We start from the raw sequence: 70,079 nt of genomic DNA, 5'->3' as shown, positions 1-70,079 counted from the left end.
CTTCTGCAGTTCAAGGTCACGATGCAAGAAGAGGCTTTCAGGGATCCCTGGGTGGCGCAGCGGTTTGGCGCCTGCCTTTGGCCCAGGGCGCGATCCTGGAGACCCGGGATCGAATCCCACATCGGGCTCCCGGTGCATGGAGCCTGCTTCTCCCTCTGCCTGTGTCTCTGCCTCTCTCTCTCTCACTGTGTGCCTATCATAAATAAATAAAAAAAAAAAAATTTAAAAAAAAAAATTAAAAAAAAAAAAAAAAAAAAAGAAGAGGCTTTCAGAGTGAGGCTGGGGCCACATGGGCAGTGGGCCCATGGGGTGCTGGGTCAGGGCAGAGGGAGTTGTGATGCCAAGCAGGTGGCAGGTGCCGCTCCCCACCAGAGCAGGGTAGAGAACCCAGCTGCAGCCACCCCTGCTCCCGGAGCCTGCTTGCATGTCCCATGGAGGAGGGACACAGGCGAGGTCACACTGAGGTCACACCACAGAGTGGTGTCATGTGTACCTGGCTGGGTGAGGGCAGGTGCAGGTGTGGGGCAGTGCTCAGCATGTGGCAGGTGGGCCATCATCACCTATCCTGAGGGCCACGCTGCAGCTTCCAGGGAAGACCCCTCACCCACAGCCATCTCTGCTTCCACCCCTGGGGGTGCACACACCCGGCTGGCTGACTGAGCTGGTGTGTCAGTCCCTAGCTCTGTGTTGAGTAATTCTGTGTGCCTGGCCCTTGGGGGCTGCTCTGCTATCCTGCCAAACATCCCTTGTGAAGCCATTGCAGAAAAATCTGGCCAGACCGTGGGGAGCCCTTGAGGCAGCTTTAGGCTTGCTGCTTGGAGGGTAGCTGCAGCCTCCTGGGTCCGGAGGCAGCGGAGTGACACCGTGCCCCCTGAGGTCCAGTGACTGCTGCCAGTGTGCACCACTGGAGGGTACTGTGGACCCCAGCCCCTGCCCACCCCTGCCTGCAGCCCATAGTGGGCAGAATCTGGAGTCATGTCAAGGACTTGAACAGTTTTCATGTTCCCTTGCTTTTTTTTTTTTCTTTTCAATTTATTTATTTATGATAGTCACAGAGAGAGAGAGAGAGAGAGGGGCAGAGACACAGGCAGAGGGAGAAGCAGGCTCCATGCACCGGGAGCCTGATGTGGGATTCGATCCCACGTCTCCAGGATCGCGCCCTGGGCCAAAGGCAGGTGCCAAACCGCTGCGCCACCCAGGGATCCCATGTTCCCTTGCTTTTTTTATAGATTATAGTACACATGGGCTTTGGGGTCAAGCCTGGGCTGAAAGGGTAGAAGACACTAGAAGCTCAGTGAGCAGGCAGGGCAAAGGGGGTCCCGTGTACTGCCCGAGCTCACAGCTTGCCTGTGACATCATTTTTGAGCCAAGACACATATATTCCCAGGTGCAGCAGAAGGGTGAGAAACAAGGTCTCAGGCCTGTAGCAACCACAGAAGGACACAGGGCTACCCCATCCCACAGTGGCTGTGGGCCTTACCTCTCCAGCCCACTCATTCACCCCCACTATCCACCCTGAACTTCAATCCTCTTTGCAGGCAGGTGTAGTATCCTGTCCCCCATACCATTCTCTGGAATGGAGGAGGGATAAGACATGTATGATGAATGGGAGAGGGGATGGATGGTTGGTAGTGAGGAAGGAAGGAAGGAAGGAAGGAAGGAAGGAAGGAAGGAAGGAAGGAAGGATGAATAGAGGGATGGGGATGAATGGATAGGTGGATGGATATATAGAAGGATGGATGGAGGATGGGTAGATGAGAGATGGATGGATGGGGCATGGATGGATGGATGGGGCATGGATGGATGGGTGATGGTTGGATGGAGACGGGATGGATGGATGAGGGATGGTGAATGGATGAGGGATGGATGGATGGGGGATGGATGGATGGATGGATGGATGGATGGATGATGAAAGATGATGGATGATAGAGGGGGGATGGATGAGGGATGGATGGATGGATGAATGGATGGATGGATGAGGGATGAATTGATGGCTAGATGGAGGTGGGATGGATGGATGGATGGGTGGATGGATGGATGGATGGGGAATGGATAGCCCCTGGATGAATGTGAACATTGCTGCACACAAACCCACAACCATTCTGACCACTCTGTAAACTTAGCCATAGCCTCAAGGAGTACTAAGCACTGCCTAGCAAACCTACCTAATTTTTCTTTCTCACTCACAAAGTCTTGCTTTCAGAGACACCTTCCCCCATTCTCTTTTTTCCGTAAATTGCCCACACTCCTTACTCCTCAATCTCAGCTGCCGTCCTTACTTCATTCACTGAGAAACTAGGATAATCTAAATAAGAACTTCCCCATCTTACCATCACCACCTGTACAACCACCTGCATACCTGCTTCCATCTGGACACAGGTGTCCAGCTGTGCTCCTAGGGAAGGTCGGCATCTGCTCTTGGGCATCAGACTCCAAACAGATGGGTCAACTGACTGTCAGGAAGAACAGATGCATGAATAGGTTGATGGATTGATGAATGATCGGTGGATGGATATATAGATATATGGAGATGGATGGGGCCTGGTGGGTGGAGGGCTGGACAGACGGGTGCATCAAGGTATTGATGGGCTAATTAATGAATGGATAGATAAATCTGTGCTTGAATGGATGAATGGAGGAGGGATGAATTGGTGGACGTGTGAGTAAGCAGTGGGTAAGGGAGGGAGGACGAGGCATGGGCCGGTAGGGCGATGGAAGGATAGATAGCCCCTGTCTGGAATGAGCTGCAGTTGTCCCTGCTCCCCCAACCTATGATCTGGGGCCCCACAACTTGGGTTAGGGCGTCCTCTATTCCTTGCCCACTGCTGGCCAATTTCCTGGCCACATCTGTCTCTCGCAGCCGAGAGCAGGTGGAGGCCGGTCCCTGAAAGGGGGTGCTGATCACTGGCAACCATGAGCTTCAGGCACAGGCTGAGTACCGGAGGCAAAGGGTGTGCCTGGGTGTGCTTGCACGCTTCCATTTGTGTGGTGCCCGAGGGGTGGGGGCAGGCCATGAAGATGGGGACACAGCCCCCGTCACACCTCTAGGAGCATCGCTCTGGCTTTGTAAGCGTGTCCCCATGGTGGTCATTCTTTAGGTTCTCTCCCCACCCCGTGCACACATGCTCCTGCCACAGGCACAGGGATCTCTGCTCTTCAGAGAGGGGGGGTCAGCACCCCCATAGCAAGCCTCCCTCCTGTCTCTCTCTCACCCTCGGTTTCTCTGTGGGGAAGTTTCAGGGGGTCCAGGACTGTTCAGGAGGATGGAGTACAGAGCTCCCAGTGTGCACAAGTCTCCGGGTCACAGGAGGGGGCACCCACCTGCCCCCGCCGGAGGAGGGAATCAGTCGCGTTGCCCTGCTGCCCCCAGACATCCTGCCACAGCAGCAAGGATCCCGTGGGGCGGGGATGCGTGGAGGCTGAGGGCTGCGTGTCACCTGGGTGGGTGGAGACGGCCCGTCAAGGGTGACTGCATGGCAGCCGGCAATTATGAGTTCCGAGCTCCTCATTCCAGGCCAGGCCAGGGCTGCGGCTGCTTCAGGCCCAAACTCAGCGGCCGGGGGTGCAGGAGGCGCTGCTGACATTTGCGCGTCTGCGGGCGGTAATTGAGGTCCTGGCCCCGCGCGACGGGTGTGTCCCTGCCACTGTGGCAACCCCAGCCCACGACGTGCCACGGGCTCCAGAGAGTCCCTCCCTGTCTTGGGGACCCTGGCTCTGCCCTCAGCTAGGGCTGATTGGGAAATGGAGGGCCCAGCCCGGCTCTGTTCTCTGAGCTGCGGAAGCCTTACCCACCTGATAGCATGGAATCTCCAGGAGGTGTGACCTGGTGTGACCTGCTGTGACCTTGGGACCTGTGTGGCCGAGGTCATCCGAAGCCCACGCAGCCCCCTGAGGCCTCCCCTGCTGGAGAGGGCTCATGGCCTCGGTCTGAACTTGGGCCGTCACCCACCCCACCTCCCGAGGGGCCACAGGTGGTTGACCCTGGTTGTGTTGGAGAATGAGATGTGACCCTTCTGTGGGGGTCACCCATCAGAGCCTGGCTTCCTTGAAAGGGCAGTCTTGGGGTGCCTGGCTGGCTTGTCAGTTGAGCATCTGCCTTTGGCTCAGGGCATGATCCTGGGGTCCTGGGATCGAGTCCCACATCCAGCTCCCTGCAGGGAGCCTGATTCTCCCTCTGCCTATGTCTCTGCCTCTCTCTCTCTGTATATCTCATGAATAAATAAATAAAATCTTAAAAAAAAAAAAAAAAGAAAAAGTAGAAGAAAGAAAGGAAGAAAGGGTGGTCTCCACTTGCTGCCTCCACCCTGCTGGCCACCAGGGCACCCCATCCTAGGTCATGGCTCAGGCCTGGCCTCTAACACCTCTTGTACCACCCCCTGGGGCACCTTATCCTGTGCCCTCCAGCCCCTGGGGCCATGTGCTCCTTCTGGACCAGGCCCTCTTCACTCAGAGGACGCTGTCCTCCTGGCTTCCGTCTGCTTGGCTTTCTTCCTTGGCCTCTCCTGGGCTGGCCTCCTCTGCCTCCTCATGTTGGGGTTCCACAAGGCTCAGTCCCAGGTCCCTGGCCCCCTTCACTGTCTCACCTTCTTCCCCATTGCAGGCTCAGCTGCTACCCCAGAACCCCGGCCCCCACCCCAGCCATCACCCCCACCAGGCAGCCCCCAGCCCTTTGCATGGGGCAGGCATAGGCCCCGCAGCCCCAGCACATCCCCATGATGCTCCCTGCCTCGGAGTCAGACACTGTTGCTCATCCCAGAACCCAGAGTTGTCAGCCTCTGATTTACCCCCTAGGACTCAACAATACCAGCATGACCATGTGTGCACACAGGTGGGTGTGAGTGTACGTGCTTGAACACAGGTGAGCATAGCCGTGTGCTCATGCATGCGTTCATGAGCTTGTGCTCACGTGTGTTCACACGTACAGCTGTGGACCTGTGTACAGGTGTGCCTGTGTCTGTGCACTGGGGTGCATGCTTGTGCATGGGTAAGAATGCAGGTACATGCACGTGTACGTGTGCATTGTGTGTGCGTGTGTTCAAGTGTGCTCCAATTGTGTTCCCCTGTGTACATGTGTGAGTGGGCATCCCCATGATTGTCGCCTCATGGCACTGGGGGTGCTGAAGGCGGGCTGAGGCCTCTCTTGCCCCCTCCTGCCCCAAGGGCTTTGTGGATGTGCCTTCTCGTCTCTCCTGCCACTGCCTGGCTCTCCGCAGCCCCACTGACTTCTCCCCACTTCTGCAGAACTCAGCGTGAAGCCCTGGTCTGAGGAGCCCCACCTCAGGCTCTCCTGGTGTCCCCCACCTCAGGAGGCCCTCTGACATCCACCTCCACTGTCCTCGGCCAGGACAGGACCACAGGACACAGGGTAGGTCACAGGGCCCGGGACTCACGTCCTGTGCTTGCCTCTGAGTGGCGGGGGTGGTGGGAGGGATCGGGGCAGGTCACAGGCAGCCCCAGCTCAGTGCCCAGCGAGCACGCGCCGGGGGCCGGCGCTGCAGTTCCAGAGGCGTCCCCATCCCCTGGGAGCCACCGGGGCTGGGGGCGCGGCGGGCGGGCCGGGGGTTCTGCGGTGCGCACTGAAGGCTATTTAAATGCTCCATTGGAGAGGGATTAAAGTTTACGCAAGGTCACCGAGGATGTGATAATTATAATCACAGGTTTTTGGCTGCACAATGACAGCCATTTGTTATTTCCGCTCGGGCGGCTCCTGCGGCCCCGAGCTGGTGACAGGCGTGGACTGATTTAGTGGCCCGCGCCTTGCCCCTCCCCCCTCACTGGGGGCTGCCACCGAGCTCCACCCGACGGGCCCACTGATAATGGATGGGAGGGAGAGCGGCCAGTGGTCCCCAGGGGGCAGGGGCATGGGGGGGTGCTGGGACCCTGGGCCTGGTGGGGGCCAGTGCCTGTTGGTGCCCCCCCGCCCCCGCCCTGGCACCCGTCTGTAGGGGGCGCTGTGCCGGCTGGGCCTTGGCTCCGTTGGCCACATTAGTAAGTCAAGGGTGGCCGGCGGGCTGGGCAGGAAGGGCTCTGTCCTCTCGGTGCTGTCTCCAGCTGGAACTTGTGCTTGCGTTTCCTTGTTTCCCTGGAATGGGGTCCGTTTGTCCCCGGGGAGGAGTTGGCCCTGTGAGCAGTGGGCAGGGGCCCTGGGGCCAGTGCAGCCCCTTCAAGGCCGGGCCTCATTGCGCCCTAGCCGGAGGCTGTGCTGTGCTGAGCGGGTCTGGCTGTCCCGAGCCGGGGCTCGGTGAACCCTGACCCCGGTGCCCAGACGGCTCAGCAGGTGGTGCCGGGCTGGCGAGGGCGGGTTCCTCGGGCTCAGGTCTGCCAAGAGTGGGCCTGCGGGGTGACCCTTGGCGTGAGCATCTTCCTGGCGGGACACCTGTGGCCACGGGACTCTGCATCCATTTCCCTCCCTGTGCCGGGGATGGCTGTGGGGTTACGGGGTGGGGAGCGCGGGTCTACCTAGAGGTCATACCCCCTGCACGCTGGGCCGGCCTGCCCTCAGCCCCCACACACCACCCACCTCCCGCCTGTTGCTGCTCCGTGATTGATGCAGTTTTTTTTGTTTGTTTTTGCAATCAGAGGTGAGAGCACTTTAATATATATTAAATGGTGATAAATAGGGGGTCCAGGCGGCCAGCCTGACGCGGCATTTGTCTTGGAGGGAGCGGAGATTGATAACTCACAGGCGGCATAAAAAATCAAGCCACAGCCCGCTTGGGGAGCCCGTGTCCCAGGAATGTTTCTCTCCAGAGTCCCTCGGGAGACCTGGCCCCTCTGCCAAAGACCCACTGGGCCACAGCGCCCTTGGCTCTGGCCCTGATCTGAGCTGGCCTCGCCCAGGGCTCCTCACTCACCCCTGCCAGGAAGGCGGCCCTCCCGGCTGCCACCCGCCATGCCTCACACACAGCTGCAGAGGGGCAGCTCACTCCAGCCTGGCGCAGAGCAGAGCTGTAGGACACGGGGCTGCGGGCGGTCCCCTGCAGGGCCTGTGTCCCTGACCCTGCCTGCACATTGGCCATGCTCACCCACCTCATGCCTCTGGCCTACGACCTGACACTAGGTCTTCGGCCATCCAGGCTCTCATCACGTGTGACCAGGCCGCCCAATGCCCCGGCCAGCACGGAGCCCTGCCTTAGACCAGGGCCACTCAGGGCCCTTTCTGTAGCAGAGCTGTCCTTCCAGCTCCTGAGGCTGACCTGGAGCCTCTTCTCCCACCGTCATGGATCCAGTTCTCCCTGCCCCCTGCCCATCCTGCCCTCACCCTCCCTCTCCTGCCCTCCCTACCCCTTACCCTCCCTCCCCCTGCCCTTTCTGCCCCTGACCTCCTAGGAGCAGCCACATACAGGAGTGGCTGGAAGGGACCTGGGTAGTGAGGGTTTGATGAGGACCTGTCCTGAACTGGACCTGACACCTGTCCTGCTTCACAGGGGACAGTGCTTAAGTATGGGGCTTCTGGCCCTCCCGACACCCCTGCTCAGTGCCCTCCCCATGTCCTCTTTCTATCTAGACTGAAAGGCCATCGGTGGGGGCAGCTGGAAGTGCAGCCAGGCTCTGTGGTCCAAGTCAAAGGCAGGTCATGACCCTGGCCAGAGTGCAAGTGGGTGTGTGCACATGACCTGGGCCCCCTCAGAGGCAGCAAGAGGTCAGGAGGGTCAGATCAGGTCCCAACAAGTCAGGGGCCTAGTACGGCAGGGGGTCCCAGGGTCCTCCTCTAGCAGGCCACCAAGGAGGACGCTGCAGGGAGAGAGCCTCTGGCAGGCTATGTGTTAGAGCAATCCCTCCTCTCCTTTCATCTCCAACTGGGGCCCCAGGTGGACTATCTGTGCTGGGTGGACCCCAGCTCCCCCACGTGCAGCATCCACCTGGCCATGGTCTCTGGGGCCATGACCTGCCCTCCACCCACCCCACCCAAACCCCATCCCCTCCTAGTACAAAATATGGAAATACCATGTCATTGTGACCAGCGTGATGGAGCAGCTCCCTTGCCCTCTGGGGGTGATGGACTCACCTTGGGAGGTGCCGAAGCTCCCTCTGTGCTCAGGTCATCACACAAAGTGAGGGGCACCTGGGTGGCTCAGGGGTTGGGCATCTGCCTTTAGCCAGGATGTGATTCTGGGCCAGGATCAAATCCTGCATCAGGCTCCCCGCAGGGAGGCTGCTTCTCCCTCTGTCTGTGTCTCTGCCTCTCTCTGTGTGTCTCTCATGAATATACAGAGAGAGAGGCAGAGACACAGACACAGGAGAAGCGGAATCCTCGTGGGGAGCCTGATGCGGGACTTGAACCCCAGACCCAGAATCAGGCTCTGAGCTGAAAGCAGACGCTCAACTGCTGAGCCACCCAGGCATCCCTAAATTAAAAATCTTAAAAAAAAAACAAAACCCAAAAACAACAAAGTGAGTTGTATTTTAAATGCCCACAGAGCTTGTGAAGCCAGCCAGGGCCTCCCCCACAGGACGGGAGGAGGTCCTCGTCCCCGGAAGCAGGACAGGTTTCCCTGGCCAAAGACCCCCTGCATCTCCCTCCAGAAGCAGAGGCCCTGGCTGCTCTGTCTTCCAGGAAGCCTGGCCTGGATGGTGGCCCCGCTGCCCAGCACACTCTCAGCTGTGGGGTGGCTGTTGCCCCCAGGACCCAGCCTCCGGAGGCCCCAAGAGCATCTGCTGAGCAGTGGGGACAGGGTGTGGTGCCTGACTCCGGGACTGGAGAGAGCCAGTGCCCCAGGGTCCACACCCAAGAGCAGAGGGGCAGCAGACTGGGTGGCCCTGGGCTGGGGGCGCCACGGGAAGGATGGGCTCCCAGCGGGCAGATGGTCCCTGCCGTGGAACTGGGCTCCCTGCCACCGGCCATGTGCCGCAGCCTCAGAGGGCTCAGGGCGCAGAGGACGCCCGCTGGGTGTCAGGAAGGGGGTCAGGAGGGCTCCATGGCTGAAGTGACAGGCAGCCTTTGTCCTGAACACCAGGGCTTTCGGTGCCTGGGGCGCAGACTCAGTGGAGCAAGGATCTCAGGGTTTCCCAGGGCAGGCGAGCTCCAGACAGCCAGGAACATCGGCGGGATTTGCGGGATTCCGAGATGGTAGCAGCAGAGCATGAAAGCAAGCACGGTAGGTCCTCTTGGGGGCAGGGCCCGCGTGAGCGCCTGGCAGAGTTGGCAGGCCAGTGTGCGCGGCCGCCTCAGGAGGCCGGACAGCCCAGGGGCCGCTGGGGAGGGGGCGTCCCCCCCCCACCCGTGGCCCTGGCTCCGTTCCTGTGACACAGCCGCTCCTTCTTCCTGGGACGTTCGCCGTCCATCTCAGATGTGCTGCATGTGACTCTACTCTGCACCCCATTTTTCTTTTTGGAAGGGACAATTTTTGCCATTTAGAAACACTTGATTTTACATAGTTTAAAGTTCTCTCTCCCCTGAGATTGTGTTTTAAGGACACAGGAGGGGGGATGCCTGCGTGGTTCAGTGGTTGAGCGTGTGCCTTCGGCTCAGGTCGTGATCCCGGGTCCTGGGATGGAGTCCCGCATCGGGTTCCCCACGGGGAGCCTGCTTCTCCCTCTGCCTGTGTCTCTGCCTCTCTCTCTGTGTCTCTCATGAATAAATAAGATCTTAAAAAAAAAAAAAAAGAACATAGGAACATAGCTTATCTTCATCTGAAGAGTGAGGGGTGCTCACTGGCAGCTCCCCCTTTCATGAGCTTGGCCCATCTTTTGCTCCCACCCTGAGAGGTCTCATGTGCAGCAGGCCGAGTGTGTGGGTGTGCCCCAGCCCCATGGCTCTGTCGTGGCCATGGGTGTGGCCAGTGCCTGCTGGGGGTGCTTCCTGCTGCCTTCCTCCTCCGGCCGTGCCTGGTGCTGCTGCCAGGTCGCTGCCCACGGACTTGCTGGGAACCAGGAAGGGAACTGTGTGGGAACCAGCCTGTCGCACCAAGCCTGGCTGGCTGTTTCCAGGGGCAGACGTTGGCGGCAGACGAGTCCGGTGCATTTTCAGCCCTCGGTCCTGAGACGGGCCTTCTTCCTGTCCTCCTCACCCCTCCGTGGGAAGCTTTGTCTGCGCAGGACCGTGTGCCTTACGGCTGCCAGGCTCGTCCACGCAGGCGTGTTCTCTCTGCTTCCAGTGCTTGCTGGAGAGAGTTATCGCTGGAGGTGGTTTAAGCTGATTCTTCACGGGATACGGCCACATTGGCTATAAATAAAGGGTCATTTCTCCTTGGTTCTCAACCCTGATGGGTGTCTCAGTCACTCCAGCCACCGTGACAAAGTAGCACAGACCAGGCGACCAAACAACAGAATTCATTTCCTTATGGTCCAGAGGCTGAAAGTCTAAGATCAGGGAGCCCGGGGCGGGGGGGGGGGGGGGGGGGGCGGTGCTGGCCTCCTCCTGAGGCCTCCCTCCTTGGCCTGCAGATGTGCCTCCCCTGTGCCACCAGGCAGGGGGTGAGGCCAGGGGGTGAGGCCGTGGGGTGGGGGGGTCACTTCACTGTCCCCCCCAGCAGCCTGGAGCTCTGGCTCCAGCTCTGCTGACCTGGGTCCTATGGGGCTCACAGCTGCGCCCAGGGCCGGGCAGGGGTGGGACTTGGGCGGGCTGGCCCTGGCCAGGCCCTGGTGAAATGCACTATATAAATGTAAATTTCCCTCCGAGTCGCGCTCACTCATTCAACAAGCTATCAGCGCGGCGCTGTCAGCCCAATTCTTCACACTTGTCCCTGTTCTCTGTCTGGGGCAATCCTGTTTCCCTGGGCCGTGGCGGGTTGGCAGCTGCAAAAGTTCAGCGTTGTATATGCAGACAGGCACACCTGACAGGCCCTCTGTGGACAGGCAGGGGCCCAGGCTGGGCCAGTCTTGGGGCCAGACCTGGGGATGGATGGACTGGGCACCTGGACTGCAGGTAGATCGGCTCCTGCTACTGCCTGCTTTCCTAGGGGGTGGGCTCTGGGCAGAGCAGGGGCAGGAGGGGAGGAAGGAGTGCTTCTCTCCCTCCCTTCACCCTCCAGACCTAGGCCTCACCCTGAGATGGCACTGGGGCTTCAAGGTCTTCCTCTGACCCCACTTGGTTGGGGGAGCAGGTCCTGGGAGCACCATGAGGTCCAGCAGGACATGTTCCTCTAGGCGGCTCCCTGCCCCCATTGGTCAGGAACAGGGAGGGTAGCACATAGGGCCCATTTTACAGGTGGGAAAAGTGAGGCCTCCCTCAGGGCTCATAGCAGAGCTTAGGCTCAGAGCCAGCCCTGGCCTGGATCCTCGTCCCCTGGAGGAGGAGATGGGAAGGCAGGTTAACAGTGTCAAGGATCTGGGGGCAAACAGTGGGAGGGCTGTGACCGTGCTCAGGACCAGAGCCACCTGCCCAGGCCCCTTGTCCCTGCGTTCTGCATTTCTGTGGCCTTCATGGCTCCTACCTGGCCTCCCCTGCTGTTTACTGCCCACACTTGGCTGGCAGGGAGCCCTTGATCTTGGCACCTGCACACTCCCCCACGTCCATGCAAGGGGCAGGAAGAGGGCTCAGGCCTTCCCAGGGCTGGGGGTACCTCCAGCTGTCCACCTGCTGCCCCACTCAGGGAGCGCAGGCATGTGACCGGGAAGGCAGGACAGCCCCAGGGTGGGGGGGCAGTGTCACTTTATAAAACAGTTTTATCCGAGTATAACTGATGTACAACAACTCCACATTGTGAAAGTGTGTAATTTGTTAGGTCTCGACAGGTGTGTATGCCAAGGACCTGGATATCAAACATACCCACCCCCCAAAGCCGTCTCTGCCGCTCCCAACCCTACCTTCCTCACCCCATTCTGGTGACCACAGATCCTTTTGTCACCACCGATTCCTTTTATCCTTCTAGAATTTTCTATGAATGTACCTTTTTTCTCTGGCTCCTGCCCAGCGTTGTCTTGAGGTGCCACTGGGGTGCCATGTATGACAATAGGGTGTCCCTCCTGCTGCTGAGGGGCAGCTCCCAGTGTGCGTGGGCTGCTGTGAGCCCCCATCCGCTCAGCTGCTCATGGACATTGGGCAGGTTCCAGTTTGTGCTGCTGCAGAGGAAGCCGCTGCAGACACTCGAGTGCAGGTCTGCACGTGGACGCACGCCTGCATTTCTCTGGCAAGCGACTCAGGGTGTCAGAGCTGGTGGCTGCTGGTGCATCTTTAAACTTTTTAAGAAAGGCCAGGTCGTTTCTGACCCAAGGCGGCTTTCAGCTCCAGCTGCAGGGGAGCCCCTCCTGCCAGCACCCTGGGCCTCCTGGCTCTTCAGCTGTAGCCCATCCTGGCGGTGGCGACTGTGGCGCGCTAATGTGCATTTCCTGAGGAACTGCGAGTAGAGCGTCTTTTCATGTGCTCATTTGCCATCCTCTTCTTCGGTAAAAAAAAAAAAAAAAATGTCTGCTCAAATCTTTTGCTCGTTTTTAATTGGGTTGTTTGTCTTCTTAGCATTAAGTTGTAAGAGATCTTTTTTCCCCTGTTTTTAAAAATTGAGATATAATTCATGTAACATAAAATTCACCATTTGAAAGTGTACAATCCTGTGGTTTTTTAAAGTGTATTCACAAGGTGGTACAGCTATCAGCAGTACCTGCTTCCAGGACACTTTCATCACCCCAAAGGGAAACCTGTCCCCACTGGCAGTCACACACCCCCAGCTTGGCACCTGCTCAGGTGTCCACCCCGCCAATGGGTCTGCGGTTCTAACATCCATACAGTGGATGGACTGCCCTGCCTGTCTTCCTCGCCACCCCAGCGTGTGAGTGTCCTGGGGGTCCAGACCTTGGGGCTGGGGTGTGGCCTTGTTCCCACCTCCTGCTTCTGCTGGGAAAACGTTTGCCTGGAGCAAACACAGGGGCACGAGCCCACTCACAAGGTAGTTATGGAGGACAGTCAGTAGGGCTGATGCTGCAGAAAGGAGCTTTGAGAGTGGGGAGAGTGGGGAGGGGGATGTGGATGGAGGAGGAGGGGACTGGGGGAGGGGAAGGGTGGTAGGGGGAAGGGAGGGTGAGATGGGAGATGCCAGGGGTGGGGGGAAGGAGGGAGTAAAGTGAGGGGGAGGGGTGGTGCACTGCTGCTCCAAACCCGGGGAACAAGGCACAGTCCTCCCTCCCAGAGCAGAGTCTGATGGCTTCCACCTGGAGAAGCCCAGAGGGGTGTCAGGGGCTTCTCTGCAGGGCACAGACCCCCCTACACACACAGGCAGCATTCCCACTAGGCTCCTGCCAGAGCAGGGATTTGCCCACCCTGGGGCCTGATTTATAGGGTGTCTTGCTCCAGGTCGTTTGCTTTTTCCAAAGGCTGCAGAAATCTAATTGCTCTTTGAAGGGGAGAAAATGCTCTAAATAAAGCAGTTAATTGCAAGCACGCAGCTTCTCTAATGGGCAGCGTCATCAGCCTTGAGGTGAGCACACGTGTGGAGTCCTGAGCAGGCCACCGCCCAGGCGGGAGGGCCCGGCAGCCTGGCGTAAAGAAAGTGCCGCAGCAGGCTGAGCAGCGGCAGGGTGACTCTGGGGTGCAGACCTCACCAGAGCGCCCCTCTGGCCAGCGGTTAATTGGAATAACAAAGTCGATACTCGTGGCTGCTGTGGGACACAATCTTCATTTGATCTCTCTCCTGGGCAGATTAATTAAGTGTTATCAATTAATGGCTCTGGTTAAAGGGGACACTGTGTGAGTCACTTTCACAGGCAATATCAGGCCTGCAGGGCCTGGTGGGGAGCCAGCATTACCTCGATGCCAGACTTACTCTCCCTGAGAAAGCAGGGGTCTGAGGGCAGCGCAGGGTGTGCTGTGCAGAGGGGAACCACCAAGGTGGGACCAGGGCTGGGCTTAGTGATGTGGGACGATGAAGGGGACCTTAGCACCCCCACACACAAACCGTCACTGGGTCACCTGACCCCTCATGCCATCCAGGGGGCTCTCCATGGGGATTAAATGCAGCTGGGTCCACTACCAGCCCCAGACCTCAAGCCTGGCCCATGGAGCCTAGGAATGGGCTTGCAGCCTGGGAGTCTAGCCCTTGGGAAGGACACACTCCTCCCCTCTAAACTGTAGACATCACTCATCGCTGAGGGCAGGAGAACCATCCCACAGAAGCAGGGATGTGAGTGAGGAGGGCCCTGATCACCCTGAGCTGCAGGGATCCTGAGAGGAGCCAGGTAGGGGCTTCCCACGGAGCAGGGCGAGGTTGGCTTGCTGAGGGCCTGGATGGTCCCACTTCTCCAGATCCCTGCCTCCCACCCCGCCCCCACCAGTCTCTTCTCTCACAGTGGCACGGTCACCTTCAGCATCATTAGGCATTGAACATGTTAGAACTGGGATGCTGTGATGATGATCTGCCGTGGGCACCACTGTGGGCTCAGGCTCTGTCTCCCAGCCCTGCCTGTGGAGACTGGAGCATGGCGGTGAGAAGTAGGGCTGCTGGAGCACAATCTCAGGGAAGCAGTGCTCAAGGACTCAAGGACCAGAGGATCGGGCTGGAGAGGAGTCCTCCCCTGACCACCCCCACCTTTCCCACTTCTCTTTGCTGGGCCCAGCTTTGGCCATTCCCTTCCCCTTTGGGCCAAAGAGTCCTTTAAGGAAGAGGGCTGGTGGCCCTGTCCTAGGGCTTGGAGGGGGACTCAGCATGCATTTGGAGTTACATGTGGCCTCCAGCCTCATCTTTGCCATCTATCAGCTAGTTAGCACTGACCTGTGGCTCCTATTCTCTCTGAGTCCCAGTGTTATCTTCAGGCATTATTCTGATTAAGAGAACAGATGTGCAAAGTGCTATGGACCAGGAGGAAGTGATGGTGATGATGGTGGTGATGGTGGTGATGGTGGTAATGGTGAGGATGATGGTAGTGATGATGAAGGTGATGGTGAGGATTGTGGTGATGATGGTGATAGTGATGATGGCGTGACGGTGATGGTGGATGAGAAGAACAAACATAGTGTTTCAGTTTCTGAAAGCCAGGACTCTGACAGGCCTAGCTGAGCAGTTCTGGCTCACAGTTTCTCACGAGGCTGCAAACTGTCAGCCAGGATTGTAGGCATCTCAAAGCTTGGTTGGAAGTGGGTTTGCTTCCAAGTTTACCCCAGGCTTTTGGCAGGCCTTGGATCCTCATTGACTCTTGGTACAACCGGGCAGCTGGCTTCCCCTAGAGCAAATGGCCAAAGAGAGATGGGGCAGGAAGAGAAGGGAGGGAGAGGATAAGCAACCAAGACAGAAGCCACTGTCGTTTTTATAACCTCATCTCAGCAGTGGCATTCTACTCCTTCTGTTACACCACTTGGAGACAGGTCACCAGGTCCAGCCCCATGGGGAGGGATCCCACAGGGTGTGGTGCAAGGGCTAAGAAGGAGAAGCCAAGGGTATCTGCCCACTGTGGCCCCTCCAATCAGGAGGAAGGCATGTGAGGCCAGACAGTATCTGCGGATCCAGGACTTGTACCTTCCTTACAAAGAGGAATATTTTGCACCAGACACCTGGGTTCTTACGATTTGCCTCTTACTGCACAGGCCAGAGTTCCTCTGAAATGTTCTGGGAGTTGTGGACAATGACCTCTTCTCTTTTGACTCTGCATAAAACCAGAGCCAGGGTCTCCTGGCTGAAGGTCCCAGCTGCCCACTGGAAGAAGGAACAGCAGAGGCCCCGAGAATCCACAGGGCCAGCTCGTGGGTGCTCGACGTAGCAGTCCTGATGCCAGGTGCAATCTGTGCATTTGTGCAGTCCCTGTTCCCTGGGGGTGGCGGTGGGCACAGGCTGCTCCTGGGCACAGCCCGGAGCAGGGGCTGGTGGGGCCCAGTCCGTCAGGTCAGCCTGCCCTGGCTCCTCACTGGGACCAGCCCCCCGGGGATAAATTCTCCCCTAGCAACCTCCTGCGGCAGCCGGGTCTCTGAGGAATGAACACAGTATCCCATAATTTCCGAGGCGCTTGCCCGATGGGACAGTTTGTAATAAAATTGCTTCTAAAAACATATTTGCAAGTTGCCACCACATTTTTTAAGCAGAACAATCTCTCACGGTGGCTCTTCGTCTCCATGATTAAGTAGCCGACTTTCTTACATGTATTTTGTTATATGCGTTTTAACCAGGCTGAGAAAGCGCCTTCTCTGTAAGGGCCTCCCTTAAAAAACGCTGTTTTGATGTGTGATTTACGGGGTTATCTGATGAATCCCTCCCTGGAGCTGGTGACAGGCTCAGCCTGCGTGATAAGGTGAAGGATGGGGTGGCCTGCCTGGGCGGCTCCTCCCTGCCAGGAGCCAGGGGGCGGGGGCAGAAGAGCAGGCCACCTGGGGTGACTTTGTATCTCCACAAACCCTCCCGGATGGGGAGGCTGGGTGGAGTTCAGAGCGTGTGGGGATAAGATCCACTGTTTTTGGTGCCCACGTTGGCTTTCTCCCTTCTCTCGTCTCCCCAGCTTCTAGCCACCCATCAGGGAATCTGGACCTTGGCTAGGTGGGAGAGGAAGCCGGCATCTCCCATCCAGGGGGGACAGCACAGCTCAGTGCCATGCAGGCCTCGGATGGTGGCAACGGTCCTGGAGCAGGGCCAGAAGCAGATCCTTCCCCATCCATCAGGAAACCACGGCAAGTAGTGGCCAACAGAGCCAGGGGGTGTCGGGGCACCTTGGCCATGCAGAGGACTATCCTGGGCATCTGGCAGAGGTGCCCCCCACAGCTTCATGACTCAGTGGCCCTGAGGGCCAGTGGGCAATTGGGGTCCCTTGGGTGCAAGGCTACTCCCTCCAGAGCTTCAGCCAGGTCACAGGGACACCTACTGCTTATAATTGGGTCATTGATTTTTCCCTGTAGTTCAAGTGGCCATGACGAAACTTGTCTCCCTGCTGCACCTGCATGATGGGCTCCCAGACCCTCTCCCAGGGCTGCTGCATGTGCTGTGCACACTCCTTAAAGTCAGCCCCCAAGCCCTGGCCCGTTGTCAGGGATGACTCCAGGAACCGTTTCCCAGGAGGGATGTGAGTGCTCTGAGATCAATCCAGGTCCCCTGGTACAGATCATACACCAGGTGACACCAGCCGGGAGGTCATGCAGAGCTTCCTGAAGACCAGACATGGGAGGCTGCATTGCGGACGCTGAGCAGGCCAGTCCCCCAGGCCCCCCTGACCAGCCCTGCGGTCCTGCCTGATGGCCTGGGGCTAGCAGACAGCAAGATCAGCCTTCCCAGGCCGTGCACCTCATTCTATCTGTCTGGGAAGGGTGGTCACCAGCCGCAGGTGAGGCATCTTTGCCTCTCTTCCTGCCTCCAGGTATGAGGGGCGGGGCTCCAGTTCTGCCTCCTTGCCCCTACCCCTCACCATCATCCAAGCCCCTGCCTGAGTGTGCACATCTGTGCATGCAGGCACATGCATCTGCTAGGGAGCAAGCGTGTACAGGCACCAGGAGTGTGTGCTTCTTCATACCAACAGACAGTGGGAGCTGCCAGGGCGGCCAAAGGCGAAAACCAGCCTAATGTCTGTTGGTGGATGAACGGACGAGCAAAATGTGGTGCCATGCACGCCGAAACTCATGCAGAGTTATGCAGACATGAAATGTCAGCACACGTGACAATGTGGACAAGCCAGAGAATGTGACGCTAAGTGGAATAGCCAGACACAGAGGGACAAGTGCCATGCAGTGTGTCCAGAAAAGGCAAATCTGTGGAAACAGAAGGTGAGTTAGTGGTGCTCAGATCCTGAGGAGGAGACACTGGGGGCGCCAGCTGGAGAGCATGACCATCTGAATGTACTGAAGAGACATTGAATCTCAGACTTTAAATGGTATGTGAGTTATCGCTCAACAAAGCTGTTTAAATGGAAAAGAATGAAATTTGGGGCTGAAAGAAACATTCAGGCAATAGCGTGGTGGGCCCTCAACCTGGAGCTGGATGAGTCCCCACCACCACCACCCACTCGGCCTGGGGCCTGGGCTCCAGCTCCCACATCCTGGTGGGCATCCAGCCCTCGGGTACCTCCTTGCCTGAGTCTACTGTGAAGCCCCAGGGGGCCAGGTCTGGGCTGGGGGCTGTGGCCTTCTCCGTGGAGTGTGGAGTCGGTAGGGCAAGTGGCAAGTAGCCAGCCCAGGGCATCCGTGGTACCTGTGAGGGGCCATGCAGGCAGAGACCTGGCTCTGCGCAAACTACAGCAGGGTGGGCTGGCCCCGGTAATCCCCAACCTGGCTCCAGACTCTGGCCCCCGGACTCGTGAGCCTCCCACATGGACCCCTCACTCCCCCTACTTGGTTGCAGGCCAGTGGGTCTACTCGAGTACCACCCGCCCCTGGGATGGCTATCCCTGCCCTTGCCCCCGCTGAGGGCTGCCAGCCGTGGGGCATGACCTCAGGTGAGGACAACCTGCCCCCTGGAAGGAGGTGTGGCTCTCCCCCACTCTGGAGGTCCGGAGCGGACAGCCTGGGAGCGATCTCTGAAGACAAGGGAGGGGAAGTCCATGCAGAGCCCACCCAAACCCAAGATGTGGATGAGGCTTCCAGACACAGAAGCGACGGGCACCCCAACCCCCGGCCTGGTGGGCCCCCTCCCCTGATGCCCTTGTCCCTGGGGTAGGAGTGGTTAGAGATATATTAATTATATTTCTTCCCCTAATGGGCTGCTTACTTTATGATGTGAGGACACAGAAGTAAATTTTAAAATCAATTATACAATTACATATGTAGTAATAGCAGAGTACACAGCTAATCTCCACTGGGTCAGGACTGCAACCTTCCAATAATGCAGGTTTCATTAGCGGAAAGGCTGTTATTGCCAAGAATTACAGAAATAATGGGAGTGGGTGTATTCAGCGAGAAGTAACAAATGAGGCTGCCCGTGAGATAAGACGCAGAGCCGGCTGCTCGCAGTGAGCCTAAGGACGCCGAGTCCCTCTGCGGGTCACCTGCCTCTGCCTCAGGAGCAGGAATTAATTTTAGAGGCTTTCTGGGGCCTGGCAGGTGGGGGCTTGTGCCCTGGGAGCTGCGGCCATGCCTATTGCGGGGCAAGGGGTGAAGGGTGGAGGGGGAGCCCCCAAGGCCGTGAGCCCCATGAATGAGTTCCTGCCCCGTTGTCCCCTCTCTCCACACCGGCTGACAGCTGCAAGCTGCTCGTCCCCTTGCTGGCAGCCCTGTACCACTGGGCATCTGGAAGCCTCACGGATCCCCAATGGCTACTTCTCACCACTACCGGGGTCGCCAGTACCGCGACTTCTCCCGCTTTGGCCCCAGTTTCTGATGGACAGAAAAGCAGATCCCCAGGGTGCTAGGAATGTGTGCAGAATAAGAATGAGCTGGTTCAGAGCAAGGGTTAGAGTGCTCTTCTCTGCCCTGTGCCGTGGCTGGAGCTGCTTGCCTGCACCTGCAGGCCCTAGAGATCAATTGTAGGGAGGGGGGATTGCCAAGAAGTGATACGTGTCAGGATGGAGAGCAGAGGCCAGAATGGCTGAAGGGGACAGCAGGAGGGACAGCTCCTCAGCATTTCTAGGGGTACCCCGGCCTAGGATGGCTGGCTCCTAGAAACTGAGGAGGGGTTTTTGCAAAGACACCCCCATTTCACCTGCAGGAGCAGAGCTTAACCATGTCATCTGTGCAGAGACAAAGTGAAACCCAAGGTCACAGCCCACAGGGGTCACAGGGCTGGGCACCAGGGTCTGCCAAACTAGTCGGCCCTGTGCTGCTGGGGTTCGTGCAGGGGCAGGGAGGCCCAGGCCCGCCCCCACCCCCATGAAAGGCATAGGGTCCCTCAGCCGAGGGGTCACCCAGTTCTGGGAAGGTTTCCAGTGGCACACAGGGCCACATGTCAAAAGTGTAGAGCTATGTTTTGGCTGGTCTGTGGAGCTGGGGAGCACTAGCTCCACTGTCTCCTAGTGATGTGGGCCCCAAGGTACCCCTGTTATGGCCCTGCAGTACCCCTCAACAACACTGTCCTCTGCCCTCCATGCTGTGCGTGGCTCCCAGAGCTGGCCTGGGTCACAGGGGAGCAGCCATACAGCTGGCTGGGACAAGAGAGCTCCATGAATGAGAGGCACCACCAGCCCTTCACCAGGATCAGGGTCAGGCCCCACGTGTCACCGGGTCAGGGTCAGGGCCCATGTGTCACTGGGGTCAGGGTCAGGGCCCATGTGTCACTGGGTCAAGGTCAGGGCCCACGTGTCACTGGGGTCAGGGTCAGGCCCCACGTGTCACCAAGGTCAGGGACAGAGGCTGCAAGGTGACGGGGTAGGGGGGTAGTCATCATTTTGTCCCATCAATAGGGCTCTCAGTGTCACATCGCATGTCCCTGTCTGTGGTCCATCTTCAATGACACTATGCCAAGCCTGGATGCAGCCTGGATCCCTCTAGGGCCTAGGGAGTGACCAGACTCCCTATTCTGTACTCCTGGAGTGGGGCCTTCTAGAAGGCTCTGCCTGACTCACACTCAGCTTTATGACAGAGGGACCTGTGGGGAACTGGACAGCCGAGCGGTGTTTATGGTGAAATCGGGGCCGAGCAGGTGCCTGAGGGTGGGCAGGGTGGGAGGGGCAGGTCTGCCTACTGGCCCCGCACCCTGCATGCTGAGGGCTGGGAGGACAAGGCGGGGCGGCCAAGACCCCCATGCCTGGGTCCCATTTGGCAAAGCCGTTGTGGGTCTGGGACGCTGGACAAATCAAGATTTCATTCCCCTGGGGGGGGGGGGGTCCACGGCAGGGTTGGGGCCCCTCTCTCTAGACCGTTCTATCCGTTCATTCCACGTGAGCACTGGGCTGCCGAAGGCCCGGCCCAGGCCAGGGGCGGTGCAGGTGGCGGCGCTGGTGGCCGGGGGACAGGACAGGACAGGATGGCCCAAGCGCTTTGAAGCCCAGAGTGATTGCCGCCGCGGATTACTGCGCATGCAAATGAGCGGTGCGACGCCGCGGGTCGGCCTTCTCCTTCTGTGCCTGCAAATAGACTCCGATAAGGGGATCTTTGTAATTACACGGAGCTACACTGGTCAATTCTGACTTTTAAATACCACAGGGCCCTAGAAAGGAGAAGAAAGCGCTGAACACATGTTCTTCTGGGCAAGAGCAGCGGCTCCTTTTGAATCGCGCCGGCTCGCCCGCAGCCCGGCCGGCCGCTGGCTGCCCGCCTCCTTTGTGAGCGCTATCGCTCCATCACGGCACGAGATCATTTCCAAATTAAATTTTATGGTCCATTACTTACCGCTCCGACACTGGTCTAATGGAATCTTAAATGGAACTGACTTGATCTGTGTGGGGCTGGCCTCTCAGTTAAGATGTTATTTGGTTCTAATTATCAGATAATGAACTCGGGAAATTTAATTTTTAATATTTGTATGTCAAAAGTCCATTGTGCTTTGCCTAGAGACTTTAAATTAAAAGTTAACACGGGTTCAACGCCAGTCCCAGAATGTGCTCTGGAGGGCTGAGGCCCCCCAAAGCCCCTACTGCGCACTGGTTTGCAGCAGAAAAGACCTCCCCAGGCTCCTACAGGGCTGCGTGAGGCCAAGGGTGCACGTGAGGTCAGGTGAGGCCGGCAAGGGTCGGTGCCCCAGGAGGCCAGCCCCCTGCGCCCCCCGCGCCCCCCATGGCCCCTGTCCCGCCAGCCACGGTGCTCAGTGATGAGTCACACACAGCCACAGCTGCAAGTGTCCCCACCCAAGCCCACAGCCACTGCTCCACAGCCCGCAGCTCCAGAGCTGGGATCGGTTCAACCTCTGCAGCCATACCTCCACCCTCCGCACCTCCCAAGGCCCCAAGGATGGCAGGGACAGAGGAAATGTAGAAGCCCCTTGTCCTGTGCTCCATCTATCTGTGCTCCTGCATGTCCTGGATGGACTGACACGCAAACCCGGAGAAGGCAGGCTGCAAACGTTCTGTTCTGATACACGGTGGGACTGCCTCCTCTCACGCAGAGACGACCAGCATCCTGTCCTTGGTTGGCTGTAGCACCTTGTCCTGGCCAGCATAGTCATGTCCCTCGGCCTCCCTGTCCCTCCTCATGCCCCCAACGGGACACTCGGGGGCTCTGGAGTTGCTAGTGGGCCAGCCCCTCACCAAAAGCTTTGGGCCAGGGCACCTCGTGCAGGCTCAGACCCCAAGCTGGAAGCCCCCCAACTCTGCGCTTCCCGTGAGGAGCTGAAGTCTGGGGTGCTATTCAACCACTCCCAGCATGAGCCAGACACTGGCAGGGAGCTTCCTCTCTGCTCTGAGTGAGTCAAGGCCAAGAGTGGGGTGGGGCTCAGGGTGGTTCCACAGGAGACTGCCAGAAGGGCTTCCTGGAGGACCACAGCAGGGGACAGGAGGGAGGTGAGATTTGGCAATGGACAGAGCCGCAGATGGGGGCAGGGCACAGGATTGAAAGGGAGGATGAGGTTGGGTAGGAAGCTGGTGTGGGCTGTGTAAGGAGGCAGCAGGGCTGGACCCCAGGGGCCTGGGGCAGACAGGCCAGCCCATGTCTGTGGGAGCCCGTGGCGCCAGCGTCTGCCACTCAGCCCAGCAGCTGGCCCACCTGGAGGCACCTCTGCCCTGGTCACAAGGTCACCTGGAGTTGCAGTGGAGGGCGGTGTGGGCTGGGCATGGCTGGTGGCCCCATGATGGAAGGCCAGCAGCCCTCCCAGCTGGACCCTGTGCAGCTCTCCCCGCCCTGGTCTGCAGTGAAAAATGACAGCCAGGCACCCTGTTCATCACCAGGTTGTCGTACCCAAGGGGTGGGGCTGGGAGTCTGTGCCTGAGCAATCTCTCAGCAGCCCCTCCGGCACCAGCTGTGTTGGGCTCGGCCCTACACAGGGCAGGGACGTTCTATCTGTCTGTGGTCCCAGTAGCCAGGGGACTGCACCCAAAACCTAGAGCATCAGAACCACGATGTCTTTTTCGCCCAAAACCTGCACCACGGGTGGTGCCCAGTGAGTGCTGGTCCCTGCTCCTCTTGCTGCCACGGAGTGGCTGGAGGCTGTGCCCAGAGTCCTGGAACCCCTTCGCACAGTGCTGGGGGTGGCTGCTGGGCCAGGGCCTCAAGTCACAAGCATACTCTCTTCACTCAGTGGGCGGGAGTGGGCTTCCTCCTGGTAGGCAGCCCCTCCCCTATCCTCCCAGCGCCACCCCCCCTCCCTGCTGCACCTCCCCCTCCAGCTGAGCTCTGCCCTCCACTGCCCCGCTGCTCTACTCAGGGGACTCTGGGAGCAGGTGCTTGGCCCACGTCCTTGCAGTAGACGCCTGAAGTCAGTTTTTAAACGGGCTTGGAGCCCCTGAAAATGGGGGTCCCTGCGCACAGCCCCCTACCCCTGCACACCCCCCTGACTGTCCTGCCAGCAGAGAGACTGGTTCTGGCTGTCTGCCCTGACAGCAATCTGGCTGGCCCCCACCCACCCCATGCCTTTTGTAACCTAGAAGTATGATGTCCCCACTTTCTTTCTTTCTTTCTTTCTTTTTTAATATTTCATTTATTTATTCATGACAGAGAGAGACAGAGAGGCAGAGACACAAGCAGGTTCCATGCAGGGAGCCCGACATGGGACTAGATCCCAGAACTCCAGGATCACACCCCAGGCAGAAGGCGGTGCTAAACCACTGGGCCACTGGGGCTGCCCAATGTCCCCACTTTCAGCCCTGTTTTCAAATGTATGTTTCAACACAGACTTCTCTAATCACTGAAGTCAAGAGCAAAAGCATAACTCTTATCGTTTTGAGTAAGAGGCAGCCACGCTGCTAGATGACCAGGAGGCCCTGGGCTGACCTTCAGGTTGCCCTTCCTGCTCACACACTTGTAGGTCATGCAGATCTTGTAGTTCCTTCTGGCCCCGCGGATGGCAAGATTTTCTCCCTCTCAACATGGAAACCAGTACTGGGAGCCTCCCACCTGCACCAGCATCTGGAAGCTCTGTGCAGCCCACCTGCGGCCCCACCCATGGGTGACCACCTGCTCCCTGCCCGTTGCAGAATGCTGCCAGCCCTAAGACCCCAGGCCAGGTGTGACCCAGCCAAACCAGGGCCGAGTAGCCCCTCCCTCAGCCCGGGAGGACCAGAGCCCCTTCCTCTTATTTATTTTAAATATTTTCTCTACTTATTTGATGGAGGGAAAGAACACAAGCAGAGGGAGCAGCAGAGGGAGAGGGAGAAGCAGACGCCCACTGAGCAGGGAGCCCTGCATGGGGCTCAGTCCCGGGACCTGAGCTCAATCATGACCTGAGCCGAAGGCAGACGCTTCACCAATGGAGCCCCCCAGGTGCCCTAGTTACTCCTTTTCAACATCAATAAATCTTCATGTGAAATCTCCCTGTGTGACCCTGTGGGGTGTCTATCTCCCGGTTGGACTCAGACTACACCCTCTTCATGTTTGTTTTCATGGTTCTTTATTCTGGTGACATACACATACCATACAACTTAGCATCTTGACCCTGTGTATGTGTATATTTCAGTGACATTCAAGTACACTCACATTGTCGTAAGCCATTGCCATCCATCCCTAGAATCTGAAACTGTCCCCATCAAACACCAACCCCACTCCCCTCCCCCAGCCCCATCTTTATCGTTCCTATTTCTATGAATCTGAGTACAAGTAGAATGGCAAAGTATTTGTCTTTATGCAACTGACTCATTTCACTGAGCGTTGTGTCCTCTAGATTCATCCATATGGTGGGGGGTGGCAGGATTTCCTCCTTTTTAAAACTGAATAACATTCCATTGAATGAATGGACTGCCTTTTGCTTACCATTCATCCATTCATGAACACTTGGTTTGCTTCTGCAATTTAACTGTTGTGAATAATGCTGCTATGAACATGGGGGTGTGGGCATCCCTTCAGCCCTTGGTTTCAATTCTTCTGGACATACTCAGATGTGGAATAGCTGGGTTGTATGGTAATTCTCTGTTTAATTTTGTGAGGATCCTCCATACTGTTTCCACAGTGGCTACACCAGTTTGCACTCCCACCAACAGTGCGCAGGGTTCATTTCCCCACATCCTTGCCAACATGTGGTATTTTGGTGTTTTGTTTTGTTTGATAGTAGCCATCCTAATGGCTGGTGGTATCTGATTGTAGTTTTGATTTGCATTTCTCCAATGCTTAGTCGTGTGAGCATCTTTTCAAGGCTTCTTGGTCATCTGTAGACAGTCCTTGAAGAAACGCCTGTTCAAGTGTTTTGGTCATTTTTAATCAGGTTGTTTGTGTTTTTTTGTTGTGGAGTTTTAGGAGTTCTCTATATATTCTGGATATTAGTCTCTTATCAGGTAAATGATTTGCAAATCTCTTCTCTTGCTCTGCGAACTGCCTCTCCACTCTGTGGATTGTGCCCTTTGATGCACACAAGATTTTTTATTTTGATTAAGTCCAATGTATCTATTTTTTCTTGTATGTGCTTTTGATGTTGTATCAAAGAAATCATTGCCAAATCCAAAGTCATGAAGTTTTCCCCCTATGTTTACCTCTGACAGTTTTATAGTTTAGCTCTTGCTTTAGGTTTTTGATCTATTTTGACGGTTTTTTTGTGTATGGTGTAAGATAGGGTAGGGCTCCGATGTCATTCTTTTGCATGGGGATATGCAGTTTCCCCAACACTGTTTGTTGGAAGATGGTCTTTTCCTTTTCCCTAGCTAAAAGTCATTTGACCATAAGAGGGTTTATATCTAGGCTCCCTATTCCATTCCTTTTGTCCTTCTGTATGTCTCTACACCAGAACCATACTATTTTGATAGTGTAGCTTTGTAGTCAGTTTTGAATTTAGGAACTCTGAATCTTCCTGCCTTGTTCTTCCTTCTCAAGATTGTTTTGACTATTGAGAGTCCACATAAATTTCAGGATGGATTTTTCTATTTCTACCAAATGCCTTGTTGATATTTTGATAGAGACTGCACTTTATCTGCAGATTGCTTTTGGTAGTATTATCATCTTAACAATATTGCATCTGCCAATCCATGAACATGGGATGTCTTTCCAATATGTCTTTGTTAATTTCTTTCAGCAGTGCTTTGTTATTTCCAATGTATAAAACTTTCACTTCCTTGGTTAAGATTATTCCTAAATATTTTATTCATGTTGATGTTATTATAAATGAGATTGTTTTCTTAATTTCTTTTTTGGATTCTTTGTTGATGCATTAAAATCTTCATGACTTTTCACATGCTTTAAAATCTAGTTTAGTACACATGCAGAAAAGCACATAGAATGTGAATTTACCACCCAATTGTCACAAAATGAAATTTGTGTGTCCCCCTCCAGGTCAAGAAAAAACAATATCACCAGCCCACCTGGGCCACCCCCCCCCCCAAGCATTTCTGTTCTCCTCATAGGTACCCAGTAGCCTCATTTTTTCGATTGTCCTAAATTGTTTATTAGGTAAGAATTTTACAAACATTATTTATATTAGCAGTAATGGTGGAGCTGGAGAGTATTGCATCTTCTCCATGCTGCATGGCAAGAACCACCAATAGTGTGGTGGAACTCATGGCCTGTAGATGTCAGCCCTCGCATCTCCCTGTGCTTGTGACTGGTTTGGCGATCCACTGGGTGTCAAGATTTCTTTGATGGCTTTATGGAATGGATCAATGAGGATTACCTCAAAGATTCTTCACCAACCCAGTAAGAATTCAAGACTCTCAGAGCCACACAGTGGCATCCAGCTCCCTCCTCTGCAACAGACTATAGATTTTGGGCAAACTTAAACTGGCTAACCCAATGATGGATAGGTTTGCTGTAAGTAGCACCCTTAGGAACCAGGTGTTTGCAACAAACATGAATCCAATATATGACATAACCTTGCTTGGTCTTGTACCCAAGTCTGTGTGCTCTATTGGGCAGGTTGGGCAGGGGCCTTGTGAAGCCCAGAGAGCTGGTGGTACTGCCAACAGTGCATCCTGAGAAGAAAGAGCATTACATTGAACTGCTTTTTCCTCCATAGCTCCTAGGTGTACTTGTAAGCATCCATCTTGGCTTACTTTGAGCTGATGGCTGCCACTGGAAGGAAGGGCCCATATCCTGATTCCTAACTCCACAAATTCATTTTGCCTGTTTGGAACTTCACATAGAAGAATCATGCAGTGAGTGTCTTTTTGTGTCTGGCTGCTTTGATCAACATTGTGTTCAGGAAACTCATTCATGGTGCTCTAAGTAGCAGTAGGCTATTCATCTCATTTGTAGAATATTTCATTGTGTGGATATACAACATTCCACTGTTGGTGGCCATCTGGGTATTTGCTAGTTTGGTGCTGTTCCAAATAGCACTGCTAATAACATCCTTGTACATATCTTTTGGTGAACATATGTGTGTGTTTCTGTTGGGGGTTGCACCTGAGGGGGGAATTTCGAGGAGTGCCATATGTTTAGCTTTTGTGAATATTGCCAAATCATTTTCCAGCATGCCTATACCAATTCACACAGAGACTAGCCGTGTGTGGGAATCCTGGCTTCCCCCAAGTGGTGACTGGAGCCAGCTCACAGAGGCTCACAAGAGCTCCTTGCACACATCTTTCTCAGCTCTGCCCATAGCAACATGAAGCAGCACCTTGCCATCAGCCACGTGAGAACTATTTACATCACTGAAATTAGCTAGCACTGCAAGTCAGGGCTCCCTCCACTCTGGAAAGGAGTTGTTGAACATTGACCAGCATGTCTCTGCTCCAATCCTTGCCACTAGTGTTTCCTGTCTTTCTGTGTAGCCACCCGAAGGGTGTGTAGTGCTATCTCATGAGGCTTTAATATACCATTCCCACTCACAGATGACCCATTGAGCACTTTTTGTGGGTTTAGTCATCATGTCTACTTTTGTGAAGTGCCTATTCAAGTTTTCTCGTAGGCTTGTAACAATTTTTTATGTGTTGGATTATACAGCTATTTGATGATGACATGTGTCCAAATATCTTCTCCTGCAGTCTGAGTGGTGTTTTTGATGAATAAAAGCTTTGAATTTCTAAAAATTGTTTACAATTAGTACATTATATTGCACTATTTTAGAGACATTTTCTTATCCTGAGACCATGAAGATTTTTTTGCATGGGGTCAATTTTAGCTTTTTCCATATAGATATCAGTTTATGGAGGACCCAGGACCTATTGAAAAATATCCTTAAAAATATGACTAGTTTTAAGTATTTTTATTATTATTAATTTCACCTGGGATGAAAAATTTGCTTCTTCTCTGTCATATATATATATACATATATATATATATATTTTGCCCCCCTTCTCTAAGTCATTTGAGAGTAAGTTGCAGACATGTTGTCCTTCTAAATACTTCAGTGGTCCTTCCTAAAAATAAGGACATTCTCTTAACCACAATATAATCATCAAAGTCAGGAAATTAACATAATAAAATATCATCTAACCTACAGATATTCAAATCTGGTCACTTGCCTCACTAACGTTCATTATGTGTGGGTGTGTTTATATATACATACACACACACAGCTCCTAGACCGTGTACCACGGGTCCCAGAGGCCACTCCACCCCAGCAGCACCGGGCACCCCCGGCACTCAGACTGTGGGCTCTAAACCCTGCCTGGGAGCTGGAGAAGGGGCAGCTTCCAGGGCTCAGCAGGAAAGTCAAAGAAAAATAAGAAGCCATAAACAGCTACAACAGCGAGTGAGAACTCTTTCAGTTTACAAAAAATCGTGATTAGCAACAAAAAGTCAGGGAGCCCTGTTTTGAGGGGTTCCTGGTCCTCAGGCACTCAAGTTCCACAACTATGTTTTGTGGCCCTTGTCATGTGCCCTTGACACTCTCTGTCCTGGACCTGGACGTTGCTGTCAGGCAGGGCTGTGGTCCTGAGTCCTCACGCCGCTGACCATCCCTTTCCTTCCTTGAGAATGCTGGCTCCTGCCCTTGCTCCTTCTGTGTTGGGTTGTTTGTCTCTGCAGAGGTGTGAGGTGCCTGCTCTCCCACAGGTCTCCATGAAGAGCCCACCTCACCATGGCTTGGGGTCTGGGTCCTTGGTGATTACTGTTTCTGAGATCTTATTTAAGAAATGGGGGGTGCCTGGTTGGCTCAGTCGGTTAAGCGTCTGGCTTTGGTTTTGCCTCAGCTCATGATCCCAGGGTTGTGAGATCAAGCCCCAATTCAAGTTGGGCTCCTTGTTCCGCCAAAAGTGTGCTTTTTCCCTCTGCCTCTCTCCGCCTCCCCCAACTCACATGATCACCATCTCTCTGTCTCTCTAAAAATAAATGAATAAATCTTAAAAAAAAAAAAAAAAAAAAAAAGATGGAAGAAATCCTTTACTCCCTCTGGGCCACAGAGATCATCTCCCACATTTTCTTCTTTAATTCATATGAATATGACTCTGTGCTTTTCTCCCTGGCCTTAAAATCAACAAGTACAGCCACTGTCAATTGGGGTAACTCCTGGGAGGAAGTCAAGATGCCCCACACAGTGCCTGTGGGTAGGAGGAAGGCACAGGTCACTACCACGACTGGTGAAAGCCCAATTTCCTGGGGAGAAGTGGGAAGTGGACCCAGGAGCCATTGGCTGCCTCTGTGTCAGGGTCCAAGTCCTGTTGTCCTCCAGGGGCCCCACCTAGCACAGAGGGGACCGAGGAGACCACAACCCCGGGCCCCTGCAGGGTGTATCTGTGTCAGCCCAGACCCCACCCCTGTCTCTGCTAAGTTTTGGGCAACAGGAAGCCCCACACTAGCTGTTTGTAACTCTCCTCAGGGAGCTCTGAGCCCAGCGAGTCAGATGGTGGGAAACGAAGTAGAGGAGCCTTGGATGTGGCTGGGGTGTTGGAAAGTTCGGGCAGGGCCAGGAGCAAGCTGGGGCACTTGCTGTCTCTCCCACCTGCACCACCTTCCCCCTCACCCCCCCACCTGGTGATCTTGCTGCTTCACACTGCTCCCTGGAGCAGAGGGGAGGACCCCCTGGACATCAGCAGCAGCAGGCTGGTCCCCCCTTGTGGGGCAGAGGGGCGGTGGCAGCTGAGCAATGGGCAGGATGGGGCTCTGAGGGCCAGAGGGAGTCAAAGGAGAAAGCCATGAGCTGAGGGAGCAGGAACCAAAGTCCGAGGCAGGGCCAGGACCTTGGCAGGGGCTGCCCCCAGCTAGTGGGGTATAAGCCAACTCTGGTATGTGCTTAGTGATGGAGGCCCTGGTGACCCCTAGCTTCCCAGGGCAGCCCCATTCACGCCACCCTCTCTATCCATGGGATCCCACCACCCAGGTCCAGCCTGTGGCCTTTGTCCGAGTTGGGTTCTTGGCCAGGCCCCTGGGGGAACCACCCTATGTCTCATGTGGCCTCCCCCACCTACATGCCCCCCACTCCGACTCTGAGGTCCCTGCTGTCCCCTGGTCATTGGCACAAGCCTGTGTGTCCCCACTGGAGGGACCAGGTTCTGCTACACAGAGATGCTCTCAGGAAGCCTCATCCCACACCCACGGGTGAGGAACCCAGAGCAGGAGACGAGGGCAGGGTTCTGGCCTCCCATTCCATGGTGCAGTGACCCTGTATTCCATTTGGCCTCCACCATCAAGCTACCTGCCCACAGTGGGTCATGGAGCGGGCAGGTGGCAGGGGTCTCTAGGCACGGCTGGCTGGCCTGTCAGGGGCGTTGGCACCTGCAGAAGCAAGTGCACCGGCAGCCTGCTCATCCCAGAGGTTTCCTTGCCTCCTGGGCAGGCTTGTTTCATGTTGAGGGGTCTCGGGCAAAGGCTCTTCGTCATCAGAGTGGCGGTGGCAGAAGGAAGAAGATTCCTGCCTGCCCCAAGGCACCAACAAGACCCAGCAAGTGCTCTTGCCTGGAAGCCACATGCCTTCGAGCTCATAGTCATGCTCTTAATTGCAGTCAATACCCAGAAAAACAGTCTGTCCTGTCCGGTTGTCTACTGGGACAAGACTAGTGGGAAGGATCATGCAAATGTGGTGTGGACCAGGCTCCGTGGGCAGGTGCCCCAAATTATCCACCAGCCGCTCCCCCAATTAACAGGCGGCAGCCAGTACAATCCTCCTAAATCACCAGGGCCGCGGCGGCCAGCCCCCTGGCTGCATAAATCACGTTCTCATTGCCACCACGTCCAGGCGGCGGCTCTTCCGTGAGGACCGGTGTCACCGTCCCCTAAACTCCGAGGCTGGTGATTGATGCCACCTGCTCTGCACATGCCGAAGCCACCATCTGCTCACAGGGAAGCATAAACTTTGCACGCGTCCTGCTGATTTTAACTGGGCTAATTTATTGCTCACGAGCGGAGGAGCGCGGTTTGCGGCGAGCTCTCCAGCCACCCGGGAGCCTGCGGCCCAGCCCTCGTGCCTGTGATCGCGGCTCGATAAGGTCCGCGTCAACCGCAACCGCACACAGTAGCACCGTCGCCAGCCCCCCAGAGGCACCGGGGAAGAGAGCCCCGGCAAAGCACCTCCTATGGGGGGATTTATTTCTGAATTAAACACTCCCAGCCCCAACGGAGGCCTATTCATTTCCACAATCAGCTTTCTTCCCAGTTGTAAACAGACTCTTTCTAAAACTTGTGCATGATTTTAATTACAGATAAGTTTCTCTTTAAAGGACGGGCATTCATGCCTGGGTTGCTAAGCTGAATTCGATACATCTCTATGTTCCGGGTGTCCGGCTGATGCACAGGCCCTGAGAGCCATACACCTGGCTGGTGCCCGGACAGCTCCCGGGCTCGCAATGCTTCTTGGCCCAGAGGCACTAGGGACCCACCAGCCCCACTGCCTTGTGGTAACCCAATAGCCCAAGCCTCATGGGGCCAAGGTGCCCAACTTTCCAGAATGTGCCAGAATGTGCCTCACTCGGTGGGCAAGGATGGGGGTGAGCAGCCGAGACCCTGCCCCCAGCAGAGGAGGCTTCAGGCCCCACAAACAGCCCAGCTGGGGACTGGGACAATTGCGGATAGCTAGCCCTTCAGGGCCAGCACAGGAGTCAGCTCTGGACTATCTCCTCCAAGAAGGCTCCCAGACTCAGCCTTTCCAGCTCCTCCTGGGGGTCCCCACTGCTTTTGGCTGAGCCTCCCACCTCAGTCGTGTCCCTGGACTGTCCTGTCCCTGCCCCTGGGTAGGGTTTCTGCTCCACAGCAGAGGCTGCGGAGGGCCCCCTGTGAAGCCCCAGGCTGGGCACGAAGCCACGTGCAGAGGAAGACATTTGACAAAAGGATGGACTGTTCTTGGTGTTGGCAGGCACGTGTGCCAGGAGGCCTCTCAGAACCTCCACCAGGGAGCCCTGGATACGAGGACCCGGCCAGTCTGGAGGGGGAGGTGGTACGAGTCTGCATAGTGCTGTGGGTATGAACCCAACACTTATGAGCCAGCTACACAGGCACCTGGAGGTCCCACTGAGGCAGGACAGGAAAGCTTCACCACCTGCATGGTCCCGGAGCATGTGCATGTATGTGCAGGGACACACACGTTCACATGTGCTCCAGTGTGGGGATGTGTTTGCATATGCTCTTTACACGCATGTGCAAGTGTGTACATGTGTGAGCATGTGCACAGAGCTGGAGGCCACCAGGGGGTGGGTGGCTTTGCTGTGAGCTCCTCTGGCTGGAAGAAATATCCTTTTGTTTGTGGGAAAAGATGACCTCCACCTGAGGTCCTGGGCCTGGGGGCCTGCTGTGGCCAGGCCTGGTGACTTTGCAGCGGTGAATGAAACTGCCAGGCCTGGCTCTGTGTCACTGTGGCTTCACCTGCCCTAACTTAAAATCCCATCACAATCACCTTCTACAACATGCTCTGGCCTCGGGATCAACAGATGAGGAGGGCTAAGTACCAGTTACCATCTGGCCCAGATTGTCAGGGGGGCAGCTGCCCAGGCCAAGGCCTCTCCTGGCACTGCCCGGTCATACCTGCCCTGCCGGGCCACAGAGACCCCCTGGGGCGGAGGCGCAGTGAAGGCCTGTTCACTTGCCTGTGAACTTTGGGACCCCTGCCAGCGAGCCCCAGGGACCTCTACCATTCCGGGTTCGCTCACCTGCAGCCTTACAGAGAGCACGTAGGGTCCTGCCAAGGCCATGAACAGGAGGACCTCTACAGACCCTGGCACCTCTCCTCCTCAGGCTTCCTGCCCCTGATGGGACCCTCGGGGTCGGGGAAGCCCGCTGCTGCACCCCCAGGCTCAACACGCATCCACACCTGCTCAGGGCAGACAAGCTGGGCTCACTTCTCAAGAGCCAGCCTGGTTAGGGGTGGTTTCAGCATCTCCTGGGGGCTCAGAGTGTGGCAAGGCATCCAGTTGAGGCAGCTAAGAGATAGCTTGGCTTTTGCTGCAAACACTATGAAATGCCATTTCTCCTGTTTCCAAGGCCTGGCCTCATCAGTGGACAGGGACACTGGGAAACAGGTCTCTCTTACAGAACCAAGCTTACTCTGACCACGTGGCCCAGCTGTCACGCGCCTTGGTGTTCACCCAAATTAACCAAATCCCTACATCCACACAGACTCCTGCACGCAGATGTTTATAGCAGTTTTGTTCGTAATTGCCAAACCTGAAAACAACCAGTACGTCCTCCAGCAAGTGAGCGGATAAACTAAGTGTGCTCCGCCCAGACAATGGAGTATTACTCATGCTAACGAGAAACAAGCTATCGAGCCGTGAAAAGACACAGAGGAACCTGAAGAGTGTATCCCTAAGGGAAAGAAGCCCTCTGATTCCCGCCATGGGACCTTCTGGAAAAGGCAGACCTCTGGGGACAGTGACAGGGTCAGCAGTGGTCGGGGCTGGGGGGTGGGGGGTAAACGGGTGGAAGACAGTGGCTTTGGGGGCCGTGATGCCACGCCATGGGATACTGCGGGAGTGGGCACCTGTCAGGATGCGCTCGCCCAAACCCACAGAGCGTGCACCCCCAGCGTGCACCCTGACACTGTCTGTGGCCTCAGGGTGATGACGCATCTCCATCACAGATGCCCCACTCTGGTGCAGGTGTGGGTTGGGGGGGATGGGGACATATGGGAAACCTCTGCACCTCCCTTTCAGTGTTGCCCTCACCCTAAAACTGCTCTAAAAAATTAAGTTTATTCATTTAAAAATGCAAACAATTGTTATGAAATGGCAATTTTCTTCCATTTCGGAGGCCCGGCCTCATCACGGGGTGACAGTGGCTCAGGTATGGGTGCTCCCCACGCCCCTTGGAGGCCCACATCCGCAGGCAGCCTGACCCCGTCCCTGCTGGCAGGGTCTTGGAACTGCACGCGTAAAGCTGTGGTGCCAGCGGATCCTAGAGCAGGAAGCTGGCAAGAGGCTAATGTCTACTGCAGAGAGAGCAAAAATGGTGCAGCCAGCCCTACTAGGGTGCTTGGGCCCCAACAGCATAAGACCTCAGACCCACTGCGTGTACACATGTGTGCACCCCGATATGCACAGCCCACCTGCAGGCCTGCCTTGTGTTCTTGGATGCACCTCAGCTGCAGGTGTGAGCCTGGGGCAGTGCACTCCGGAGAGCCCAGGGAGCCGCACCCCTGATGCCCAAGACAGTACACCAGGGTGTGCCACAGTTCCTTCTTCCTCCCTGAGCCTCAGGGTCTGGGGTGTGGCCTCCAGCCAGAAGCCCCAGGACAGCCCCACCGTGTGCATCCTGCCCCAGAGGCGTCAAGAGGATGACAGCCTGGCCCCAGCCACCCACTCTGCCCCCAGACTTCTGACACCTGCTTCCATAGCCCTCTAGGACTCATTGGGGTCAGCAGTCTTTGTGAGGCCCAGACCAGAAAGGGGCTGATCATTCAGTCCACAAGTGGGGAGCCCCAGCCCTGGTCATACGGGGCAGAGGAGCTTGCCTCCCTGACTGCACTTCACTTCGGCTTGGAGGGCTGCGAAAGGGCAAAGTCTGACCTGACATGTGGATGCTGTGAGCCCAGACCAGTGTGACCAGGGACCGTTCACCGCCCCATGCCCCCCACCTCCTCAGAGGCTGTGAAGGGGCAGGAGGAGGGCCTGGTGTTGGGATGTCCGGGTCCAGAGGCCGGAAGAAGTCTGGGGCGAAGCAGGACGCTACAGAACAGAGGGGAGAGGTTTGGACAGAAGGAAGTTTTACTCTGCCCTGTGCCATTAGGGGTGGGTCCGTGCTGCGGTGGCCAAGACACCTTAGCCCCTGGATGGCCAGGAGAAGCCTGAGACCTGCCTCAGGGCCCCTCAGGGTGAGCTGAGTGCCCCAGCCTCTAGCCCAAACCAAGGAGGGGGCCAGACCGGCCTTAGGCAGGAGAGGAGGGGGCCCTGGGGATGGAGACAGTGTGGCGGTGGGGTGGGCAGGATGCTTGGATGCTCCGGAGGCCTTCTGAGCTGCGAGAGCATGGGGAGAGGCCCAGGCCCCGAAGCTGGTGGGCTCCAGAAATGTGCCCCAGGCTACAGACTGGGGGAGGAGGGGAGCACAGGGGCCCAGCCGCGCGCGGCAACCTGAGGCAGTGCTAGGCCTGGACCCAGAGGGCAGGGCCCCAGGCAGGCTCCCTGGCCACCACCCCCGCCTCTGCCTGGCTCCGCTGGACGTGCCACCCCCTCCCGCGGGCCCCACCCCTCCGTGGCCGTCTTCAGTGATTTGGAAGTGTAGAAAATGGGATTATCCAGGAACAGATGTGCACAAAAGGGGTGAAATGGAAAGTGCTAGCGTGGCCGCCTCCCTTTGATTACCTCTGACGGCCTCGGTGTCCGCAGCCGCCCCCCCCTGCGGGCTGGGCCAGACCCCGCCGAGCCCTGCAGCGGCGCTCATTGAAATTGAATTGATACTTTGTGAACTTCATTTGTGAATAATGTGATCTGACAGGGACAAATGTGACGGGGAATTGTTTTCAAACCTCCTCCAAATGAAGCTTATGATGGGGTAAACGCGCACGCCTTTGTCCCGCTCCCTCCCTCCTCCGCGCCGCCTGCATATGCAGCAGCCCCCTCCTAATTGAATTGAGGGTGGGGCGGGCGGGGTGGGCGGCCGCCTCCCCAGGCCGGTCGGGTCCTTGGCCGCCCAGCCCCGCGCCCGCCGGAGGACCCACGGCCGCGCCAGGCCTCAGATGTCTTACATATTAATTCCCTTTGCAGAACATTTGCCCCGCGCGCGCTCAAACCCAGTTAGCTGGATTGATGAAGGCGGCAAGAGGATCCGACGCGCGCTGATTCCGCCTTTTCAGCTTCGATTAGCTCAGCCCGGGTTACTCCCGTCAGAGCTCCATCACGCGGCGCGGACCCCGGGGAGGGCCGTGTGGCCACGGGGCCCAGGAAGGCTTCAGTGCGGGCCATTACCTCACAGGCGTCCCCGCAGAGCGCGGTGGGCGGGCGGGCGACGCGGACACAGGGCCTGGCTCCGCTGGCTCAAATCCCCAGCATCCACCCCCTGGGTCATGACACCCAGCCCAGGCCTGACCCGCTGCTGGGGTCCTGGCTCTCCCCACGCTGCCGCAGAGGTGAGCACACGCACATGTGCCCCCCATCCATCTCATGCCCTCCCTTTAGCCATTGGAACCACTGCAAGGAGGGAACATACACTAACCTACATTTATCAGAGGAGGAAACCCCCTGAGAGGTCACTGCCTGGTGGCCCCAAGCCTCCCAGTCCTGCTCCTGGCCATCACCGCAAGGCATCCTTCACAGGTTGAGGGCTAGGGCATCTGTCCTCAGCCCCAAGACCCAGAAGGAAGGGACCACACTGTCCCTGCAGTGACGATGAGGAGGAGGAGGGGCAGACGTGGGCTCAAGGGCAGGTCCATGACCACGGAGGCGACACCACTGCCAGGACCTTACCCTGGGCCTCACGGTGGTTGTGGGGGTGCCCCAGGGTCCTGGAAGCCTCCCACCCCGTGGCCCCCCACCAGGGCCAGGAAGACAGCCACGCAGCCTGGCTCCCACAACCCAGATTGACTTGGGCCCCCCCTATGGATTTTCCTGAAGCCAGTAACCCTGAGGTCCAACTGTGCCCTGCAAAGCACTGAGGGCACCACCCCCAGACACCAGGGATCTTTGCGTTTGCAGTGTGGACGCCAGTCTCCTGACTCTGAGCAGCCCAGCCGTGCTTCAGCTTCCCAGACCAGGGTCCAGGGCACTGAGGCCCCGACTGTGTCTTCCATGCGTGTGACAGCTGGTCAGCTGGGAGTGGTGCTTGGGAATGTGGCTGGGCCGGGGGTCTGCCCCCCAGAGGCCGCCTCCTCCAAGGGGGTCCAGACCACAGAGGGCACCCAGAGCCCCATGGGGCAGCCCCAGACTGGCCTGGCCTCCCCAGCCAGTGGCCCCAGCCTGGGGCCCTGCCTCTTGAGAGGCACATGAGACCAGAGCAAATGCCCAAATAGCCTCATGCAAACCCGTGGGAGCCCAAGTGTGCCTCGATGCCCTCACAGTGATGTTGGCTTGTCCACCTTCCCTCCCTGTCAGCTCACTTCCTGTTCCCATCGTCTCCAGTCCAAGTCATTTATTTTACTTATTTATTTTGTGATTCAAGTGAAATTCACATAAACTAAAATTAACCATCTTAAACTGTGCATTTCAGGGACACTGAGCACCTTTGCAAGGTTGTACCACCCCGATCTCCACCCCACCCCAACCTCCTCTAACCCCCACCCACTAGTAGTCACTCCTTGCCAGTCCTGGGGCAGCTGCCCCTCTGCTTCTGTCTCTGTCGTTGGACACCACAGAGAAGGAGCCTTTGTGTCTGGCGTGTCTCTCGGGACTGCTGCCTCCGAGGTTTGTCCACACTGCAGGTGTGATGTGGCTCACTCCTCGCACGGCGGCACACCACTCTTGCACACGTGGACCAGATGTTTCATGCATCTACCAGCTGGTGGCCATGGGGGCTGCTCTGGCCCAGAGTTGCTGTCAGGGTTCCAGTACAGTGTGGCAGCAACCTGGGCGCCCGTGTTTCCAGATGGCTGGCAGTTCGGGGGCCCCTCCCCTCCCCTCCCCTCCCCTCCCCTCCCTTCCAAGGCCAGGTGAGACCCCTGGGCCCCCTCTGGGAGCCCTAGAGACTGGGGTGTCCACCATGTCAGCATCTGGCCAGTGGGCCCTCCAGGCAAGCTTCTCCAGCTGCCTACCCCATCCTGGGGCGGCACCAGGCAGGCCCTGTTCCCAGCACCAGACCCTCCCCGCTGAGCCCATGGGCAGCATTGCTCTGGAACTCACTTGTGTTTTGCTGACTCTGGCTGAACTGAGGGGCCCTTGGCTGACACCTGTCTCTGGGTGGATGGGCCTTGGTCAAATACACTTCCCCATGTTCTGCGGACAATGCTGCCACAGGACAAGCAGGTGACCCTGGAAAGCAGATGTGGCTGGTCATACACTCACCTCCTCTAGCCTGCTGATCCTAGGGTCCAGCCGCAGCCCCCTAACCCCCACCCCATGCTGATGGCCATGGGCAGCTGGGGCAGTTGGCGGCTCTGGAAGAACCAGGTGTAACAAACAGAAGTCCATTTTTATGGTCCCCTTCATCATGCACAGGAGATGCCTGGGTGTGAAAAAAGCCCTGAGCCTCTAGCCATCTGGGAACGTGGGTGCGCAGACGGCCACCACACTCTGTACTAGATCGCTGACCCCAGCGCCAGGCCGGAGCAGCCCAGATGCTGAGGTCTCAGCCACCCCGCGGCCTGCCAGACTGTCCCCGCGGGCACACAGGTCTCCTATGGGCCGGGCCCAGCAATCCTAGCACATGATGGGTGCTGCTCTGGCCACGGGAAGTGGGTGGTGAGGGTGAGGGTGAGGGCTGGGGCGGGGGGCGGGGGCGGCAGGGACCCTTGCCTAAGGAGGATTTACTCGGGGCGTGTGGCCCCATGATGCCCCTCCAGGGCTTGCGCTCCCAGGGTTCCTCTTGGGGCTGCCAGTGCTGCTGGTGGGGCCTGCCCCGGGTCTGCTTCCGCGGCGGCTGCTTTTCCCAATGGGCCGAGGCCAGGGAATGGTTCTTCGTGGCCAACCTACGCTCGTCGCTGAGTATTCCGTCTGACTAGGTGGTCACAATCTCACTTCCTGTTCAATAAACATCTCCAGCACTTGCCCTGCCCAGGAAGTCGTGTGTGTGTGTGTGTGTGTGTGTGTGTGTGTGTGTGTGTGTGTGTGGTGCCGGGTGTGTGGGGATGGGGATTCATGGTGGGAGCAGAGTGGCCTCAGGGCGCAGACAGTGGGCGGCAGGGCTCAGCCCCCTCTGGCCAAGGTTGAGCCCATTTTTTGGATATTGTGTCCAGGACCAAACGCGCCCAGCTCCTGGGCTGCCCATCCCTTGCGTTCCTTAGCAGATGTGGGGAGCCTGGGGGCGGGGCCTGGGTGCCAACAGGGAACAGCGCACCGGGGCTCTCCAGGGTGGATGGCCTGTGTGCTCGTTCGGAAGCAGCAGTGTCAGCAGCGAGGACATCACCGAGGTGCCTCAGCCCTTCTCCCTGGTCTGATCGCCCATGACTTTCTGGTTCATAACACAAAATCGTGCTTTTCATCAAGAAGCTCATATTCTAAATGATTCAAAAATTCACAGAGCAAATCCAACACTGAGTGCTTCATTCAATGCCTTTTCTTTAACCCCAAATACGGTTTCCTGCAAATCCTGGATGGGGTGAAGAATGCCCTTGGGGGAGGGGCTACGTGGCTTTGGGCACTGCCAGGACATCAGGACACCCCAGGGGCTGCTGGCCCTGCCCTGGTCGGCATGAGGGAACTACTGTGCCCTCCACATCCTGGTGCAAGTGCCTGCCCCCTCAAAGTCCCTGCTGGTCTTGGGACAACTGGCTTAGCCTTCGTGAGACTCGGTTTCCCCATAACACCAGGTCCCTGTAGTATTTGCAGTCAGTGGCTGAAGTTTCCTGAGCAATCCCTGCTGGCTCACTGCCCATCTTTCAAGGCCAGTTGGCCCAGGTGAGTGCCACGGTGGGGCTGCTGGGTGTGAATACCCTGTTATCCACAGACAGCAATCAGGGGTGTTGGGAAGCAGGGATAGACTAGGGGGCTGGGGGCTTGGACATTAGCTTCCCCTCTGGAGTGCATAGATGTTTTTTGCACCTCCCTTTATCCCAAAACAGAGGGCGCATCCCTGAATTCCATCACTGCCACCATAAAGTGACCCATCCACCCCACTTCCAGCCCTGAACACCCCACACCTGGAACCCCATCCTCCTGGGCCAACACACACAGAATCCAAACTTGCCCCAGGCCCAGGTGCAGGCCTGGTGCCCACGGGTTGTGGGGGGTGGGGTGGGGGCGGAAGGTGGAGGGCGTGTCCCAGGTGTTGGCATTCACCTCTGTGAGTGGACACGCTGAGAAGCGCGGGCTTTGAAAGCTACTCTTGAAGGCATTTCTGGTTTTCCATTTATAAAGCAGAGCGAGGTTATAAATCAGAAAAGTATTTATAGGCACTCACAGCCAGCAATAACAGGTTCGAGTGGCCAGTGCGTCTCTGTGACTATTTCATCTTCCACGCTAACTTAAACACGAGAAGAAAAGGCTTTCCAGGCTGGGCTGGCCGCGCGGCCGCGGAGATTGAGTGCGTTTGTAATAATTCATAGGCTTCTCCCTTTCTCTTCCCACTGCTCTGGAATCGCGCTCCACTATTAAAATGCGCTCTGGCCACCTGGCCGGTGGGGCCTCCACTTGTTCCCCAGGAGGGCAAAGCTTGGGCAGGCAGGGCCGGGCTCTGCGTGGCTGCCCCCCGTACTGCCCCTGCTGGATGCACCGCACCCTGCAGCCGCCCCGCCCCAGCGCTGTGCAGGGAGAGAGACCAGAGCCCACATCCGCCTCCTGCACTGCAGGCCTGTGGCCAGCAGCCCTCATGGTCATTACTCCCTGTCTTCTTGTGGGACCCTTCTGCCCTCAGGATGCTGCCTGGGGGCACACTGCCCCTCACCTCAGGGGAGCACCCAACTGTCATGATCAGATGAGATTGGAGGTGTGGGGAGCAGGGTAGGGGTGGGGGCCCCAAGCAGGAGTCTGAGAGGCAGGGGTGGAGAATAGGGCCAGGGTCTTCCTAGGCTTCTCACTATAGGAGCCAACAGGCTCTGCTTCCCTTCCCCAAACTCCCCACCATCGAGTGGAGGGCAAAGCCAGGGCTCCCTCCACTCTCACTGGCCCTGCCAGGCAGCTGACTAACCTCACCAGTGAGGCCTTTGGCTAGAGAGACCTAAGGGGTCCCTGTGCTCCCCAGGTGCACCTCACCTTATCCAAGGCATGGGGCTGCGCTGGGGGGGGCACCCTCCCTATGGGGGCAAAGGCCAGGAACAGGCACCCACCAGAATCTAAGGCTTTTCCCGTAGAAACTCAGCCTTGTGGGGGGGGGGTGGCTGGACAGGGAACCCCAGAAAAGGCGCAGCACCGGGTCCCCGGCAGCACAGGACAGCTATGCGCCTGAGGGAGCTCCCAGGGGCAGTAGGAGGAAATTCCCCAGAAGTGAGTTTTGGAGAGAACAAGAAGAGCAGAAGAGGCAACCTGGGGCTTGCCACCCATGGACGGCCAGGCCCAGGGCTACCTGCCCAGGAAGCCTACCTACCCAGGAGTGACCCTGAGCTGACTACTAGCTCCGAGCTCCCCCAGCCCTGGGAGTGGCCACTCTGCCTGTGTGACCGTCCCCTCTCCTCTAATACCGGTGGCATCTCAGGCAGGGTCCCCGAGGTCACCACGGAGGCATCTGGCAGGAATGAATGGGACTCACCTGGAACATGTGGCTAAGAGAGATGAAAGTCCAGACCATCCCCAGTGTCCTGCCAGGTGCACACTGCCCAGGCCTCACTAGGTGGCGGACGTCTCCACCCTGGGCGTCTCTGGTCCTGTGGCCTTCTGCTGGGCCGGAAGGTAAGGTGCGTGAATTCTGCATACCTGGAGACCCTGAAGCACGCTGTCCCCAACCGTCACCCAAGATGACGCCGCAGCCCTCATGGGCACCCTCCCGGTGGGCTCACCCAGGACGTCTGGCTGTGCCTTGACCCAACCCTGGGCCTCTCGGAGTGGGGTCCCAGCACCCCCCACCACCATCCCCACTCAGCACTATCCCAAGCACTCAGCAGCATCGCTGGCGCAGAGAACTCTCTGGAAGCTCCAGTGAGCTGAGGAAATAATTACGGGCAGCAGCGCCAGCGAGTGCTAAGGAGCCGGGTGGGCGGGGGCATCGTGAGGCCCGAGGACCGCTTTGTTTTTCCTCTCCTTATCACCATTAGCCATTTCACGGGATAGAGATACAGAGTAGCCCCGTTCCGGAGCGCTGTTCAACTGTCGCTGGAGTAGCTGTGCGTGAAGAGGCAGCAGATAACGGTCGGCCAAGCATGCGCCCCGCCACGGCGGCTCCGGGAGAGGCCCACAGCCTGCCAGGCTCCCGGGGCAGCGGGGCTGCCCCCGGGACACCGGCACGCACAGTCCAGGCCCCACCTGAAGGCCGTGCAGAGCACAGGCAGGTCCAGCCAGCACACAGGCGGGGCGCCCGCAGCAGCCGGGGGTCAGCTCCCAAGTCCATGGCCCCGAGGGGAGGTCCCAGGGCTGCCAGCCCAGAGCCTCTCCACCAGAGCCGGACTTCAGATCGCCAGCCCTGTGGGGAGGACACTGCAGTGCAGGGCCCTGTACTGATGGAGATACTGAGGCTGGCAGGTGAGGCAAGCCTAGGCCCCTCCTGCTCCGGCACCAGCGCCGCTCCTCCCCTGCCCACGTCCAGCAGCATTGGGACTGGGAACCCAGGGGGGAATGGAGGCGTCCCCGAGGGGCGAGGCTGCGCTTAGCTTCTAGAACTCCAAAACCAGGTGGGAGCTTCTCTGGGCCCCAGGTGCTCAGGCCCAATTTGGTAGAGGTGGGTGGGGGTCAGCAGGGGACACAGGAGGGTCAAATGTGGTCTGAGCAAGACAAAGGCATCTGGTGGGAAGGCACAGGCTATCTGAGCAGAGCGTGTGGGAGACTGAGCTCAGTCAGCTCATGCAAGTGGTCCCAGGCTGGGCCACAGGTAGCCAGGAATGAGAACAGGTTCGAGGGGGTGGCCTCCTCAGAATAGTAGGTCCCCCACTCTCCCAGGAGACACCTCCAGACAGAGGGCCCCCCAGACTCACCAGCAGATGCTCCCAGAGGTACCCCCAGACTCACCCAGCAGATGCTTCCAGACAGAGGGTCCCCCAGACTCACACAGGAGACGCCCCAGCACCCATCTGCAGCACCCACCAGTGGCTGGAAGGAGAGGGGCTCAGGTCCAGGGCAGGATGGGAGGGCAGCAGGTGCAGAAGGGTCCTTGCCAGGCCCCCAGGGCCCACATACCTCCTCACTGCACACATGCCCCAGGTGTGACCAGCCCTGGTGGCCAGGCTTGGGGGAAAGAGGCTGCCCTCCAAACAACTTGGCCTGCAAGTCACACAGCATGCTGTTAGACTGTTCATCTTCCTCTCTCCTCCCTGAAAGTGGCGGAAGGCCAGGGGAGATTGGCAGCGAGCTGGACGCCGGGGCCACTCCTAGAGGGATGAAGACATCATGGCCAGGCCACTGCTAGGATGTGTGCATGAGGTGAGTGCCCCCTTGCAGAGCCCAGGAAGGGCGCAGAGGGAGCACAGAGAGCCAGCAGCATGGGGCAGGTGCTTTGAGACATGGGGAGACCAGCATCTGTCAGGTGCCCCTCTCTGACTCAGTCTGGGGCTAGGAGCGACCCAGCACATCCACTGGGCTCCTTGGCGGGCTGTCCAGGCCTTTGAGGGCAGGGCATCAGGGGAGCCCGGCAGGAGCCTTTTCCTCGGGGCTGCGTTAAATAGGCATGAAAGGCGCGCGATGCAAAGATGTTCTACAGAATATTGATATTGTGATCACCGCTCCCACCTGGTGCTGCGCGGCAGGGCGCCGGCTCAGAAATACGATATTCGCAGGGTCTTTTTCATAAAGGTCTTTATGGGTTTGGAAATTTAAACACCACAGAGTCTGAGTTGAATTGGAAAGCAAAAGTCTCTAAGCTTGTACATCTTAGAGGAAAAAAAATTCAATTAAGTGGGATTTTAGCTGTTTCAATAAAATTGGACTCTCCCTTTTCAAGATAAGAGCTCTCCAGCGCAGAGCGACCTTTATGTGCCACGAGCCCCCACTTCTACACGCGTAATCCCCGCTCGGGACACAATACCCACAACAGGAAATCAATGTATAGTCGAATCAATTTGAAAATATAAAATAAACTAATATATGAGTGGAAAATTCACTTCCTATGGATTAAAAGCAGCACAAATAGCAGAAAAATCTAGCTTTTTTAGCAGGAGGAAGTGGTTCAGGGCAGAGACTTCGGGGCCTGGTGCGGCCCAGTAGCTGGCAGGGGGAGCAGCACCCCCAGGGCCCAGAAGACGCAGTCGGCGGAGCATGATGCCCCCCACATGGCTATACAGCAGGGTGAGGGGGCTGCACCTATAAATGCTCTCTACAACCACTGACCTGAGCAGTTGATGACACGGCCGGTTCTAAGCATGTCCCCAGGCACAGACTAGCCTGGTCCCAGGTCATCTGCCTGCTGAGGGTGAAGGAGGAACACTTAACCTGTAAATATTCCTCTCTAGGCAGCCCATCCCACCCCCTCTCCAGGAAAGGAAGGCCCCCTGCCCCTCCAGGGTGAGGTCCGGCCATCAGGCAGGACCCTGGACCTCAGGCCAGGAAGGCAGGGCCAGGACAGGGGTAGGATAGCCAGGCGGGAGCATGGTTTACAAATGTCCCTGTGTGTTGGGGATTCTCCTACAAGGAGAGAACCGCATGGTCTGCGCTCCCAGTGGGGCCGCAGGTGGCCAGTCCTGGTGCCTACCCTGCTTCTCCCCTGGTCCCACTCATACTGGATCCATGTCCACGTGGCCCTCTGGCTGAGACACACAGGGGTGGAGGGCAGATAGTACACACGCTCCTCCTACCCCCAATCCACAGCCCTCTATTTACATAGATACCCAGCACCTCCTCCTCCAGGAAGCCCTCCCTTACCCTGGGCAAGCCCGGTTCCCCCAGCTGCCGGACCCCTCCCTGGCCCAGACCAGAGTCCCAGACCCAACCAGCTCCTGACCCAGACCCCCTACCAGCAATTGAGACATTACCTGACTCCTTGCTTCCACCTGCACCTGCTGGTCCCCACACCTTCTGTTCCACCCACCCCTACAGTGGCACCCCAGGGCCACAAGTTCTGTCGTGGTTGGCTCTGCGTCCTCCAAGGGGCCCACAGGCAGATTACTGCAGCTGGCAACTGTCCCTTGTGATTTTGTTTCCAAATATTTCCTCCGAGTTCAACAAATGAATGAAGCAACAATCCCACATCCTAGTGGCCTCTGCCCTGGCGTGGAGGCGGCCAAGGAAGGCTCCCTGATCATGGGCGTCTGGAAAAGCTCTGGGGAGCAAGCATTCTTGGGTCTCCATCCACTGTGCACACCATCCACCCACTCATTCACCTGCTAAACTCACCCAGAAACGCACCTAATCACGCAGGTACCCACTTACCAATCTAGACACTCATCAACAAGCACAGGTGCCTGGCCCCTCCTCTCTTCCTCTACTTCTAATTGAGTGCCCATCCAACCATTGACCCACCTCCACTCACTCACTCACCCACCAACCCACATACTAACTCACTCAGCAAACCATCCACAGTCCACCTATTCACCCACTTGCCCACTGAAACACAAACCCACACACGCACATTTACCCACCAATCTCTCTACCATTCACCTGCGTAATAGCCCACCCAACTATTCATCCACCTACCCTCACATCCAGCCAGCCACCCACCCAGCCAGCCAGCAATCATCCATCCACTCACCCATCATCCATGTGTTCATCCAACCACCAGCCCAAGCAGGCCACCCACATACCCACACACACACCCAACCATCCATCCCCTAGACCACCCTTCCACCTACCCACCTAGCTACCCACCAGAAACCCATAGCCAGCAACCCCAGACAGCCAGCTAGCCAACATCAACTCCCTGTCTACCCATCTGATCATCCATCCACTTACTCCATGATCACCCAATGCTTGGGCTGGGTCAGTGCAGGGCCTGTCCCACCACGGTGACTGCCTCCCCGCTATTACCCATGTATGGGCCCCCCCTTGCTACACAGCAGCTCTAGGACACACCACCCTTCAGTATGCCCTCCCGCTCCATTCCCTTGGCAAACTGGTGAGCCTGGAAGAGGAAATCAACCATGGGGAAGCAGTGCTCGTGACCAGAGCCCAGGCATATGCTGCCAATGGTGACAAAGTAATAAGACACGTGGTAACCTACCACCTGCTCTAAGCTGAGCCCTGGGCCAGCCTGTGGGCAAAGCAGACCCCACTTGTTCCGAGCAGTGACATCCTAGAAGGGAGACCAGCATCTGAAAAGCAAACAGAGAAACAAAGTCACTTCATACAGTGGAGTGCCCAAGAAGACCACGCAGCCACGTTTTGTTGGGGAGGAGGTCTCTACATGCAGGTGATGGGCTGGCCTCCAGTCCCTCCCAGGGATGATGCCTGTTATTCCTTGCCAAGACCCCGGTTCAGGCCCCCGGGGGCCCCTTTACAGAAACTAAGGCCTCTGGATGTTGGTGGAAGCCCCCCTGCTCCTCCTGGCCCCTCCTATGTCCTCCTGGGCCCTCCTGGCCCCTCCTGGCATTGTCAGACTCCTGTTCTGTTGGCCTGGGAAAGCAGGCCCCTCATGTCCGCCCCTCTCTCTACCCCCCACAGTTCCCAGGCCATGCACCTCAACCCGTGCTTGCAGTTTCAGAGGCTGCCACAGCTTGGTCAGCTATGGGCAGGCCCGGGCCCAGGCAGCTGGACATGTGCAAACAGGCTCGTGAGTGGAGTTCACCGTCTGGCATAACAAGGGGAAAAGCTCAATTTGTAAACATTTGGTCAATATGAATTAACGCCATCGGGATAGATTTTGGACTAAATCAGACGATCGCTTTGGCTGCACCCAAGGCCCAGCAACAGTAGGTAAATTAGATCATCATTAAATTATCATGAAGGAAAAATGCATAATCGGCAGTGGGGCCGGTAGAAAGATGATGGTTATTTACAAAAACCGTGCTGTTTGCAAATTTGTGCAAAATTATTTGTTCCTGGCGGAGTTTTATGGAGCTATCTACACATTATCTCCGCCTGAGCTTCCCGGCCCTGCATATTAACTAATGTCGCGGTTTAATTGGAAATAGAACAGCCAAATTGTAAATCGCTTTTCCGTCATCTGTCTCGTGTCCACACCGTCCCCAGGAGTGGGGGACTTGGAGTGAGCCCTCCTGCCAGCTGGCTCTCTCCCCCGAGCTGCACTGAACCCCTCGGCCAATTCTTGTCCCTCACAAGGGCCAGGCCAGTGCTGGGGCACTCACCTCCGTGCACCCGCAGACTCAGTGCACAGGGCTTTAAGCAGGGGTGGGTGTTTGCAGACCTACAAAACTGAAGAAAACTCACAGGGCTGTTTGACAAAGGATATGTTTAATGGGTCTCTTCCTCAGCTGGACCATCAAAGCAGGGAGCACCTATGCTGAAGACAGTCACTCCCCTAGAATGAAGGGCAGCTATGGGGCCCTTCCAGCGCTCAGACTCACTTAGTGGGAGGGCTGCCAGATGGGCAGGACCCCGCATGGGCTGGAGCGACATCCAGGTCTGGAGGTGGGCAGAGAGGCCCCATCCCCCTTCCCCCTGCCACCAGGCCTCAGAACAGACATAGGGGTAGGGGCAGGCAGTGATGGCCAGAGGTGCGCAGAGGCCAGTGGGGCTGCACCTGTGGTTTGGGCTGACCTCTCTGGGCACTCCAGCAGTGACACTGGTCTTGCCTGCAGCCTCTGGCCGCCTGCTAAAGACCAGCCCTGTGTCTGCCCCACGTGGGCTTCGGAACTACAGGGAGGGCTGCAGGGGGAGGGGCACACCTGGGATGAGCTGGGACACCCCACTCCGAGGCCCCCTGCGGCCTCCTGTGGCCATTCCAGGTCCTACCTGGCCGTAAAATTAGGGCAGGCCACACCCAGAGGAAAACTGTCAGCTCCCCTGAGTGCAGCTCCTGGACCAGCAGAAGGACAGCAAGGACACGCCATGAAGGCAGCAGGGCTGCAGGGAAGAGGCGAGCTTGTGGGTCGGAGGATGTCACGCCCTCACAGGACACTGGCCAGACAAGTGCAGCTGCCAGGACTTTGGACGTCCCCCTCCTGCCCGTGCAGCTGAAGTGGCCCCCGAGATGCCACCACCATTCCAGGGCTGTGTCATGAGAGAAGTAGGGCCACGGTGCTCCTTGAGGGCGTGGGAAGCACAGGCGGGAGGTGCAAGTGACCCAGGGCGACGTGGGAGCTCACACGTTTGCTGCACTGACCTCTGCCGCCCCACGCTGACGGTTCCTTTTTCCGTGGGGTCAGAGCACCCAGGCGATGTCACCTGTGAGGAGTCCACATTGCCGGCGGGCATCCCCTGTTTGGGGAGGGACATGGTGCCTCACTGGCGTGCCACTCACCCATCACCTCTGGACACTCAAGTACCCTCAGACCTCTGCCCAGGCTGCCTCCCCCTGAGCCCTGGCCTCCGGTGCATTCAGCCTTGAGACCCAGAGCGGGCTGGCAGGGCAGGGAGAGCAGAGCCCCCTGAGGCCTGCTCTAGTTCCTGCGTCCTCCTGGGCCGCTCCCATCCTCCGGCGGCCCTGGGCCAGGCTCTTTGCCACCCCCTCCCTGCTCTGCCTCCAGACCCAGGACAGAGGCTGCCCTACTGCCCCGCCCTCTGTCCCCCCAGCACCCAGGTGACCATTTCCATCCCTTCCGTGGAATGTGTGTTGATTCTGTTGTTTCTTGAATTACTCATTTTTAGCATCATGTCTGTCTTGTTTGCCACACTGAGCCCCCTGCCTTACTGCCACTGTCCCTCCATCCTCCCCGTGTGGCTCATCAGTATTTTAATTATCTTATTGATAAAGAAGGCTCCTCCTCTGCGGCATCTCAGTAGCAGTGTTTCCTGAACCCCCAGAGGACCCCATGAATTCATGGAACTCTGCAGAGCAGCCCCGGGGGCCACTCCCTGTGCTGGGTACAGCCCCCTTCATGGGGCCTCCGTGCTGGCAGGATGGACAAGGCTATAGGAGACCCTCGTACCACATTAAGCAGAGGGAACCCCAGGGAAAGAGAAACAGGATGGAGGACGGGCTGCTGTCGACCACGGAGGAAGAAGGGAGGGACGGGCGGGCCAAGATGGAGGAGCAGCAGGAGCAAAGGCCCTAAGTGGGGGGCAGAGCCGGTGCTGGTGTGGCCGTGGAGGTGGAGGCCAGAGTGGCATAAGAAGCCTGGTCCCGTGGGACTCTGCTCTACCACTGGTCCCCACCAGGGACGCAGGTGGACATGCGGAGGCCAGAGGTGGGGGAGGAGCTCCTGCAGACATTGAAGTGGCTGGAGGCTGGCCCAGGGACCCCGTGGAGCGCACCCCTGGACGGCTGGGCCTCCCCACTGAGGCATGTGGTCAACGGGAGTGGGAGGCATGAGAACTCAAGCTGGATCCCCGGTGGAGATGGGCAGGGCCACCGTGAAGAGCCTGGGACCAGGTGTGGGCAGCCAGGAACAATGGGTGCAGGGGAATGAGACCCGAGGAGGCTCTGAGCTGAGGCAGGACAGACGACAGGACCAGAGAAGCAGCCACAGAGGTGGAGAAGCCTCAGTTTGAGTGGGGCATCCACACCCGAGCATGCTTCGGACAGATGGAAGGGCGGTCGTGTGTGTGTGTGTGTGTGTGTGTGTGTGTGTGTGTTCCCAACCGTGGGTCCACGGGGGCTTCATGCCGTGTGTCTGTGGGCTCTGTGTGTCTGCTGCGTGTCCGTGTGTCTGTGGGGGCTACATGTGCCTACTGCATGTCCATGTGTCCACGGGGTTATGTGTGCCTACTGTGTATCCATGTGTCCATGGGGACTACGTGTGTCCATTGCATGTCCGTGTGTCCACGGGGCTATGTGTCTGTTGCGTGTTCATGTGTCCGTGGGGCTACTTGTGCCTACTGTGTGTCCATGTGTCCACGGGGGCTCCGTGTGCCCACTGCATGTCCATGTGTCTGTGGGACTACATGTGTCTACTGCGTCTCCATGGGCCTGTGTTTGCATGTGCATCTGCGTGTGGGAGTCCATGTATTCCGTGGCAATACGTCTTTGTGTGTGCATCCATATGTGAATATATCCATGTGACCATGTCAGCGTCACCCTTGTGCATGTCCATGTGTGTGTCCGCATCTGTTTCGGTACACGTGGGTTGGGGGGCAGGCAGCAGGGGTGGAGGCTGGGGTCAGTATCCCAAGGATCACCCAGACTGAGCCTTTCCCGAGCCAGGCAGAGAGCCCTGAGGGCCAAGTCAGGGTTAGAGTCATGGGGGCGGCCCTGTGGCACACGGACAGGGTCGGGGTGGACCATGCTGGAACAAATAGAGGTGACCCGCGGGGCCCCTCCTGGTCCACTGGAGAGTGCCCATAGCGGCCCCAGCTCCCCGCCATGGGGCTGCATGGCCCCCAGTGCCAGGGCCCCGGGCTGGGCAGGGCCAGAGGGCCAAGCTAGAGGGCGGGAAGCCAAGCACCTGCCGGGCCTCCCCTCCCCACGAGCCCAGGCGGGCGGCCTCCAAGTGTCGATTCTGCATGACTAACTCATTGATCGCCTCACCAGGGTTAATTAATTAATTAGGGGTGGCCGCGGAGGATAGTGGGCTAGGGCCTGGGAAGGATCTCACCACCAGGAGCTTTATTAGTACATAAAATGAGTGTTTAAAACCCACATGGCCACGAGTACGCTGTTGAGGCTTTTCATTAAACAAACCTATAAAATTACTTGCCTCATTATGTATTTTCGTGGCTTCCTCTGCCTCTTTGCCCCCGCCCACCTGCCTCCTGCACCCGCTCTAAGTGCCTATTTGAAATCAATTTCTCTAATAATGGACTTAATGAGCTCATCAATTAGGGCTGCCATAACCGAATGTAGCTGTGCTCCGTGGTTATCAGTTAAACTCTGGAACTAATTTCCATGCTTCATCTATCAAGGGGGTGCCCACCACGTTCGCTGCTGCTCTGGGACGATAGGGAGACCCCGGGCCCTTCCCACCGGGCGAGAGGGGCGGCCCGGCAGAGGACAATGAGGACGGAGCCGCCCGCCTGGCCGGGGGAGCGCCCAGGGCTCCGGGCTCGGCCGCCGGCGTAATTAGCGGTAATGGATGGCACACGGGGCCGAGATAAGACGGCCGTTCCACATGGAAAATCCCATTATGCCTTTCCTACCTCTCCACGCAGCCTCTACACGGCTGCCCTGGCCCCTCAACCCCCTTAAATAACGCCCAACAGGCCAGCTACACTGTGGCTCCCGGTCTCCCCAGATCCCGAGGTCACGGGCCTGCGTGGGGGCAGAGGTGGGTGGAGCAGGGCTGCTCAGGCTGGGGTGGGGCCGGCGCAGGTGCTGGGGTCGGGGTCGGGGTCGGGGTCGGCCCTGTGCGGGCACCCGAGGGCAGGTGGAGTGGAGGACTCCGGATCGTGGCAGTCGGGGAGAAAGCTAAGACAGCAGAAGGTTCTGGAGGTGGGACCAAGGGGTGTCGGGAAGAGAAGCGTCGAGTGGCAGAGCTGTTGCTGGACACGGTGAGGTGTGTCCACAGGTCCTACAGCCCACGGACAGGGACCTGGTGGGGTACCGCTGGGGGTCACCAACCAGGTAAGACCGTGGGGGAGGGACAGGACAGAGGGGAGGGGGGCCGCAGGTCAGGACACCGCTCTAGTGAGCCTGGAGCAGGAGCTGGGCATCAAGCTCACCCCAGCTCGAGGGACAGTGCCTGGCGCCCCATAGAGGCTCAATACACAGACAGGTGGATGGGTGGAAGGAGGACAGCAATCTGCTCTGGCTGGGAAGGTTCATATGAAAACCCACAACCCGGGACAGGCGGGGAGGACCGTGCTGGGGCCCTGGTGTCCTGGGATCATGCTGACCGTTCCCCCGCCCTCGGTGTCCTGGGATCATGCTTCCCCACCCCCGCCCGCCCCGGTGTCATGATGTCCCCCTGGGATCATGCTGCCCTCCCCTGACCAGGTGCCCTGGGATCATGCTGCCCCCCCACTGTGTCCTGGGATCGTGCTGCCCCCACCCTGCACCCTGGGATCATGCTGCCCTCCCCCCACAGGTGCCTTGGGATCGTGCTGCCCACCCCGTGTCCTGAGATCATGCTGCCCCCCACCCCCGTGCCCTGGGATAGTGCTGCCCCCCTGCCCCATGTTCTGGGATTCTTTGTTGCCACTTATCCCACTTTGACCCCAAGTTGCAGAGTGGCTGCCCCAGAGGGACGAGGGGGACCAAGGTCCTAGACTCAGGACAGTTTGAATTTCTCCCTAGCCAGACACCCTCTGGGGGTCGGCAGTGAAGAAATGCACCCCTTTCCTCAGGGTCCCTGGGGAAACAAGGTACAGAGCATGTGCTGTCCTCCCCTAGCCAGGGGAGGTCCAACCAGTTCCCCTGGGCCCCTGCTCCGCAGCCCAACCTCAGGGGACCACGGGGAGGGGGCTGAGTGGGCGTGCTGGGGGTCATGGACTTGGGGTATCAGGGGCAGAAGGTGCCGGGGGAGCTAGGGAGTTGGGTACAGGGGAGCTTGGGGAGGGTCCCCTGCCCTAGCTCTTCCCCTCGGCCCTTCGCACCTCGCACCCCCCCACAGGCCCTGGGCCCTCCCCTGCAGGGCAAGGTTTGGGCACTGGGCCTGGGGTGGGTGGGGCAGCAGCCCCTCCTGGCGGCAGCGAGTGGGGCACGTGTCGCCGCTTAGCCCGCTGCTCCCAGCGATTTGTCATAATCAGTCGGGCTTTTCTCATTAGCAAAAAGCCATTAGCCAGCTTTATCAGCAGCTGCGAGGAATGCTGCCTTGGGCAGGGGCCTGGCTGGGCCACCTCCTCCGGGCTGCCCTCAGGGTAGCCCCGCCTCTCAGCCCCCTCCCCAGCCAACTGGAGGGCAGGTGCCACTGCCCAGGCCAGGGTGGCTAGCCTGGAGGGGAAAGGTGGGGCCAGGGCACTCTAGCCCCCCACCCTCTGCCCCAGCCCAGATGTCCTCAGCCCCTTGGGCACACCATTGAGATAGGGTTCCAGGATTCAGCCCTAGACACGGCTGCATCACCCAGGGAGGGACTGTGTGTCCCAGCCCCGTGGAGTCCCTACCATAGCCCAGGGTACAAGGATTTGAGGGTGCTCGCTGGGTGGTGGTCCTGCCTCAAGTGCTTGGGTGGCCCTGTGGACCCTGAAATCAGTGAAGTCCAATGCTTGGCTTGCAGGAGATGACTGCAGTAAACAGGAAGCAGGGATATAGGTCACAGGGCTTGGAGAGCCTGCTCCACATGGGGTGGTCCCTGCCTGGCTTGGGCAGTGGGGTAGAGCCAGGAGGGCTCTGAGCAAGGATGGGGAGCATCCCAGCCAGAGATGACCCCACCTCAGGCAGAGCAATGGGGGGCAGGGGAGTCCAAAGGTATGTGGGGGACAAGACTGGACCCCCCAGGCTGGGTCTGGAGGTTCATGGAGGTGAAGAGGTCAGTTAGGCCGAGTGACCCAGAAATGATCCCATGTAGAGGTTTAACTTGGGATCTGACAACTGTTCGTGGGACTTAGCATGTGGATATCCATCATGGTGACCAGAGAAGTGTCCCCCTGGGGGTATTGGGAAAGGTCAGGAGTGGGGTGAGGAACATGGGGCAGCTCCTGGGAGGGGAGGAGAGGCAGAGGGGTGGGTGGCAGGAGAGACAAGGCTAGGCTGGTGAAGATGAAGAGGGACCAGCCTACCTGTGCTGGTGGCCTGCTGGGGAGGGAGTGATGATGGAATAAAAGGTGGGTCCTGTGAGGTCAGTGGCTCCCTCCTGTGAAGGGCCAGAAGGCAAGCAAGACACAGCAAGCCGGCAGATACAGCCAGCAGGGCTGGACCTGGAACCAGAGACTCTCTCCACCTGCCCCTCACTTCCCCAGCTTATCACCCCACTGCATTCCCTGTCCTTTCCCAGCTGACCGGGTCACTGCCAGGGGCAAAGTGTGGGGCCATGCCCTGTCCCAGGCCTCCCTCGTTCCTACGCCCCATGGCCTCGGTCCCCAGGTCCCACGTAGGGGCCATCCTTGGCTGCTGTCCGGGGCCTCACGGTGAGCACTGAGTATAGTTCAGAGCCTTCAGAACAGCTGCTCTCAGCAGGCAGGGCTCAGGCCTCGGTCATCATGGGCTCCTCAGCATCCAGAAGGTGCCCACCGAGTACCACATGAGTGAGTGAGCAAGTGAATGTGTGAGGAGCTAGTAGGACCTGGCCCAGCCTGACCGGTCACAGCACTCACTTCTCAGAGAAGCACTATCAGCCTCCCAGGTGGGGCAGGAAGGGTCCACCGTAGCCAGGTCCATGGGGGCTTCCTAGCCCTGGGCTGTGTCCTCACTGCCACCTAAGCCCTGAGATGGCTCCATCCCCATTTGCAAGGTCAGGGTGCCATGGGGCTGAGCTCATGAGCCAGGAAGGTGGTGGTGCCGAGGCTCCATCTGACAGCAGCTAGAAAGCCCAGGCCTTTTCCTCCCTGGATGTGTACCCTGGGCAAAAGTGGGCAGCTCTGAGACTAGGGGCTACTCAAAATCCCTGCCCCTTGGGGGTCTCTGAGAGCCATCAGCCCACTGCTCAGTTGCTCAGAAATGGTTGTTTTAACCCCAGCAGGAAACATACCACTCAGGTGAGGCTGTTCCTGCAGATGGTCTCTGTATGGGTAAGGGTCCCATCTCTGGCCTTGTGTTCCTGGCACTGTGGCCTGTAGGGGCCCACAGAGTCTCTTGCCATAAATCGACATCTTACAACTAGGTTGGCTGTGATCATTTAATAAGCCCTTGGCCAGACATCTGTGGATGAACAAAAGCCCTGGTGTAGGAATATTGTTGTAGGAGTCCATTGAGATAGCCAAGACCACCTTTGGGTTGTCTTCAGGCCTAGACAGGGCTGAAATGTGGCCCCTTCTGTCCTCCATGGGGACAGAAGCCTTGCCTGCTGCCTCTGCAGGCAATCAGAGGGGGAAGGCAGAGTTAGGGCTAAGGGACAGGGAAGTGGAAGCTGTCACACAGGGATGGTGGTGGAAGTGATGGTGGAGTGCATGCCAGTGCTCATTGGCTCATCATTGACAAGTGCAGTTGAGGTGCCTGAGAACTTGGGCCCCCAAGGTGCCGGGAAGGACTTCAGATACAGAATAATAACCCCACTATCCCCAGTGAGGGATAGGGAGGGAGGCTCACCTGCAAAAGAGGAGCACCTGCAGAGGAGGGGTACTTATAGAGAAGGCTCATCTGTAGAGCAGAGTCTGTAGAGGAAAAGGATCTGTGGAAGAGTAGCATCTATAGAGGAAGGTCACCCACAGAGGAGGGGCACCTGTTGAGGAGGAGGAAGAGTGTAGAAGAGGAGCATCTACAGAGGGTGGGGGCAGGTCTGGATTGGGATCTTCTGGGCAACAGATGCAGGTATTGCCTGTACAGGAGCTGGCTGGGTACAGGACGGCATCTTGAATTCTCCCCAGGGGCTGAGGATGTGTTCAAGGGAAGATGGGCCATCCCACTGTTATTGGGGGGGCACTGACTACATCTGCTCCTGTTCCCAGGCAAGGGGCAGGAGCCGGGACAGTTTAGGGGGGAGGCTCAGGATGATACCCAGCTTCCTGCAGAGGCTCATCTCCCACATTTTATGTGAGTGCCTTCTTCCCTAGATGGGGAGATCCACAGCCTAGAACACCCAAGTCCAAATCCCAGCTGAATCCCTCCTTGTCTCAGTTTCTCTGACTATAGAATGATGATGGTGAAAACATTAACTTCAGGGTTGTGAAAATTACATGAGATGATAAAAATGCAGCTCTAAGTGCTACACATGGCACGGAATGAAACCAAATAAGGGTTAGTGCTGCTGCCACTGGTGATGATGTTGTGGTGGTGGTAGTGATGATGATGGTGATGGTGATAGTAATGATAGTGATGGAGGTGATGGTAGAGGTGACGGTGGTGATGGTGAGGTGGTGGTGTTGGTAATGGCAGTGGTAATGATGGTGATGTGATGGTAATGGTGGAGGTGGTGATAGTGGTAGAGGTGATGGTGGAGGTGATGATGGAGGTAATGATGGCAGTGATGGTGGTGGTAGTGGTTTTGGTGGTGGTAATGGTAGAGGTGATGGTGGTGATCATTATGGTGTTGGTGATGGTGATGATGGTGAAGGGGATGGTGGTGGAGGTGATGGTGATGATGGTGAAGGGATGGCGGTGAAGTGATGGTGGAGTTGATGGTGATAATGGTGGTGGCAGAGATGGTGGTGGTAGAGGTGATGGGGATGGTGGAGGTGATGGTGGTGGTGGTGGTGGTGGAGGTAATGGTGGCAGTGGTGGTGGAAGTGAGGCAAGCACCAAGGTCAGACTTCCCAGCCCATTCCCTTCCCTTCCCTGGATTGTGGGTGAGGGGAATGCTAAATGTGCCGAGGTGGTTAGGCAGAGGAGCAGGGAGATCAAGCTGGGGTTGATGCACCGGCACTTGGTTCTCCTCCCTCCTGGGGTTTACCCGTGAGTAAACCAGCCCCTCCCTGTGATGCCCAGACAACCCCCCCGCCAGCAGGGTGCCTGGCCAGGGGTTCCCCCAGCTGAGCACCCCTGTGCTCATCCACACGTGGTCCAGACGCAGGAGCAGCCTTCGGCCACAGCGTCCTCCTCCCGTGATTTGTGCCCCCACTGGCTCCACCTTCACTCTGCCTCCAGTTCCTGGCTTCACAATACCTCAGCCCCACTGCGGGTCAGGTGGGACTCCTTCCCCCGCCCCCCAAAGGAAGAGCTCTGTAGATGACAGGAGGTGGGGGAGGAGGTCTCAGGCTGGGACTGGTAGGAGGAAGGCTGACCTTGACCTGAGGGGGCTCCGGACTGGGGCAATGCAGTGTGGGCAGGCACTCTCCCTCCTGGTGGTGAGGCCCTGTCGCTTGGCCCTTTCAGGAGCCCTCTGAGCCAGGCCTCAGCTGGCTGTCCAGGCGCTCCTCTGGCACAGACCAGTGGCCCTCCCTCCGGGAAGCTGTCCCCTCACTGAGCCTGAGTGAGAGAAGCCCCTGTGTAGCCCCCAGGCCCATCTCTGGGGCAGCAAGGGGCCCTTGAACCTCCCCTGGGCATTTGCTTTAAATTTGCACAAACCAAGGCAGAGTGGGGGGGAGGAGGACAGAGAAATTCCTAATGACAACGTGGATTTGGCTCCTCGCCAGCCCCAAAGCACACCTTTGAAGTGTCCTAGGGCCAGGTGTCCCCTTGGATCTTCTGTTCCCAGCAGCGCCTGGAGGGTGGGCACCACAACTACAGAGGGGGCCTGCTTGAGCAGCCCCAGGCAGGGCCCCCCACACCTTCCACCCCTGTCGTCTGTATGTGGGCACAATGTGCCATCTGAAGCCACAGGCTCCCAGGAGAAGTGGAGGGAAGGGCAAGGCAGCCTGCGGCCATCAGCCCGAGTGGCCTGGGGCAGCCAGCCCCCGGGTGCCGTCACTGGCTGGGCCCCTGCTGGTGGATGGGAGACAGACCCCCGCAGCCACAGGGTGCCCGGCAGATGAGGTGGGCTCAGGGGCTCCGTGTGGGTGTAGGCAGAGCCGCCCCGAGCAGCGCGGCCAGCAGGGACAGGGTTAAGAGCGTGCTGCCGGCCTCCCTCCCGCTCCTTGAAATGGATCCCTGGTTCCAGAATGACTCCGCTTCCCCTCTTAATCTGTATTTTACGAGTGAGAAGCTTTGCATTATGCAAATCGTTAGATAGGAACAGGTGACATTTCAGCAAAGAACATGAGCGGGAGCGGGCCAGCGGGCGGGCTGCTGATTTAGACATTAGTATTTGTCACTAGGGCGGCAGGGGCGGAGGGGGCTCGGCTATTCACACCTTAAGGTGGAAGTCTTGGCGGCCGGCCAGGGCCAGCCCGCACCCTTTAGCAGAGGGCACCCAGCACACGAGAGGCCGCACCCCCACGGGGCTCTGTCCTTGGGCGGGGCACGGTCAGGCAGCCCACAGGGCAGGATCAGCACTGCTCCATTCTGCAGATGAGGACACCAAGGCAGAGAGGCCATGGGCCCAGCCCTGGACCTCCAACTGGGGGTGGGGCAGGACCCAGCCAGGCAGGCATCCGGGGCCGTCCTCGCCCCCCTTCCTGCCCCCTCCCTGTCATCCTGGGGTCCACTGTGCCCAGGCTAGCGCTCCACGTCCTGGTCCCTGGGCCTGTGTCTGCTTGGCAGCACGCTCATGTGGGCATTTGCTCCCCAGGGCTGTGCAGCCCTTCTGTGGGTCTCAGCTCCGCCCTCTCCCCTCCTTGCCTCACCCCACCCCTGCTCTCCTAGAGCTCAGGGTGCTCTCTCAGCCCCTCCAGCACAGAGCCCATGTGAGCTGTGGCCATCTGTCATCCCATTGTCAAACACGTCCACCATCCACTTCCCGGGAAGTCGTTGGAGAGGAAATGGACGGAGAGAGAAGTGAGGGGCCACCGCACTTCTTAGGGGGCAGCAGCCGCATCCTTCAATTTTCTAGCTGTCTGACAGGCTCGCTGCCCTCTGTGCTGCTCCTGGGCACTGAGATCCATTGGGAATTAAATACCCGGACAGCTTTGGCCGAGGCGTGCTTGCGGGCCCCAGGCACCGGGCAGGGCTGATTTCCCCAGATGGAGCAGGAGCTCCCTAGCACTGCCTGCAAGCCCCTGCTGACCGTGCGCCTGCCGCCCTGGCTGGGAGGGCTGCTGACTGGCTGGGAGGCTTTGCTGGCAGGGCTCCTGGCAGGGGTCTGAGGCAGGCACTGTGCATCCTGGCAGCCCTGCCGCCCGGGCCCCCAGGTGGCCTGAGGGTCTCTGGAGAGGGCCATGATCAGAACCACTTGTCCCTTGGGCCCTAGGCCTCGTCTGCAGGACCAGGGTGGGGGGCTGGGCTATAGCACTGGGGGGTGTCCAGTCCAATGGGAGGGTGCCCCAGGGGCCTTTCCCAGGGCAGCTCCACAGCCAAGTCTGGATCACCAGTGACCCTCAGAAGTCCCCTCAGGCTCCAGCTGCTGAGAAATCTACCCTGTGGCCCACATGAGGTCAGATGACCTCCAGGGCTCTGTAACTACACAGCCTGGGGAAAGGGCCAGACGGGGGGCTGAGCGCAACCCCGACCCCAGCCACTGAGACTATCTTCCTCCACAGCCCTGACTGGGAGCTTGGAGGAGGGGCTACTCAGCATCCAGGGGACCCCTCAATGCCCAGTGGGAGACCTGCCCCAAGTGGCCCATCCTGGGTACTGATCCCCAGGTACCTTCCCTCCTCCCACCACCCAGCTGAGGTTTCTCTGCCGAGCTCACTGCAGACATACACGTGGTAGACCCAGCTCGGGGATCTGTGGGACCTGCTCGAGGGATGCATGCCTGGCTTGACGCTAGGAGGGCACTCAGTGGATGAGAGCCTGTCCGCCTGCCCCGCTGCTTGAGGCTCCCACCTGAGCCAGGGGGTACACACAGCCTCTCGCTGCATAGGACGTGGTTTGTCCAGTGGGTCCTGCTCACACACTCACAGGACTCTGGGCTGTCACTCAGCAGACACCAGGAGTCCGGGCAGTGGCACCAGGGGGCAGGAGGAGCCAGCCCACCTGGTAGCTGAGGACCTGCCACAAGCCCTGCACAGTCAGAGCCAGCAGGGACAAGCTCATAGGGGCTGAGCGGGTGTGTGTCTGCATTGTGCCCACAGGCACCACCCTGTTTCCACCCTGCAGCCAGCAGGTAGGGCCCCCTCTACTTATCCTGTCCATCCTGTGGCCCACATGAGCCCAGATGACCTCCAGGGCCCTGTAACTACACAGCCTCAGGAAAGGCTAGGCCTTCCCCCTGAGCCCCTTCTGCACCCCAGGCCTCAGACAGAAGGGACACTCCCACCGCTCCCTCGGGACGGAGGGGCTGCGGCCTTGGAGGACAGATGAGCAAACCACAGAAAGAGACCCCACGTAAAACCCACACAGTGGTCAAGGGGCACCTGAGATGGGGCAGCAGGTGACACCTGTCAGGGTGCAGAGATGCCCTGAGGAGGGAGATGCCTGCAGCCTGCGCCCAGCACTACCAGCCCTGTGACTTGACACAAGAGGAGCCCAGGCTCATGGGAGGGGCGTGCTCGGCAGCAGGGGGTTGGGGAGTGGGGGGGACAGCTCTCCAGGGAGGGGAGGATCCCTGTCCAGGGCCTCAGAGTCTTCCCCACAGTGGGAGTCCTCAAGGTCCTGCAGCTGTGGGCATAGGAGGAAAGGCCAAGGGTGAGCGTCCCTGGACCCCAGGGCTCCTGCAGCCCTGGGAACCTGATCCCGTAACCTCTAGCCTATCTCCGAAAAATCTCGTATTTCCCACACTTCACTATGCTTAAAGCTAACTGCTGCAGGTCCTCTCTGGCCAGGGTTAGCAGGGGAACCCAGCCCAGAGTGAGGCTGCTAGCTGCAGAGGACCTGAGTCAGGACCAGAGGAGGCGGCTGCCTCATTAGATCTGTGCCTGTGGCACCCCTCACTTCTGAGCTCCAGTGGGGCCCTTGGGGTGGGGGCAGGCTGGGAGCGACTCCACGAACAGGCCAGAGATGGGGCATCCACACAGTCTCCTGTTCTCACACCCATGGTGCACACCACCCCACAAAGTTAGGCCTCCCCACCAGCCAGAGTCAGGAGCTAGCCGCTAGCTGCAGGTAGAGCCCTGACCCTAGGAGAGCTTGAGGAGGCCGGGCTACATCTGTGCATGGGGCTGCAGCTATATATAAGGCTGCACCTGTACATGGGGGCTGCATCTGTACATGGGGCTGCATCTGTGCCGTGGGCCGCATCTATGCCAGGGGGTTGCATCTGCTCATGGGGCTGCATCTGTACACGGGGCTGCATCTGCTCATGGGGCTGCATCTGTACACGGGGTTGCATCTGCTCACGGGGCTGCATCTGTACATGGGGCTGCATCTGTGCTGGGGGCTGCATCTGTGCTGAGAGCTGCATCTAAGGAGGAGGCTGCATCTGTGCAAGGGGCTGCATCTGTGCAAGGGGTTGCATTTGTGCCGGGGGCTGCATCTGTGCATGGGGAGGGAAGGACAATCAGGGGCCCAGGGCAGCAACCACATCTGCTCTGCTCACCCCTGAGGACGGATTGGTATGCAGTAGGTGCTCAATAAACACAGACTAAACAAAGATACAGAACGGCGCATTTTTATTTGTACCTAGAAGCACTGGATGCTGTGGAAGCGGGGCATGCTGAGAGAATGGCGGGCCCCTGCCCATTCCACCCCTATCTCCTGCTCCCCAAGCTGCCTACCGCTGCCCTGGGGCCCCTCTGCCCCAGGCCCCTGTCCTGGCATCTCCCTCCCGGGAGCAACTGACATTTAAAATGAAAAGGGCAGGCAGCTGTCCCAGTGCTAATAGCAAGTGTAGGGGTTGAAATTGGCCACAGAGAAGGAAGTGGTGTCCTTATCACCCAGGGGTCCTCATAGGGGAGTGGCTCCCCTTCCGTACCCACGCACAGTGTCCATTGTCAACAATCACTTACCCTCAAGTTCATAAATGTCACCTGGGGCTGCTCATAAACAGCCCACTCCCCTCTCAATGAGCAAGCAGAGATATTGATAGGTTTCTAGCACACGTGATGAGCGAGGGATCCCAGGAGGGACATCCCTGAGCGCACCTCTGGGGTCCCCAGCCCAAGCCCAGAGAAGGGAGAGGCATGAGGAGGGGGAAGAGCTGCAGGAGCCCCAAGCCTCCTAGCTTGGTCACCCACCTGCCCCATGGGAGGGGTCTGCTGCCGGGCTTGAGCCAGAGGGGGAGAGTTCAGGGTGGGGAGTTCCCAGCACCAGGGGAGGTCATCAGACCCACCCTCCACCTCAGGAGCCTGAACCCTGAGGCCACACCTGCAAAAGCTCCCCATCAGGCCTCGGGTGCAGGCATCCAACCAGGGACGCTCCTCACAAGTAGGGGAGTCACTGGCACCCACGTATACACGCACACTCAGAACACGTGCAGACTCCTGTAACACACGAGTACGTGCTTGCACATGAACACACATGCACAACACATGCCCATGTGAACACACACATGTATACACTCCTCACATGCACTCCTGCATGAATGCACCTCAATGTGTATACACATAACTCACATGCACTCTCATGCACAAATACACATAACACGCTCACACATATGGCCTTCCACAAGCAGATGGCTTTGCCTTTAACACACCTCTCCCCCTTCTCCCCTTCCCCTTTCTCCTCCCTCTGCCTCCGCCCTCTCCATCCTCTCTCCTCCTCCTCCTCCTCCTCCCCCTCCTCTTCCCCCTCCTTCTCCTCTCCTCTTCCTCATCCCTCCCCCTCCCAACCCCCCCTTTCCCTTCCCCCTCCCCGTCCCTCTCCCCTCCTCTCTCACCCCTCCCTCTCCCCCTCCCTCTTTCCCCCTCCCAGCAGCCACTCCACCCTGGAACCAGGGGGATTTTTTTCTAACTTTAATTTGGGGACAATTTTAGATCCGAAAGAAGTCATCAAGCTGAGAGAGAGTCCCCACACACCTGCCAGGCCCCCACCCTCCATCTTCACCAGGAGGGATGTGTGTCCCATGGTGAGGCTCAGCATTAGGAGTACCCTCAAGAAAACCCCAGGTTGGCTGTCTTCCCATGCCCCCACCACATCCTCCTCTGGCCCAGGACCCCTCCTGGACCCCAACAGTCCTCCTCCTGAGTTCAGTCTCTGCTGGCCTTTCTCAGCCTTCACAGTCTAAGGGCTGGCCTATGTCCTGCAGGATGTCCTACCTGGGCTTGTCCATCTCTGTCTCACAGCCAGACCCGGGGCAGCGGCTCTGTGGGAGCCCTGGGGTAAGGACGGACATACGCTCGCCTCAGGACCCCTGCTGGCACACCTGTGGAGCTCTAGTCCATTTCAGATATGCCCACCCATGCCCCTACCCACACTCTTCATCTCCAGGACCCTGAGGCCTTGGGGTCATCCCCCACAAGCCCTATCCCCATTCCCCCTTCCTCGCTAACCCCCCAACTCCGAGCCAGCCCCATTCCTGTTCCGGGGTCCCTGCCCCAGCCTGGTGTCCTAGGCTGCCCCAGCACCTGCCAAAACGGCCCATCTGCTCCCTCATTGGTGTCGGCCTCCATGGAGCAGCAGGGACTGTCCCCATCACTGCAGCAGAGTCTGCACCATCAAAGCAACAGCACTGAGGCCGTGGCTGTTGTTGTACACCCCCCGTGTGCCCAGCACTGGTCTTCACATAGCTCCTCAGAAGTGTGGCAGGCAGCCCCCGGTGCTGGGGCCAGGGGTGGCCAACGTGGGACAGGGGCTCAGAGCCAGGCAGAGCAGAACCACACACCGCAGCTCTATCTCCAAGCACAGCAGGCTGGGCAGCTCAGCTGGTGTCAAGGGGGGACCACCTTATGTCACACTACCTGGGCCCTTTGGCCACTGTGAGGTTTCATCACCCCCCTGAAGTCTCCTCAACAAGCTCGACCCAAGCGGTGAACAATATGTGATACAGACAGATAAGGACACGTTGCTGGCTGGCTCCCCAGAGAGGCATCCCTGGGAGGCCAGACTCAGCTGGACTCCACTCTTTAAAGGACAGGTGATGGTGGCCGCCCCCACACTGGAAAGGGGCCACCCTCCCTGGCAAGAGGAACAGTTGCAGAGCAGCTAGGCCACCCCTGGGCACAATGCCCCTCAGAGGAGACAGAGCCCCTGGACCTATGGGGAACCAGGTCAGGACTGGGTCTGGCTCAGTGGCACTGTCACTGGGGGGGTCTAGGCCAGGGACACAGCTGAGGACATACCTGGGAAGAGTGCTCCCCAGTGGGCGGGGTGTCCCACGGACACTAAGGAGAGGAGCATGCAGGGTTCTGACCCAGGGGTCCCCAGGGCAGCTGGCAGGGAGCAGGGGAGGTGGGGCACTATAGGCTGGGCCTGACACGGGGGCCGCAACTGTCCCCTTGCAAGCTGGAGGAAGGCCCATGCAGTCCATTTCCTGTCCCCACCCAGGAGGTAACTTGGTGTCCTCAGGTGCTAAATGAACAAACTCCCTCCCTGCCAGGTGTGTTCGCTGGAAGCTGGGTGCTGGGGGTGGACTGGGAGTGGGGGGCAGGGGGAGGTGTGCAGCACCCCCTCCTCGGGCAGCTGGAGGAGCCCCACACACACACACACCCCAAGCCTCAGCCTGCCACGCCTCTTCCGCACACATCCTGCATCCCCGATTCCACCTTAAATGGGTTTGATCAGCCCGCGCACCGGTGAGCGCATGCTAATATCGGCGCCAATAAAGAGCAAATCAGGACCCGAGCCTGCTCGCCTCGCCGTACAGTCAGAACTGATGGCTGCAGAAGTCATAAAGATCTCATTTAATCTCGCGTCTATCTATCACCGCGGACGTCTTCGCCCTCTTTGTGCCGGGGTAATATGTGCTCATTACGAAAGCAAAACAGATCTGGCATGAATAAACGCGGGATGAAGTGCTCACTCGGAATGTGACAGCATGATCAGTGGCGGCAGTAATCCCGGAGAATCGAGGGCTAAATTATTCCATAACCGTGATTTGAGGGGACAGCCCAGAGCACCCCACAGCTGCCTGCACGGCGGCGATGGGTCCTGATAAAACATCCTTCCCAATTTACGGGGCGCGCTTGACCAGTCTGCCGCCGCGCGCGCTGTCTAATCATGCCATCAGCGCCGCGAGAAGGGGCTCAATTGGGACTCAAATGAAGGGAGATTGGAAAAGTAGTCTCAATTGAAATTACATTTGTAAATGAGGCAGGGTTTTCTGTTCCAAGTGTGAACGTCACGGTAAATCTGCCTGAGGAGTCACGGACGGAGCGGCTGGCGGAGGGCAGGGCGGCGCAGGAGGGCGGGGGCCCGCCGGTGCCCGGGCATGGTGTGGGGCCCTCAGGGCAGCACCAGGAAGAAGGCCCACGGGCCACCACAGAGGCCCGCCTCCCACCTCTGAGATGGGGTGCAGGGGGCTGTCTCATGGAAGCTGGGGCAGGAGACAGGGCAGGACCGGATGACTGAGGTGCTCGAGACTTCTGGGGGCAGGGCAGGGGTTCATGCCCGCCTCCATCCTCCCCTCCATATCTCTGTCTCTGGCATCCTCCCAGTAGACCTCTGAGGATCTGTCTGTCCCCTTGGGGTCCTCCCATTTGAGGTAGAGGGGTGGGGTCACATCCTACCCCAGGGGTGGGTCTGGGACGACACTCAGAAGAGGCAGCATGGGATCCCTGGGTGGCGCAGAGGTTTGGCGCCTGCCTTTGGCCCAGGGCGTGATCCTGGAGACCCGGGATCGAGTCCCACGTTGGGCTCCCGGTGCATGGAGCCTGCTTCTCCCTCTGCCTGTGTCTCTGCCTCTCTCTCTCTCTCTCTCTCTCTGTGACTATCATAAATAAATAAAAATTAAAAAAAAAAAAAAGAGGCAGCATGGAGGGGTGGTTACAGCCCAACCAGGAGGCTAGAAGCAAGAGGCCCAGGCCAGTCTGACTGGCCATGTGCCCCATGACCTTGGCACGTCCCCAGGTCCCAGCACCCTCACTGAGGATACTCTCTACAAGGACAGCCATGCATGTGCGGAGAGAGAGGAGGGGAGGGCAGGGGAGAGGAGGGGAGGGGAGGGGAGTGTGGCCATAAACCCCCAAGAGAAACCACAAGCCCGGGCTGGCGCAGAAGGAGGCCATGAAGCTGCAGGCTCAGCTCGTGGCGGCAGGAGGGGCTGCAGGTGCAGAGCAAGAGCTGTCCAGTGGGCTGGCCTGGCCTGAGGGCGGCGGGAGGCCTCACCCAGAGTCACGCTGCGCTCAGGGTTGGCCTCGGGATCCCCTGCGAAGGTGGGGGGAGCTGGACAGCGGGGGGCCAGCCAGGGCTCTGTGTCACCACGTGGCCCTGCCCTGCTGAGTGGCCCCAAGCAGGGAGGTGGGGCAGGGCCTCCTCCAGTCCTTTATGTAAATCAAGTCCTAATTAGCCCATCCGGCATTTGTGTAGAATATCATTTTTTTAATTACCGGCCCTGGGCAGGTTTGGCTGCTGCCTGTTGTGGGGCCAATTACCATAAATCCCCCGGTAACAATTAACAATGTTGGAGCCGAGCTGCATGTATTTCCAATGTTATAATTATGCTCTGCGCGCTTGTTAATTGGCCTATCTGACTCTTTACTTTTTATGCTGCTCATCTGCTCATTACTGCAGCCATTTAATTCAATTAGCACCTTAATTAGAGGAACAGTCTTGTCCAATGTCGGGCCTTGTCAGGGAGCCGGCTTGATGAGCAGACAAACACACGGGCACCACCAGCCCTGGGAGGCGCTGGAGACCTGGGGGGCCCAGGGGTGCTGCCTGTGGGGTGCGGCCAGGCTGCCCACAGACCCCTCCACCCCGGAGGCCCTGCACCAGGAGGCAAAGGAGAAATTCCTGCCCCCCCCCCCGGCCTTCCCCCCACCATGACCTTCCCGAGTCTCTGCAGGTCTGCCCCTCCTGCCCCTGACTCCCCCAGGACCAGCCCCCGCGAGCTGCACAAGATGGACGCAGCCCCAGGCTGGCAGTGTCCAGGCTGGGTTTTGTTTTGTGCCACTCTATTGAAATCGCTATTCCCTGACTATTAATTCTCCTAATTAGAATTAAATGAAGCATGCTAAATTGCTAGATTAACCAATAATTAAGCAGCCACCGCACTAAAACTGAATACCCCAGTGGCCCACTGCCCCCCTGCCTCTGTGCACCAGGAGCTGGGCCATGCCAGCCAGGCAGGGGGAGGGACTCAGGGACACTGCCCAGACTGCAGGGCAGCAGGACGGGTCACCACTACCCTGTCCAGCCCTTCCCTGATCTGTGGCAGGGGACCGCACAGGCTGGGGTGGGGGGCTATGAGGATGTGGCACTGTGAGGCTGATTGTGTGCTCATGGGAGCTGAGTGATGGGGGCAGTATGTCAGTGTGGGAGGCAGGAGCAGGCTGTGGGGGGGGGTGTGTGTGCACGAGGGTGGCTGCAGATGTGTGTATATGCAGGTATGTAAGTGTGGGTGGGACTGTGCATGTGAGTGTGCATGTGTCAGCAAGCGTGTATGAGCATGTGTAAATGGGTGTGTGTGACAGGGCACGCCTTGGCAGCCCCTAAGAACATGCTGGGGTTGGAGGTGGGGGCCCCTCAGAGTGATGCTTCCACCTCACCACGGGGGATCCAGCCCACATAACACTTGAGGGAGAACCCAAGCAGGAGTTGGGGTGGCCCTGACAGCCTGTGATCTGGCACAAGAACCCGGAGTCCCAGGCCTGTGGGAGGACTCTGCACCTGCCTGGTGACAGCGCCCCGCCCACACATGGCCCTACAAGGTCGGGACCCCCAGCCGAAGCCCGCTGCAGAGGGGGCAAAAACCAGGCAGGACCAGGAAGGCAGGTGCCAAAGCCAGGCAATCTGGTCTTCCCCCACAACAGGAAGGAAGCCAGAGGGAGGAGGAAGAGGGGAGGAGGGGGCAGGGGAAGAGCAGAGGGGAGGAGCAGCGGGGAGAGTGGGAGCCCCCCCCAGGTGCATGTTGCCAGAATTCCCCTGTCCCCCACCCCAGCCAGGGTTCCTTGATGCCCTCACCCGCCCCCCCAGCCTGGGTCCCCCTGACCTCCCCCCTGCAAACGCTTCTGTGCAGGGCGCCCCCGCGGACACCCCAGCCCCCATGAGACTCCCCGTGGCCGCCTCTCGATTGGGGGGGGGGAGGGGGCGCAGCGCGAGTCTGCACGGAGCCCCCTGGTGGCCGCGCTGGGACTTGCAGGCGCTGCAGCCCACGCCCCTCAGGGAGCCCCCTCCCCACCCCAGCAACTTAGGGCCCCCTGGTCCACCCCGGGGTCATAGGGTCCGTGGCGACCCTTGGGGCCAAGCCCCCGCCCTGGCGCCCCCAGCCTCTGTTTGCAAAGCCAGGGTCGTGCGGGGGTGGCTGCCATTCCCAGGGCCCTCTACACCGCCACGTCTGGGTGACTTCATGCAGTCCCAGCTGCCGGAGCCTCAGTCTCCCCGTCTATGAAAGGGGAGGGCACGACGTCCAGGGTCGCTGAGGGGATCGGGTGAGTTCGCAGAGCGCCCAGATCACGGCCTGGAGCAGAAGAACCACAGAGCCCGCGTGGGCTGTCGTGGGCCACCCCACACTTACCTGGTGTGAGCTGGGGCCGGGCCTGCCGCTGCCCGCGCTTGCTCCGTGGGTGGGAGGGAATCGGGGCTGCGGGTGGATGGGACCTCGGGGCTCAGGTGGGTGGGGTCTCGGGGCCACGAGTGGGATGTCAGGGCCACCAGTGGAAGTGACCTCAGGCTGCCCAGGGCGGACTCTCGGCGGCCCGTGGCGCCGCCCCCACCCGCAGGTCCGCGCGGGGACATCCATCCCTCCAGGCAGCCGGCGTGGCATCAGGGGCCTGGAGGCTGTAAACTTCCCCCTAACAGCCGGCTGCTGCAGCCGGCAGATATGGGCTCCAGGAGAAACAATGGCACGAATAAAATAAAAATAAAAAAGTTAATTATCCTTTGTGTTTGTAATTTAATTAAAGATGCAGTAAAGTTTTAGTGTTTTCCAGGTGATGATGTTTAGAGCTCCGAGAAGCTATTTGTGCCGGCGAGATTAAAGCGCATTTTAAAACGCTCCTCCAGTACTTTCACATTTGTTGATAGATTTTTAAATTAAACTTTAAATTGTAATCTAAATTACCTCCAACAATTCATGGTCCCTGTAATGAACTCCCACCGTTCCCGCTGTCATCCTCCGATGATGGAGTGTGGACGGGCCTCCCGCGGCCGCCCGCCAGCTGAAGCCGAACCGCAGCGGCGGGAGGCCAGGCCCTGGGTAGTCCGGGAGCCCCGAGGGGCAGTGCCCCCTCCCTGCCCCAGGGCCCCTGGCTCCTCCAGCCCCGCAGGCATCGGGCAGAAACCTCCAGAAGCCCCAGGACATCGGAGGGGCCAGGGAAGGTCTCGGGGCCCAGCCCCAGCAGAACAGGACAGAGGGCAAGTGCTCCTCCTGCTGCGTGGAGACCCCCCACCCCCTGCCCCCGCTGGGCCTGCCTGCGGGCTCACACCTGGGAGAGGGGGAGCCCAGCAGACACAAAATCAAGGGTGTGTTCCCACCTTCTCAAGCACTCGCCCACCCTGGCCAGAGCTGAAGTGAGCCAACTTCCTGTCCCTCAGGTCCTGCTGCATCTCTAACTATTCCTGACAAACCCAGCTAGGCTCTTAGCGTGTGTCTGGGTTCCTAAGTAGGCGACGTATCTGGACTCGGCCGCAGCTCACTGACCGCGGGGAGACAAGGTGAGGGCAGGCTGACCTTCGAAGCCATCCCAGAAATGAATCGCCGAGCAGAAAGATACCATTGTGTTCGGCCACTTTAGTATTCAGGGTTGATCCAGTGGAGGTGGCACCCCCTGCCGGGGGGGCAGTGCCTGCAGGTGGGTGCCCTTCAGAAAGCAACCTGACAGCCTGACCCAAAGGGCTGTCTCTCCACAGGCACTGCGGTGACCAAGAACAGAGGGGTAGGAGCACCCAGGTCACCAAGGCAGACCCTGTGGTCATCAGGGTCCTCTGAAGATACAGAATCCCCCAAGGTATAGATGTGGGAGTGGGCGTGGGTGTGGGCGTGGGTGTGGGTGTGGGCACGAGAGAGGATGTGGGAGTGGCGTAGGGGTGGGAGGGGACCTGGGTACAGTAGAGGTACAGGCATACGTCACTGTGTATCAGAGGGACAGAGCGCGAGTGGGTGTGCGTTATTAGGAGTGGGTTCTCCTCATTTGGGGCAGCAGGTCTGAAATGTGTTGGGTAGGTGGGCAGGCTGGAAGCCGGGGAAGAGTTGGTGCTGCAGCTGGGTCTGAAGTTGTGTGGAAGCATGGTTCCCTTTTCCTCAGAGGAGGTCAGGCTTTCTCTTAAGGCCTTCAACTGATTGCAAGCGGCCCACCCACCTCATGCCAGAATGAGACATTTCAATGTTAATCTCAAACAATAGACTGGATTTCTCATGAGAAATGGCTCTAGAAGCTGGAAGTCTGAGATCGAAGTGGCGGCCAGCTCCCCTTCCCGGCCTGGGGACGGCTACCTTCTTGCTATGTCCTCATTCGGAGACAGGTGCGATCTCCCCCATCCTCCTCTTCTGTGAGGACCCAATACTATCTCAGGACCCTGCCCTCGTGACCTCCCTAACCTAATCCCCTCCCTAAGCACCCCCTTCCCATCCTGATACCATCCCACCCGGGGTTAGGGCTTCTGCACAGGAATTCAGGGGATGCAAACACCTAATCTGTAGCAGACCTGTAACTAATTTTCAGCAACTGACAGTCACTGAGCTTCATGGGGAAGAGCCAGGACATCAGGGGCTCAGCCCCACCAGCTTCTGAGTGCAAGTCACACAGTTTAACCTGAAAGCTCTCCAGTGCCGGCCAATGTGCCCCCCCCCACCCCGCCCAACGGC

The 70,079-nt window shown here is 58.2% G+C and overlaps 1 long non-coding RNA gene and 1 pseudogene across 2 annotated transcripts; both read right to left on the bottom strand.

Annotated features, from left to right (window-relative positions):
- Positions 1 to 26,257: 26,257 nt before the first annotated feature.
- On the bottom strand, positions 26,258 to 26,819 carry LOC140609580 (large ribosomal subunit protein eL15-like; annotated as a pseudogene).
- A 10,533-nt stretch (positions 26,820 to 37,352) lies between these two features.
- On the bottom strand, positions 37,353 to 48,118 carry LOC140610375 (uncharacterized). Of its 2 annotated transcripts, none has more exons than XR_012012049.1 (8): positions 48,020 to 48,118; positions 45,959 to 46,049; positions 44,134 to 44,209; positions 42,988 to 43,178; positions 42,820 to 42,900; positions 41,411 to 41,535; positions 37,912 to 38,040; positions 37,353 to 37,637 (listed from the first exon to the last, which is right to left on the bottom strand). It is a non-coding gene; the product is annotated as an uncharacterized lncRNA (long non-coding RNA). The 2 variants fall into 2 exon arrangements; XR_012012050.1 differs by having other exon boundaries at positions 37,353 to 37,605.
- Between the last annotated feature and the right edge of the window lie 21,961 nt (positions 48,119 to 70,079).

The sequence above is a fragment of the Canis lupus genome, chromosome 2, assembly GCF_048164855.1.
Source record: "Canis lupus baileyi chromosome 2, mCanLup2.hap1, whole genome shotgun sequence".
Taxonomy (NCBI): Eukaryota; Metazoa; Chordata; class Mammalia; order Carnivora; family Canidae; genus Canis; species Canis lupus.
This window is presented reverse-complemented; position numbering and strand designations above follow the sequence as displayed.